This window comes from Erpetoichthys calabaricus, chromosome 9 (genome assembly GCF_900747795.2).
Source record: "Erpetoichthys calabaricus chromosome 9, fErpCal1.3, whole genome shotgun sequence".
NCBI lineage: Eukaryota > Metazoa > Chordata > Cladistia > Polypteriformes > Polypteridae > Erpetoichthys > Erpetoichthys calabaricus.
Window position 1 is genome coordinate 164,677,209 of NC_041402.2, and position 72,089 is coordinate 164,749,297.

Sequence of the window (72,089 nt, forward strand, 5' to 3'; positions counted from 1 at the left end):
GAGTATGAGTAAATTGTTTATGCCTCTCAGTCTCTCTCCTAATCATACACACAGGTCTCTTCACATTCAAAACACTGTAACACATTAATTAGGTAATACGAGAGAGGATGGTTTGTCACAATATGTGAGTGAGTCATCTGGAATCACACACTGCTGAATCTCTAAGCTCTGCAGATCCCTCGGCCCTTTTATGATTCCTGGCACGGTAATTAGGGCTTAATTATCCTTTACACCTGGGGCAGAGAGGAATGTCAAGCTTTTTAGGGAGTTTGAGAGTTCCGCTCACACCAGGTGCACCCGAACATTGCCCAAAGTGATGCCAGGAACTTGTTGGATAATCTATCTATCTATTATGGTAAATTAAGAAGTAAAATCAATTATCATGCTTTTTCGTACAATGAAATCCCTCCTTCCACTTCATTATTTTGGATCAATCCTTCTGTAACACTTTAACTTAGGTACTGCAAAAATGCATCTATTACTCATTTACTCTTATGTAACAAGACCTTAATAAAGGCTCCTTTAGGTCAGGAGCTGCATATGAGATGAAAGTACATGTGCAAATGATGTAGATTTTGTTTGTAGAGAAGCGCAATTTTTTTTTTGGAAAGTGAGACTCTTTGTTTCCTATAAATTTTCTCACTCATCACGTGTGATTGGGGGTTTGTTTTGTGGCGCTCATTGCAAAGTACATCGATGAAAGGTAAGTGAAGAAGTCATCACTCCATAGATCTGTAAAGCCAGACCCAGGGTGGCAGTGTTTCCTTTCTATTTATTGTTTTGTTTCTTTATAGTCTCCCAGTGTGTTTCCCTATCGATTTTTGAACAAAGAACTTGATTTTGACACATTTTTTTCTTGGTTAGGGTGACACACAATTGCGATTTGGAGAATGCACTTACATTGTTTGCATGTACACTACCAAAAGTTTTAGAACACCTTGGTTTTTCCAGTTTTTCTTCAAATTTAATCAGATGAAATGCAACGAATGACCTAAAATGGTGAAAAGGTAAGCAGTAAACTGCCAGAAGTTTAAATTTAAAGTTTACATTAGCAAAAACTGAAAAAAAGGAATATTACAAATATTCTATTTTGTTTGGTACTGTACTTCTGGATGAATATTCATTGTGTGTCAGCTGTCATGCACACAGAGCCTGCCCCTACGACTATAAATAAAATCAAACCTAACCCTATCCCTAACCCTAACCCTAATTTTATCAGACAGAATAACAGGCTAGTTGGAGTGAGCTGGTCCTGTCACATTATACGACTGACTTCATGTCCTTCCGACTAGCTAAGATTATGTAAAAGAAGGCTATATCTGAAAAGTTGCTTAATGTGACTGGCCTTAAGTAATTTCTTAACCCAATTTCCATTGTGTGGTTAACTTTTAATTCCAAATCTTTGATTTAAGGGTATGGCAGCCTAGTGGATAAGTACCGGGATTAAATCGTGCACTGAAGTTTATGTAATTTCTCACGTGGTTTTCCTTTCACAACCCAAATGTGTGTGTGTGTGCACGTGTGTTTGGTTAATTGGCAGTTCTAAACAAATCCCTTGTAGTTGTGTGTGTGTGTGCCTTTAGCCCTGTGATGGACTGGCACCTTGTGTTTCCTATCTTGCACCCAGTACCCTTGGTGTAGGCTCTGGTCCCCTCTAACCCTGAATTGATTGGTTAGAGAATATATGAATGTGTGGACTACAAGTAATATTTTGGTGCAAATGGTTCCAATGCATTGCTATCTTGCGACTACAGAGCCATTTGATTAGAACATCAGAACATTAGAACAATCTAGACGAGAACAGGCCATTCACCCCAACAAAGCTTGTCAGTCCTGTCCACTTATTTCTTCTAAAAAACATCAAGTCAAGTTTTGAAAGTCCCTAAAGTCTTACTGTCTACCACACTACTTGGTCACTTATTCCAAGTGTCTGTGGTTCTCTGTGTAAAGAAAAACGTCCTAATGATTATGCAAAATTTACCCTTAAGTTTCCAACTGTGTCCACGTTTTTCTGATGAACTCATTTTAAAATAACACTCTCGATCCACTGTACTACTTCGCTTCATAATTTTAAACACTTCAGTCATGTCACCTCTTAATCTTCTTTTCTTAAACTGTATAGGCTCAGCTCGTTTAATCTTTCCTCATAATTCATACCCTGTAGCCCTGGAATCAGCCTAGTCGCTCTTCTCTGGACCTTTTCTAGTGCTGCTATGTCCTTTTTGTAGCCTGGAGACCAAAACTGCACCCAGTACTCCAGATGAGGCATCACCAGTGTGTTATAAAGCTTGAGCAGAACCTCCTGTGACTTGTACTCCACACATCATGCTATATAACCTGACATTCTGTTATCTTCTTAATGGCTTCTAAACACTGTCTGGAAGCCGATAACTTAGAGTCCACTACGACTCCTAAATCTTTCTCATAAGGTGTACTCTCGATTTTCAGACTGCCCATTGTGTATTTAGATCTAACATTTTTACTTCCTATGTGTAATACTTTACATTATTGACATTTACTGACATTCCTGGCCCATGTCACTGTCTTTGTGGAGTTTGTACATTCTTTCTTTTGCACGTGTGAAAGTGTTTTTCTCCCATCTCAATAACATATTTTGCCTCCATGCACAATGGTTCTCTGCTTTACGCAGGGATGAGCAAAACAATTTGTGTGAAACTGAATTCATAATAAAACTCAGGGGCAGGCACAATGGCACAGTGGTAGCACCGCTGCATTGCATTAAATAGACCAAGGTTCACATCCCAGCTAGGTCATCCCTGCGTGGAGTTTTTCTGGTTTCTTCCCACAGTCCAAAGACACACAGGTTAGGTGAACTGGCAATGCTAAATTGGCCCTAGTGTGTGTTTAGTGTGTGGGTGCATGTGTGTGTGTTTGTCCTGACGTGCACCCTATGCCAGCTGGGATAGGCCCTGGCACCCCCTGCGACCCTGTTCTGGACTAATTGGGTTAGAAAATGACTGGCTGACTGACTGACAAAACTCAGTGTTTCACTTTACAAAAAGAAAAATAGTGAAATAAATTGAATTTCATTGAAATGTATGCCATTTACACAAGAAGAGAGGCATTTATCTCCTGTCAAGAAGCATTTTCATCCATTAATTCTGCATTTGTTTGTCTGTAGTGTAGTTCTTAAATAGAGATTTCTAGTGAAAAAAAGAAACCACCAGAAGTGCGCCTATCCTCAACTAGGATAAGGTTTTTGCTGGGTAATGATGTGGGGAGGCAGGGGGTTTGGCGGCAGTGACTTTCCACGTAAGTACATTTTTCTGTGGGGAAAACACAGTAATGTGCACAAATGGGGGGTGTTGATGAGTCTTTGTGTGGAAAATATGCAGCGTTTCACATTTATATAATATATACTACACTTCTCTGCAGTAGTGAGAATGAGACGCATTATTAGAATTGATTTTACCCGAGTAGTAAAGATTACAGGCCATATGGACACAAATAAACACTGAGGTCAGAACGAGGCTTTAAGGAGTACTACTTCTTGTTTTCCACCCAAAAAAACGTTCAAAAATAAAAAAAAAAGAAATCCTCTTTTGCAAGTGAAATTGCCAGCAAAATGATATTTAAATGTGAAACTGTTTGTTAATCAAAACTTGCCTTTTTCACTCATCACTATTGGTTCATTGTTATGTTCTGTTATATTAGTTGGCCTAAGTGAGTGAGCGCGTGCCCTGCAATAAGACCCCCTCTTACATCTATTGCTGCAGGTATAATAACCCGCTATGTATGACTTAAATGTGAACGAGTGGCATAAATAGGATTGATTTGACTGGTGCGGTATTGATTACATGCTTCCAGTGATTTTTTGTTGACTAGAGAGATTATTATTATTATTATTTAGCAGGGGCCTTTTTCTAAGGTGGCATACAAAGCAAGTTAAATAAATACAAGAATGAAGGTGCAAGCATCAAAAGCAACAGAGAACAAGATAAAAAACAAGCACAAGGAAAACAGAGCAACTACATAATTACACCTGAAGCCAGAAAATTACACCGTTCTGTATCCTAAAGTCTTTGGTATTACAGCAGCAGCTACTCTGTAGGAGAGCAACTAAGCAGTTCCAAAATATTCAACAAAAAACTGTGCCTTCAAAACACAAGGAAATTGGATGCCATTCAAATTTATTTAAATATTGAATGAAAAGTGGACGTATGTGGAAGGAATGCATGAAAACGCTTCCCGACATAAAATAAAAGCCGTCCTTTTTGTGTGAATGGCATGAATTTTGCTGGAAGTGTAGCTCAATTTATTTTCTGATCATTTTTTTGTCTAACACTGAGTTTCACTTCAATCATTTTGCTCATCAATAGTAGTGAGATTCTACTGTCTAAGAGATGTTCTTCAAATACCCAACACTCACTTCTGCGTTAATCCCTTAACATTGGTCATTTTTGGGTTTCTGTTTTAATGAAGTGAGTAAAACAGGAAACAGATACCTTAGTTTATTACAAGAGGTGATGCCACTGATGCTAATAAATAAATATTTATTCAGTCTAGAGCCACGACGTACTCACTATGAAGGGCATTTCGTTTGAATAAATGATGAAGAATTGAACGACAAGTCTTTCTAATTTAAATCAAATCAAATATGAACTCTGCTAAGTGTTCCTCAGGTGCCTGTGTTAGGGAGTAAGGAGAGAAGGTCTGGCAGGGTTGGGGATTGCAAGTCGCAGGCAATTTGCACTGACCTGTACAGCAAACTTCCTGATGGCAGGGTCACTTCCTCAGCATCTGTTCTTTCATTGCGCTTGACTGCCAGCTACAGATGGCATTTGCCAAAGATTAAAAATAATTTGCATACTTCTAAAAACAAACGTACTGGAGTTGGCACTGCTTGCCTTGCCTTAGTGAGAATATGACTTTCCTTCCCAAAATATATTCACTGCTCCTTAAGTGCCTCATGAGTCTAAGACGCTGTCCTGCTTAACAATCTGAGCCTGCATAAGATGCTGAAAAGGTCACTGGTTTGCACAGATGTCTTTATGGTTTGTGGATAAATGGCTCCTAAATGCAGAAAGTGGATTGAACAGTCTGTGCAGAGAGAAGGCATAGCCTGAGATATTGAATGTAACCTCGTTTTAAAGCAAGACTCCATTTTAAACCATAAAAGCAAAGGGCTTTGTGTTTGTAAATAACAGACAGCAGACAGGAAGCAATTCACTTGTAACTGGTGAACATAAGAAAATGGTCAGTTTGAAAAGAAAGCTTGTTACGCAACAGAAAATGAACATATTACATCATAGATTTAAATGGGTTTGCCTGATTTGGGTTATAGATAGTAATTATTTCTGTATATAATGATAATGTTTAATGCTGCTGTCTCATAGCTCTTGTTCTGGTCACTCTCCATGTAGACTGCACTGTCTTCCCATATTGGTTTCCTCACACATCCCAAGCACCACATGTAGCTTAGATGGACTGGCACTTAAAAGCTGGCAAAAACTTGAAAAAACATGAACTGAGACTCTGTCAGGACTTGATTCTTGTTTTGCACAGGTTCAGAATGAATGAATAAAAGAAAGAGCAAGCTATTCTGTTATCTTCTTTTGGAAAAAGTGGATTTGGGACATGAATGAATGAATGAATGAATCCACCTTAATAAAAGTGACTGTGAATCTGTCTGTCTATACAATTGCTATGTCTCTGTTATTCCAACAGATGGTGCATCACAAACATTTGTTGTACTAAAATGCACTGAATTTGTTATTCCAATAGATGGTGCATCACAAAAATTAATATTAATTTTGCAAACCCTATAGCAAATGGCAAACAACAGAGATATATGCATTGCATTTGTCATTGTAACAGATGCACCATCTGTTGGAATGACAAATGCAATGCATTTTTATTACTTCATAATAACAAGTGTAATGCATTTTATTACTTCATAATGACAAATGCAATGGATTTTATTACTTCATGATGGTATACTGCAAATGTTAATGCCAAGGTCTGCATTGTTTACTTAGATTTCAACCTGCCTTAGATGGGTAGCAAAGGTACTTCATTAATAAATTAGTTACTCCATCTCCCTGTATTGGAATAAATCGGGTTGGAACCACAGAGAATGAATAAACGGATGAATGAATGAATGAAAGTGCTAATTTTATCATTGCCCCAGTTAATGGTAAATACAGAAAGCATCTTGATAATTCACACAATTATTTATAAGTGGCCTTCATTATTAAATGATTTCCTCACATCCCTAAAATGTTTTTCTATGTTTATGCTCATGCTGTGCTTCACTTACATATTCAAAATTAAGATATACCATGTCTATTTTATATATACACTATATATATATATATATATATATATATATATATATATATATATATATATATATATATATATATATATATATATATATACACACACTCACACAGAGTTGGATTTCAATGGCAATGTGCAAAGCTCTTTCCTTCCAGGGGTAAAGAGGTTGTGGGGACATTCTAACATCCCAGAGATTACTTTCCATTTCTTTCTCTCTTCATTTTCATGTTTCACAGCAACACAGTAACTGAACAGCAACATGCCAACTTAAAGGTACCTGTAAATGTCACAACTTCTTGCAAAAAGGGACAACAGTCTCGTGCTTTCTAATTCAAGTTTAGAATTCTTGTCCAACTTTTCATTGCAAAGAATTCAGAGGAATCTGTAAGATTAGAGGAGGAAACATGAGCTCAGCTTAAATGAATGCATGTCCTGGGAATACAGCTGAATTTCACGTTTGAGCTTCTGACAGATTAGAGGTTAATTGGCGAAACCGCACTCCGTGTGCACCACATTCCACTCCTGGAAGGTTAACCAGCTTATGAAAACAGGCCACTCACTGGACTAATTGTTTAATTAAGAAGTGATAACATGACAGTTATGTGTTGCACAACACCAAAAAATGAAATAATAATTTGACATGAATGGGTAGTAGAACTATAAGCCTTCAGTTATTGGTGCACTTACTCAGACAACTAAATGGAAATGGATCCACAAGCTCTTTATTTTTATATTGTTCTTACTTCATAAAGTATCTATCTATCTATCTATCTATCTATCTATCTATCTATCTATCTATCTATCTATCTATCTATCTATCTATCTATCTATCTATCTATCTATCTATCTATCTATCTATCTATCTATCTATCTATCTATCTATCTATCTATCTATCTATCTATCTATCTATCTATCTATCTATCTAATAGTAAATCCTGTTTGAAATACAATTTAAATGTTTGTAGGTGATGGCTATACCATTGTCCATATATTTTCTTTCTTATTTTGCTTTCAGTTTTATAAATGCTACGTCCTTAAATGCAAATGTCACACTCCATAATCTATCTATCATTGCTTGTAAATAACATGGGTGCCATAATAAACCGAAATGTCTGACAGTTGCTCAGGTGTTCTGTGTTTGAATTTTGAACAACACACAATATCAAACCAGAAATGAAGCAAGTGAAGAAACAAAATTTCAAAAATTAATTAAAAATAATACAGAAGTACAAACATAAAATGCAACAAGTTAGAAAAAGTTAATGACAGTTAAAACTCAGTGAATTTCCACAGGTTTTACTCCCTCTCACTATAGTGTGTTGTTCAACAATGGTGCAATTCTGCAGTGGGGTGTCCATGCTCATTTGCCCTTGGCTTCAACTAGACTAATGGAGGAGCGTTGCACTGTGTGTGTCTGAACTTCCCTTACACCATTGTGAACATGCTGTATTGCATCAGCTTCTATCCATTGCGGTTATTTTCAGATTGCCTTTACTTCTTGATTTACTCTCATATAAAGGTATCTTTAGGCACTCAGGTTATACCTTACCTCCCTAAGGTGGCATATGTAATGGACTGGCATTCTATCCTGCACCCAATTCTGCCAAGATGTTATCATTTTATATATTTTATTTTAACATGTACCTGCATATTAAACTGCAGTCAATACATCTTGCTGAAAAGGAGAGAAAGGAGCATCACCTTATCTTATGAACAGGAGAAACTTTGGCATTACAAAAGAGAATAGTTTGCGAGACCAGACTTATTTCTGAAATATGTCATTCAGTCATTAATGTACTGGTGAGCATAACTTCACATATTCATGTCACTAGCCTTGCAAACGGATGTATTTGCAATTTGCAGGACCTTGTTTTGAAACTTTACAATGGATGGATATTAAAAATAGTTTCTGTAAACTAGAATAGATAGAACTTTTTTGGATGTTACTAGAGCACTGGAAAATCAACAAGAGTGTCCCCAGTCCCCAGTTACAGACGGATGTGATTTTCATTCCATTTTAAGATCCTGTAGTCTTCTAACATCATGAAGCTGAGTACACATGCAACTGTTGAGAAAAAAGAACATGAAGCTTTTACAGTCATTCTGTTCTTTGAATGTGATGACTCTAACCTTAATTTCTATTTTGGGCGAGTCAGTTGCAATTCTGCATTAAGTGTGTCTTTCCATCATTTCAAACACTTTACACCAGTGATTGTCTCCTTGTTATTTTTCCTACTTCAACTAACTCTTAGGCTTTCTTGCAAAAATAAATATTGCTTTGATGTTGTGAGACAGACTCACTCTTGCATGTTTATCTGATCAATATAAAATGAACTGCTGGAGATCATTAGCTGCAAAATTAAAATCCTGTAGAAGGTAGATTTATTGTTGGTATATTGATCATCGAGGCAAGTTCACATTTACAACCATGGCTTTCTGCTTACTGTAGTCATTCTGTACTGGATATTGAGAGCATAGCGAGCAACCCTGGGAGCATAATGTGCATCATTCAAATAACCGCATTGCTCCAGAACCATTCACATTTTGCATTTCAAAACATTGCTTTGTCTTTGCTCTTCAATGAACTTGAGACCCAGGCACATTTATTTTCATCCCCGATCCCACGATCCTAAAGTGGATGAAGTAGGCATAATGGTAAATGGATGGTTTTACATTGGGAGGTATGGTGACATAGTGGTTGACAGGTCATGCTGATTGGGCTCAAATCCAAGAACGGTTACTTTTAAATAGGAATGTGCATGTCCTCTCTGTGACAACAAGCCATTAAATGACAACAAATTTGTCCCACTATAAGTGAGTATGGGTGTCTGTGATTAAGCCACTATGCTTATGAAGTGGAAGAAGCAGATATCAAAATAGATAGATAGATAGATAGATAGATAGATAGATAGATAGATAGATAGATAGATAGATAGATAGATAGATAGATAGATAGATAGATAGGCATGAAAGACACTATATAATAGATAGATAGATAGATAGATAGATAGATAGATAGATAGATAGATAGATAGATAGATAGATAGATAGATAGATATGGCAGTACAGTCTCATAGCACCAGTAGGCCTTCTTCTAATCCCAGCCTAACTTCTATCCATGAAGACTTTGCATGCTTTTCCTTTGTCCTTGTGAATTTTTCCTCCTATGACTCAGAGGCATTCAAGTTAGATGGAGCAGTAATCAAACTGTCCTAGTATGAGTATGTCCTGTTTGGGACTAATGTCTTATCCAGAAGTGGCTCCTGTCCTGAATTCCACTGCTACTAGGATAAGTTCTGTCACAGCTCTAGATGGACTGGCCCAGTCAGTATCCATATGGAGTTTGCATGTTCTCCCTGTGCCCCCAGAGATGTCTCTACTGTATCCCAAAGACATGCAAGTTAGGCAAAAATGACAACTAATTTGTCTCAGCATGAGTGGGTGTGTATTAGGGTGAAAATAATGCTTTTTGCAGTTTATTAAATAGGATATGTAATATTTAAAGTTAAGTGGTGTGTTTCTACAGTTTAAGAAAATTTGATTATTTAGAGAAGATGCAGTTTTTAAGTATATAAAATGTATTAACAAGAATGTATAGCTCATATGGAATGGCGAATATTTTATTGTGTGTTTAACAGGAATTTAACTTGGCTAGGTTGGGATAGTGTTTTTAGGCACATAAGGCAACATTCATATTTCATATTGAGGGTTGATGACAATTATGTAAATACAAAAGGAGATACTTGTTGAATGCTGTAGACTGTAAACGTTTTATCCTCCGATCCAGTGTGTGCTGTAGGGTGTATTGTAATCAATTTTCATATAGTTTGTCCCTGTATTTAGTTATGTGGTAAGTGTAGCCTCACTGACAAGTAACAAGACCATTGACAAGTTATCAGTTGTCCGATCTTAGCCTGGTGCAGCTCGTGCTTTGATTTGTTGTGCCATGCTGTTTTCCAGTACTTACCTCATTGAGGCACTGTATAAAAGAGAAGGTTTGCAAGCACTTTTTTGACATTGTGAAGCCTGCCTCTTGCAACAGTGTCCCAACGTATCACTAGCATCTCAAATGGCTTAAGAAAAAAAAAAAGATTAAGAACACGGCTTGGCTACATCATCATCTCAATGGTCATAAGTATCTTTGGCGGCTTAAGAGGAAAAGACTGTAAACTCTGTAACTACTCACAGAGAACCGCCTGAAACAAAGTTTGCCGTTTGGTCATTGATTTGAATTGTTCAGGTTTCATGTTTACAATTATTTAATTCCTAGTGCTTCATTTGTCTGGTTTCTCTGAAATTATAGGCACAAATAAAGATGAAATGAAAATATTATCACTCCATGGAAACAAACTCATGTTCACTGACATTTGGAATCGCCAAGAAGTTAGGGGTCATTTTCCCACCTAATCCAGGTCCTGCATGGACACAAGAGGATGCTCTTCACAGTGGTAGAATGCTAGGAGACACCAAGGAGAAAAGTGAATGCCGTAAGTAAGCCGTAGCCCCAGGAGCATGTAGTCTGTCACTGTTGAGGTTCTCATGGTTGAGTAGGGTGTGCAAGATTAATAGTCTAAAGGGTTTGTTTAGGGGCATCTCTTGCTCACCAATAACAAAAGAATCTAAGAAGCTTGTATAGTGCTTACATATGAGAACAGGTATTCACAATAAAACAGAATGTCTATTATGGACTCCTTGAGCATGGCAAGCTACTGATTTGTGTTTGAGGATGAGATAAAGCTCCCTGAAACACCAAACTGGATTAAATGGGTTATTCCATTGATGTATTGCCTATTAAAACTTCCTAAAGGCTTTACATTCACATTGAAAGGCCTAAACTCTAATAGTATGATAAACACAGACCCCCTGTGTTTGTTGATTTATGTTCCTAAATGTTAGTTATGCTATATCGACAGAGCAATACGAGGCCATGCTACTTCACACTAAGCATCATTCGAGCCATATCACTTGTTTGGATAGCACTGCTAATTAATCGGTTTTCCTCGTCTTGCTTTATTGACCAGTTTCTTTTTAATGCTAGCAAATCTCTCTTCTGATTACACTTTTTTTCCACATCTATTGCCAACTGCTGAGAGATTTGAGATGCTGGTAAGGACAATTTTCTGTCATTAGATAAGAGTCAGCAAGGCCCAGATAAGGGGCTTATCTTTACAGAGCTGTGCTTGCAGTGCTTGTGGGGAGCATATTGGTGTGACTTTGGTTTGAGATGTGTAGAAGGTACTCTTACAGACCTTATAGATGGGTAAAGTGGGGGCTTGAGGTTATGCAGTAAGAGTGGGTAATATTCTTTTAATAGTTTAAATGCCTTATCTGTCTTGATAGTTGTTGGGTATATCCATCCATCCATTATCCAACTCGCTATATCCTAACTACAGGGTCACGTGGGTCTGCAGTCTACATAGGGCGCAAGGCAGGAAACAAGCCCCGGGCAGGGCGCCAGCCCACCACAGGGCACACACACACACACACCCACACACACACCAAGCACACACTAGGGTCAATTTAGAAACGCCAATGCACCTAACCTGCATGTCTTTGGACTGTGGGAGGAAACCGGAGTACCTGGAGGAAATTGTTGGGTATATGTTTAATTATTTTAATATTTTTTTATTGTTTAAATCACACAACACCAAATAAACCGCAGGTGTAGCTGAGTTTACCCAAAATTACCTTTAGTTTGTTTCGTGGGATTCTGGAAATAGCTTGACACATTGAAATGATTCCACAGACAACAGACAACATATCTTTGTTTTAAAGTTTTAGTAAAAATTCAAGGTAAAACAGTTTACACAAAAACAAAGAAAAAATTGGTATAGCAAAGTAAAGAAACGTTCTGATTTTAAGAAAAGTTCTGTTTGAAGCTTATATATCTTGTTTGTTTCTTTAAGTTTTCTAATATGGTTGAACAATTAATAAATGGTCAAAAAACCATATGCTTATCCCACTTATAAACCACCAGTGGGTCTTTCAGTCCATGCTAACAATGAGACTAACTCTAAAAACGCTGACTTAATTGCAGGTATAACTACGAAGCTTCTATCTCATGTTAACTTACAAAGGGGTAAAATGCTATACCATAATCTTTAGCTATGAAGGAAAATTGTCAGTCAGTCATTTTCCAACCCGCTATATCCTAACACAGGGTCATGGGGGTCTGGCTAATATTCTGTTCAAATTAAGCAAACACTAATTTGAGTTTAACTTAAAGCATTAACTTTCTTACTTTGGCTCTTACAACAGGAAGAACAAGCAGACTCTTGCACCAAAGGGAACAGGCCTGGAATTTGAGCAAAAGGCTCCGGGGCTGTGAGGCAGCAGCTAACCACACTGCTCCCTATCTAAATAAAATGCAGCACTGAGTGGACTAACACGGGAACTGTCAAATGGACTTTACTCCGAGGAGATGGCCTCACCTCAAGACCCAGAGTGGAGCGCCTGAGTGCCATGTGGTGGCTCTTTAGTGAGGCAGCATTTAAAGCATTCTGGGCTGTTTACTGTACTACCAAAAAGAAGATGAGATAATAACCAGATATGGAATCTAGACTTCCATAAGCACCAATGTAAACTTCATTCTTTCAAAAATATAAAATATCGAAAGCTTCAGAACTAAAGAGTGATCCCAGAAAATGGCTGGTAAAGCAGCAGAGAGAAAAGCTTGACATCAACAGAAACCCACGACATACTGCAACAGCAATCTTAATAATCTGCCCTAAGACAACCAATTTAGCACAAACACACTTGGACATATTTACCAAATAGTGCAGAGTGTCAAGATGTTCATACATCGATAAGCTTGTGGGTAAGTACAGTCATGAAATTTGTTCATCCTGTTCCTTAATGAATTTTGACATATTTTTCCAAAAACACAAAAATGGAGTGTAAGGTCAGGACTTATTTGTAACATTTATATAATGTCAAAGTCTCTGTGCTCCTCGATGTCCCATGCTATCATGTAACGTCTAAGTAATTTTCAAGTCTGGTCTCCATGAACTATTCAGATGACAACAAAAGGTGAATAAGCTGTACATCTTAAATGCAATTATAAACTGATTTGCTTCCTAGTAAATTATGCAATTTACAACACCCTAATTTAATTCTGTCAGCAGACATTTAAATCTTACTTATCAAGCAATGACCTACACTACGTGTGTCTAAATCCATAAAGAAAGGTGGAATAGCCACCACTGTCACAATCACTCCTAATCTATTAATGGCCATGTTTGGTGTACTACAGTAAAGGATTAAAGTGCATAGTGTCACACATACACACACACACACTCTGGGGACACCTCCAATTTATGGAAAGGTGCTTACAACCCTGCCACACTGTTACATAGCAGCCACCCTTTCCTTTTTCATGATTCCTGCAACTTTGAGTTTCTTTTCTGTCTCCGTTGCATCCTTACGATTGCGATTGCCAAGATTGTCGTTATAATTGGCAAAGTGGAAGTCCTTTTACCAGTACAAACACAACATATGTTAGATTGCTAAAGAAATGTCTACATCCATCCATCCATCCATTTTCCAGCCCGCTGAATCCGAACACATGGTCACAGGGGTCTGCTGGAACCAATCCCAGCCAACACAGGGCACAAGGCAGGAACCAATCCCGGGTAGGGTGCCAACCCACTGCAGAGAAATGTCTCCATGTGACAAGAAATGAGTGATTTTTTCACTAGAAATCTTTGTTTAAATACTACACGACAGGCAGACACTGATAGAATTATTGTATGTTTCAACACAAGGGTGAATCTACCATCGAGGTGTTCCAAGTGCACGCCTAGGGAGACCCATAATGGCAGGAGGCCTTTTCACCAGTTCCCATTTCCCTCCTGCTCAATGAAACAATTGAGTCTCAGTATGGCAAAAGCAAGAGTGAGAAATTAAACAATCGGGTGTCTTTGTGCTGCATTGTTAAAAGTACGATCAAGTCTCTGTTAAGGACCAAAGTCACACGGGGCCCATGGGCGTCTTAATCCAGGCTTGTTTCCAAAAGGGAAATGAACAACTTTCTTCTACATGTCAGTAGCCCAAATTTCCCTGGAAGCAAAATTCCATTTGTTTTGCAAATATAGCAGTCAACTCAATTTTTTGCATGAATTGTTTGACTCATCACTAAATACCAATCACCAGATAATAAAACAGGCATACCTTAATGGCATGGGAGGAAAATTCACTCAAACACATAAAGAATATACTGTACATGTCTTTACACTGTGAAGGTAAAAGGATTTTCATAGGGTCGTTTCTTAAGGAGGATGCTTTATGAGTTCACCATTTTGCTCTGTAATAAATTGAATCAAAGAAACTGGGTAGGACAGACAGAAAGCAATTTTAAAAACAGTTGTGTCTTAGTGATATTGAAATCCAATCTGGATACCATAAATGATATTTTCTGGTGTATATACAAAATGAAAAGATGGGTTTTGTAGTGAAAGAAGCAGGAAGTTCTTCTGTACACAACAGAATTCCTGCAATATTATAATTGCTTCCAATCATTGCAATTTATTTGGAACTAAATATTTAAAGTAGAAGAAATTACACTATGGAAGTGTTGTTCATGTGAATTTCCCATTCTCCGGCTTATGGTACTTAATGTAAAGTAGATTGCAATGAGCATGGATAATGCCCAGAAAAATATGTCTCTTCTTGTTTTTGAATAAGCTTGTGAAGATCAAGCGGAGAAACCCTTCATAAGCAACACTCTAAATTCTAATGTAACTTGTAAGGGATGCGCTAATCATTTGCATGAAAATACAAAACTATTAAGAAGCGCAATATGCTTTTTTTCTCATTCTAATCTCTACTTGGAATCCTGCCCCAAAACAGATGGAACCGACTTGCCTTTAATTAAAAAGAGTTTTCATTACAGTTTTCCTATCATTTCTGTGAAAATGGCTCCAGACTGCAAAATACCTTGTTTTAACTGTTATGCTTATTCTCCATGGATGACTGCAAAAAATGTCAGGCGACTTTGAAAGCTTAGTAACCAGCCATTTGTGAAGAGGACTTTATTCAGTATAAGACATTCTACTGTTTCAGACCCAACTCAAGGAGATGGTGGCAGATAAACTAAAGGTGAATACAGCCAATGGCTTTAAAGCAGGTTTAGTATTGGGTAGCAATGTGTCACCTGGCAAACTCATGGCATTCTCAGAAAGTGGCAGAAGAGAGGAAGGCAAGCTTGACTGGACAGAAGGACCGAGGTGGGTGTACATGTTTTGAAAAGGATTTCTAGAATTATTTTAAATGTAGAATTATCTTAGCTCACCTGTCATGATGGTGCTTTACAACAGCACAGACCTTGCTTTGTTGTCCATGCTTACTCATTTCTTTAGATGTTACATGTTCTACTCATGTTTCTGCTAGGTGGGTTTTCCTTCCGCAAAGAAAAGTCATATATGGTAGGTAGTGTCTCAGAGCAGGAATTCACCTGTGGGATTGCCATTGCCAGCTGCAAAGCAGTGACCTTCAGGGTTTAAAGACACCTCTCAAAGAGCAACAAGTACACTCCCAATCTCACAGTGGATGGACAGCTTATAAGCTTAGAGCAGAGCACCTCTGTGTGACCTCTTGGTACAGTAAATTTTCTGAAGCTCCCAGACATTTACAAGTAAATTGGCAACCCTAAATATTCTTGGTGGGATTTAATATGAATTATTACAGGACTAGAACTCATTCTGGACTTATTCTTGTCTTGCAGCAGTCATCACTGAGTTTGGCTTCAGGTCCAAGAAGATGAATGGGCAGATGTATTATTCTGACTTGACAGCATTACACTGCCAAATGCCTAACTGCAAATTATACAAGCTTCTCAGTCAGTTCTTTGCTCTCCATTACATGCCTATTCTATGTCAAGTTACTTGTAGAGACATGGATTTGTGAAGATTCATCTGAAAGTCCAATACTGTTCTATTCTTCTGGCACTATGTCATCTTTAAAGACTGGTCATTTTTAGGCAGACGCATAGGAACTTTCCTGAGGTTCATAGCTGAGAATGATTTAAATGTGGCACTCAAAGGGAGCTGGTCAAGTTATTATTATGGAGTGTGACATTTGCATTTAAGGACGTAGCATTTATAAAACTGAAAGCAAAATTAGAAAGAAAATATATGGACAATGGTATAGCCATCACCTACAAACATTTAAATTGTATTTCAAACAGGATTTACTATTAGATAGATAGACAGATAGATAGATAGATAGATAGATAGATAGATAGATAGATAGATAGATAGATAGATAGATAGATAGATAGATAGATAGATAGATAGATAGATAGATACTTTATTAATCCCAATGGGAAATTAAATAGTAATTTAAGTAATTACTATTACTTACAATTTGGCTGATACCTTTGTCCAACGTGACTGACAACTTTTGAAATATATTTGCTTACATTTATTTTTTTCCACATTGGTATTGGTGATGGTCATGGCCTGCATGTTTTTACCAAATAAGCTGGTCTGGGTTTCATCTGAGTTGTGTTGTATTATGTTGCATATGCTCCCTACCTACTCATCTCTATTGTGTGATTGGGAGAATAGATTGAAAAATTAAAATGTGGTATTCATCTATCTTGCTAGTCCTTCACATCATATTAGTTAATAATAATATTCACATTTTCATAAGTGTAATAAATGTAAAGCAGATAAATAAAAAGTGTTTACTAAGGGATGTTTTAAAAATGTCAGAATACTTGGTGCAGTTTACTATGATGTTTGTGCTATTTCTAAATTTAAAACATTACTATTATATTTCTAATGCTTAGAAAGTACTTGGCTAATGCTTTGAAATATATATTAGTGTTAGATAGATAGATAGATAGATAGATAGATAGATAGATAGATAGATAGATAGATAGATAGATAGATAGATAGATAGATAGATAGATAGATAGATAGATAGATAGATAGATAGATAGATAGATAGAGTTGTGCTCATATGTTTGCATACCCTGGCAGAATCTATGAAATATAATATATCCTAAGAATCTGTTTCCCAAGAATAAAGTCCTTGAATATTGACAAATACTGAATGCTACTGAAAATGTAATTTACTGACTAAAAGGTGTCTGTTGTGTTGTACAGAAACATCCCTCAAAGCAGGTAAAAGTAATTAAGGTTTATAGAAACCCAAATGATAAACAAAATGATAAGAAGCCTTGGATGACACCTCCAAGCCATTATGATGACTGCATTGGAATTCAAGACTAAGATTAGATACAGTCAGGTCCATAAGTATTTCGAACAGTGACACAATTTTCATAATTTGGGCTCTGTACACCACCACAATGGATTTGAAACAAAGCAATCAAGCACAATGTGATTGAAGTGTAGACTTTCAGGTTTAATTTAAGGGGTTTACCAAAATGATCATATGAGCTCTTTAGGAATGACACTCATTTTTCTGAATATATTACCAGTGGCTTAAAAGTATATGGATATTTAACTGACAAGCTGTGCCATAGCCAGGTGTGAGCTGTTCCTTCATTATTTCATTAGTTATTACGCAAGTAAGAGGTCTGAAATTGATTCCAAATGTGGAATTTGCATTTGGAAGCTGTCACTGTGAAACCTCAATATGAGGTCAAAGAGCTGTACGTGTAAGTAAAAACAGGCAAAACAAACCCTTTAGAGAGAGCAGAAACATGAGGAATGGTCAAATCAACCATTTGGTACATTTTAAAAAGATGGAACACACTGGTGAACTCAGCAACTCCAGAAAGCCTCAAGGAAGACATCTATGCAAGATGATTGCTGGATTCTGTCCTTGGTGAAGAAGAACCCCTTCACAATATTTAGCCAAACCAAGAACACTGTGGGAGGTAGAGCTACCATTGCCAAAGTCAACACTCAAGAGAAGAGTTCATGAAAGTAAAGACAGAGGGTTTAACACAAGGTGCAAACCACTGATAAACCTCAAGCATAGGCAGGGCAGATTAGACTTTGCCAAAAAACATTTTTAAAAGCCTGTGCAATTCTGGAATTATTTTTTTTGGATAAAGGAAACTAAGGTCAATATCTAGCAGAATTTTGGAAACAGAACAGCATGGAGAAGAGAAGAAATGGCTCATTATTCTATTAATACCACCTCATCTGTGAAACATGGTAGAGTCAGTTTTATGGCATTGATCATGCATGGCTGCGAATGGAAGTCAGTCACTCGTGTTTATTGATGATGTGACTGCTGGCAGAAGTAGCAGAATGAATTCTGAAGTGTACAGGACTATACTGTCTGCTCAGATTCAGCCAAATGCTGCAAAACTGATAGGACGACACTTCACAGCACAGATGTATAATGAGCCAAAACATACTGTGACAGCAAACCAAGTGTTTTTCAAAGCAAAGTAGTAGAATATTTGGTACTTTTCTATAATTGTGATGCAAATCGGTGGGGCCGCTGCCCCGGTTACTTAATTTTTGGATTTTAAATTATTACATTGGCTTACCCCAATCACAAATACTAACCTTAAAGTTAGTGTGGGTGGAGCATATACTTACTTATAGGTCCCTAATGTTAATGTCCCCTTTGGGTGCCTAATCTTAAAAACAATAATACGATTTACGTCACGATAATAGAAAAGTACCGAATATTCTTCAAAGGCCAAGTCAATCAACTGACCTTAACCCAATTGGATATGCATTTAACTTACTGAAGGCAAAACTGATGTCAGAAAGTCCAGTGAACAAGCAGCACCTGAAGGCAGCTGCAGTAAAAGCATGACAAAGCATCACTAGGGGGGAAACCCAGCACTAGGAGTTGGCCATGGGTTCCTGACATCAGGCAGTCATTGCCTGCAAAGGATTTTCAACCAAGTATTGAAAATGATTGTTATATTTATGATTGTTAGTTTATCCAAATACGTTTGAGCCCCTGAAAAAAGGGGGACCATGTATAAAAAATGTCTGTCTTTTCTAAATGGCTTGTGCGATATTTTTGTTAAACTCCTTAAATTAAAGCTGAAAGTCTATACTTCAATCACATCCTGATTGCTTTGTTTCAAATCCATTGTGGTGGTGTACAGAGCTAAAATTATGAAAATTGTGTCACTGCCCGAATACTTGTGGACCTGACTGTGTGTCCTCATCATGAACATTAGTGTTTCTAATTTCACTAATCTGAAAGAGTAGCATTCGTAAGTAAAGCAAGCTGGACTGCCAATACTGATTCTCTGTGCAAGAAAGGACAGAGCCGCCTGTACTTCCTTAGAAGACTGGCACCCTTCAACATCTGCAGTAAGATGCTGCAGATGTTCTATCAGATGGTTGTGGCAAGTGCCCTCTTCTACGCAGTGGTGTGCTGGGGAGGCAGCATTAAGAAGAAGGACACCTCACGTCTGGACAAACTGGTGAGGAAGGCAGGCTCTATTGTTGGCATGGAGCTGGATGGTTTGACATCCGTAGCAGAGCAACGGGCACTCAAGAGGCTCCTATCAATTATGGAGAATCCACTACATCCATTAAACAGTGTCATCTCCACACAGAGGAGCAGTTTCAGCGACAGACTGCTGTCACTGTCCTGCTCCACTGACAGACTGAGAAGATCATTCCTCCCCCAAACTATGCGACTCTTCAATTCCACCAGAGGGGGTAAACGTTGAACATTATTCAAGTTATTGTCTGTTTTTTACCTGCATTTTTTATTACTCTTTAATTTAATATTTTTTGCTGCTGGAGTATGTGAATTTCCCCCTGGGATTAATAAAGTATCTATCTATCTATCTATCTATCTATCTATCTATCTATCTATCTATCTATCTATCTATCTATCTATCTATCTATCTATCTATCTATCTATCTATCTATCTATCTATCTATCTATCTATCTATCTATCTATCTATCTATCATTGAAAATCAATATCAGGCTGTTTGTAGCTTATATGTTTCCTTTCTTTAGCCTCATTGCTCATGGTGCATCAGAGGAATTAGCCAAACTTAACCAGGACCAAATGGCCTCCCTCTCACATGCTGCACTGATGGCATGATGTCTATTGTGAGTAAACAGGTTTGGAGTTGATTGTAAACACAGTTTAACAAGAAGTCATAGAAAACAGCAAATTCAGGGGCTCCTCGGGAGACATACAGTGAGCAGCTGAAAGATGCAACAGACTAAGATGAATCTTAACATAAGGGAGTTTACAAAACTATTTACTCATTTATTTAAAATATTTATACAAAATCACGCTGGGGACCTGTTGGCAGCTTTCGCAAGGCCACAATGAAACAAATCAACGTGATGTACATACTGTAAAACAACTAGATAGCAGGCGAAATCTCTTCTGGTATGTCTGCATGGTGTAAGCAGCAATTCCCTTGGCTGCTGTAAGGCTGGCTGGTGTAGACACAATCAGATAAAGTAGATGTAGAAGAACAGAGGGCTTCTATTGCTGCTCAAAGCCAATGTATAGAGCTCAGTTCTGAAAACAGAGTGTGGTTACAAAAAAAAAAAAAAAATCAGCCGGGGTGGGAAGGTTAGCACGTTATCACAAGTGAGCAAACCCACGGGTTTCAGCCAGAGTACAATGTCGTTACATATGGTGTCTCTCCGGTTCAAGAAAGGGCAGGACTACTAGAGTAAGAACAAATGAAGTTGTCTAAAAAGGATATGCTAAGGGAATTTTAATGACTACTGCCATAATCATGAACATCCCAGAGTAAACAAATAATGAAAAACGTCTTCCTATGAAATGCAATACTAAAGAGCTTTAGAGGAGGACTGGGAGGAAAAAACAAATAATACCTCGTAAGGATATTTATTATGCAGTATTCATGATGTCGCTAATCCCTAATGTCGCTCTTAAAATGTTAATTTTTTTTCCTATTAAATCATAGTCTCTGTTTTTCTAAAAGAAAGAGTTTATATCAATAAATTCCATGTATTGTTTAGAGGCACTGATGCATGTGATAGAAAAGAAATAGAAACATAATTATTTACTCACGTGTAAGAGTCAGTCAGCCATTAGGTTCAGTAGCTTAGTCAATGAAGAGAGAATAACCAGGTGCTTAAATAATTGGGTAATAAAGGAAAAAAGAGCTTCGTCTACTCATTTTGGACATCTCTGATAAAGGGTAATGGATTCTACAGTGTCACAGTCTAAGAAGGGGTGGCACGGCGGTGCAGTGGGAGTGTCACAGTGAGGAAACTAGGATTCGCATCCTGGGTCCTCCATGTGTGGAGTTTGCATGTCAAATGAGAATACACATCTGGGAGCAACTTGTTAAAAAGTTTGTAGCGAACAGCAGTGAAATCCACAGCTGAAAAGGCTCCGCCCATGAGGTTTCTTCCTAAAACACCTGCCCCAGCTCCTCTAGTCTGTGCACTTTAAACCGCCAGGGTTTCAGGGAGAAAGCAAAAGACTTGATACTGGGAGAAAATGAAAAGCTAAGATTCAGGATCTCAGCAGTACAAGGTAATTGAGGCTTAGTGATTAATTTGTACATTGTAATGAGCACGGAGACCGTCACAAACACAAGAAGACCATTTTGGGTCTTCCCTGTGTGGAGTTTGCTTGTTCTCCTTGTATTGTGTGGGTTTTCTCTGGGAGCTCTGGTTTCCTCACACTGGCCAAAAACATGCAGGTCAGGTGAACTGCTATATTGATTTGAGTGTGTCTGGTGTGTGTGTGGTCTCGCTGTGATAGGCTGGCACCCTGCCCAGGATTTGCTCCTACCTTGTGCCCTATGCTGGCTGCGATTAGCTCCAACCTGTGACCCTGTTCTGGATTAAGCGTGGGGGTAAACAACATGACAATCAAAGAAGACCCCAAATGACACCAGCCTGAAGAGAATCAAAAAACAGAGCTACACATCCTGGAATTGTTCAGCCTATGATAAGACAAAACCACATGAATAAAAACATAATACCCTCTGTCTGTCTTTTGAATTTTTTGGCTTCATTTGATGTTGTTCATCCCTTATATATCCTCAAGGACCTCATTTCGACCTTCAGGTCATATCTTGACTGTTTTTCACCATTGCTGCAAAAATAGTTGAACTGATTTTCATGAAAATCCCACATGTATAATTTAGAAAGTATTCAGGCTTTCTACACACTTTAGATAGATAGATAGATAGATAGATAGATAGATAGATAGATAGATAGATAGATAGATAGATAGATAGATAGATAGATAGATAGATAGATAGATACTTTATTAATCCCAAGGGGAAATTCACATTTCACAACTTTATTGTGTTGTGTTGTAGATCTGTTTTTTAATTAAATACATTTGCCATTTTTGTCCATCAGTTTATACTCAATAACCCATAATGAGAATCTGAAAACATGTCTTCAGAAACGTTTTGAGTCTTCATGTCAAAGGCTACAGCCTCCATGTCTGTGCTCTTACTTGTTGTGGCTCATTGAGTTGTCATTTGTCAGCAATAAGTGTCACATTTTGATTTCTAATAAATTTGCCAACCTTTCTGAATGCTTTTACATTGACTTTATGGGTTATTGAGTGTACAGTAGATTGACGGTCAAAAATGGCAAATCTGTCCGTTTCTTAAACGCATTAAGAAATGTGTAAATCTCAAAAAACTAAACTTATGAAATTTCCTAATGAAAAAAAACGGTTGATTGCACTATACCCAAAAATATGTGGACATATGTTTCAATATGATTTAATATTTAAGTGGTTCAAACATACATTTTTCAGATTATGTCTGAAAAATATATGTCTCTTCATATACTTTAAGAAACACACTTCCAGATGTGTTGTGTATAAGACATGTCATACACTGTGCCACTGTGCCACCAGACCCATGACAGATTAACGTTTAACCCATGCAAAGCTAAACACCGTCCTCCCAATGACTCACAGTTACTGTATCTTGACCCCCCTTAACTCACTAAAATCATTAAAATGGGTTGCTCTAGCAGCACACATAGACTTCAGGTTACAATGTATTTACTTAGTTGGGTAATAGTAGGTTTCAAATCTGTGCCATGTCCCAGTGCCATTTAGTCTAATGCATGCCAGGTTAATATCCATCCATCCATTTTCCAACCCGCTGAATCCAAACACAGGGTCACGGGGGTCTGCTGGAGCCAATCCCAGCCAACACAGGGCACAAGGCAGGAACCAATCCCAGGTTACAAAACATTTTACACTATATTATTCATAATATTTTAAAATATGTTAAGGAATATATTTTTATATTTTGGAAAATATGTTGAAACAGCAGTAATTTATGTATTTTACTATACATTTCATGATATTTATATTTATCTTTGAAGTAGTTTATAACTCATTTTAAAATGTATTCAGATTGTGATATATTTTTAGATATACTTTAGATGTATTTCATAAATCAATACATAATAGTAATAATTTTTTGCATTTATATAGCGCTTTTCTTACTACTCAAAGCACTTAGCAATTGCAGGTTAAGGGCCTTAAACAAGGGCCCAACAGAGCAGAGTCCCTTTTGGCATTTACGGGATTCGAACCGGCAACCTTCCGATTGCCAGTGCAGATCCCTAGCCTCAGAGCCACCATGTTGTTTTGTACTAAAAATAATATGAAAGCACCTAGACAGAACAAGATTCTTCAAAGAGGAAGAAGCCATCTATTCTTCTATTCATTTGTGTAATTTCTGCACCGGCTTTTACATTAGATGTTCACAAGGAAGCAGAGTCTATACAACAGAGTTAGACACAAGGCTGGTAAAATCCTCAATTACATGCCAGTCCATCACATATAATATTTATCACACACCCACATTTATTCATACCAGGGCAATTCACTGAAAATGGGCATGCAAGTAAACTGGGGTATTTGGGTAAAGTCCACGCGGACAGAGTTAGAGAATACAAACTGTACTAATGACCAGGCTGACAGTTGAAATCAGGTCCATGGAGAGCAATAAGGCAGTAGGGCTTTCAACTGAGACACAGTGGAATTAACCATAATAAAAAAAATACTGCAAATTACAAGGAAACAAATTTGTCATTTTTTTATAATGCTATAAAGAAGAGATGCCCCTTAGTTAAGATTTACTAGGGAAGGAACATTTAATCTTAACATCCATTAAGATCACAATATCCGTCTACTGCGGTGGTGATGACTGCTTCTTAAAGTTAATAACACGATCTTAGTTAACATACTTCACATCTCAAGTAGCAAAGCAACAGTGCTAATGTCTGAAAATTTAATTTTGCAACTAAGTGGTCCATTTCATTCCCGGAGTCAGGCATTTAATTTGAGTTGGGTCCTATTACTATTTTTTACATTTCTGAGCTTGCAGTGCTTGCCTTCTGTGCATACTTTGAATGTTTTACTTGGTGTTTCCCATTGTATTTTCTCCATGTACTCTGAGGGTTTTAAATTTTACATCAGGAAGACATGCTGGTTACTTTAATTGTTAACTCTTGGGGAAAGACATGATTCTCAAACGAGAATAAATATCTGCGGACAATTCGTTAAAAAGTTTGTAGTGAACAGCTGTGAAATCGAACACAAACTGCACTGAGCTTCTTACTAAAAGACCTGTCCCTGTTCCTCCAGTCTGTGCACTTTAGACCACTGGGGTTTCAGAGAGAGAGTAATAGAAACTGAACAAAAGACTTGCTGAGAGAGAAGCTAAAATTCAGGAACACAGCCGCACAAGGTAACTGAAGCTTAATGGTTAATTTGTACATCTTAATGAGCATGGAGACAGACAGACAGACACACACACACAAAGACCATTGCAGCTACTCGGCTCCATGCATTTGAGAAGTGCTTCTGTCTCCTCTGGTATCCTTCTGTCATTTTGACTATTTTATTACTACAATAAGGCATAACAATAAGGCATAACAGCAAACAGAGTATAGATAAGCATCGTTGTTTATGTATATACTACATATTAAAACTCTGCAGCTACATTATGGAATGGCATGTTTGCATTTCCAATCACTTCCAATTAGACAGTAATGTTAACTTTCTTTAGTTATTTGTTTGGACATGCAGTCAGAAGGTAGATGCTGTGTAGCCTCATCTGTGCTTTTACTGGTGTCATTAGGCAGATTTGTTGATTTGGGTGTTTTGAGTACTGAAATCTCCTCTGGCTCTTTCTTATCAACTCTCTTAACGGCAGGTCTTTTCATGTCCCTTTGACGGGGTGTGACACATTGTTTACATTGAATGCATATGAGGGACCTTTTCATTTCCGCACTATCGTATTTTTGTTGGAAACGGTTAAGGCAGGAGGAGTAGGTAATTGGGCATTAAAAAGTTGGTACGACTTTGAGAAAATTGCATCACAAACAAAGGTGACTATGTAGAAAAGTTATGTCATTTGTTTTTGAAATTCTTAATAAAAAGAGTTAAAAAAGTGTGGAAACTTTTTGAACATTCCTCGTATTTTACAGTTCATATTTTCACGAATATAGCTTCTTTCATTCTTACCAATTCTTTCAACGTTACATTGACTCTGACACTGTCATCATAACTGAACATCAGAGAGTACACACGGCACCTGCAACAATGTTTCGGTCACATTTTCCACTAATTTATTGACGTCTTCAAATGCCAAAGTACAATCTAATGCTACAGGAAGGATTTTCACTTGCAACAGGTAATGTTTATTTTTAACACGTGAAATGGGCTCTCTGCATAAGCAACACACAGTTATATGTTTAAGAGGGGTCTTTTTAGGAGGCTTTTTGGCTATAGACAGTTTATCGTAATTCAAAGTTTCCTCTGTCGGAGCAGGTTAAGGATAGCATCATTGCTCTTTAAAGTTCAAAATCACCACTCCTACTTTGAGCACAGCCTTCATGAGGTGCTGGATTGGTTACACTCACTGCAATTAGAGAGCCGTCTTATTGTTCCTACCCAGTTTTGTCTCTAGACTTATATATTACACATCTGTCTCACAAGACAATCCTAATCAATGATTGTAGATAGGCTCTATACCAGAGTAGATGTAGGATGGAGTGGACATCAGATGATTTTGTGACAATATGCAAACTCCACATTGACAGTGACAACCAGGTCATTGGAAGTGTAAGAGAGCAGCACTTATCACTGCATCACCAACTAATTCATTAATCTACCTATCAACTATTTGATTGGTCTCGTCTGCTTAATCCACTTCTGGACTGTGGGAGTCCAAGCCCATCACTGAAGCAGAGGATGCAAGGCAGTAACCATCCATGGCTAGGGTGCTGGGCAAACTCACACATCCTCAATCACTCACTTACTCAACAAAGATGGAAAACGAGATTACCCAAAAGAAATGCAAGCTAGGATGCTAACTAAACATCCATGAAAATCATCTGTCATTGTAATTAGAACATTGAAACAGCTTCATCATGAGCAGCGCGCTGAAAATTTTACTAGCTGGATGCACTGTAGATGGAGTGAAATGTACATTACAAGGCATTACACCACCATTTTGCAGAATATAGCGGATGAAGTTGGATTTCCAAACATTGGAGAAGCATAACAGAGTGAAATAAATTGACTTTCACCATATCCATGCAAACCAAATGATGACAAAAGGCGCATAGGTGTGATTGTGAAGAGCTCTGGCAGTTTCATAAAGGTGTGTCTGAAATGGATGTCAATTGATCCCTTGTTAGTTAATCACTGCTTAATGGTTTTCATTTCAGGGGGTTGCAAGATGCCAATGTTATTGATGAGCATGTATGGCAGTGAAAAAGTTAATTGCATGATACCTAGGGAGAAAAAGAACCTGTGGCGCCCCTCCTTCCCATGCTGCTCTAAGAATGGGCTTATTTTGCTAAATAGTTAATCCACAGCTCCAGATGCTATATAAAGATTTATAAATAGGGCTTCCTCATTAACATTGTTAAAAATATTGAATTATTTTAATTTTAAAAAGAATAAAAAAAGAAAAATAGGCTGGTTAAGTATTGCTCTGCCAATCTGAACCTCACTTTTCACTCAAAGATAACTTCACAAGTTGTCTTTCGTTTTCTGCTTTCTTAAAAAAAACCATTACCTTTTTTTTAATACAAAAAAAGTGTCCATTTTTAGAAAGGTGAGCATGCTTTTCTTGCGTGCCCGTCACCAAACATGGTGAAACACATGCTTGCGAGCTAGCGTCTACCCCCACATTCGTGTAATTGGATAATGGCGCTTTATTGCGGACATCTAATTGACACTAATTGTCAGGTGGCCTGCAAGCCCAGCGATGGCTGTAATGTGGTGTAAATGTGACGATCAGTCTGACTCAGGGCTGCAAGGGGAGTTTTTGCAGCTTTGGAATGATGTCTGTTTTCTTTAGCAGCAATCGAGCGCTACTTTAACAGAGAAAATTGCCAGGCACCATGAATTCCCAGCCTTTCTATTTACATGTAAACAGTACATTAAATGAAATGAAGACAAGTAACCTCCACCCAGTTCCTAGAAAAAAAAATAACAGGGCTTCTCAAAGTATTATTAAGACCTCATTATTTTATTTATACATTTATTTATTTGTGTAAAATTCTGCACTGTGATGTACCCTTAGAGCTGAATCAGACAGAGTACTCTTAGCTGAATGGCTGATAATGATGGAGGCACCCAACCCCAAAAGCTTAATTGTATGTGCTGCAGGCAGCTCAGGCCATTAAATTTATGAAATGGCGCACCACTTCCCAGGTTTGAGGTGAAAAGTCAGCAGCTAATGATGTTTGTTAGGAAACATCATTCTATAGTTGGCCGAAGCAGTGAAAGAAAACCCTAGTGCCGTAACTGGTGAGCCACTTAGAAATTTAATTGTGCTTGACGCTCACCCTGAGCCACACCTGTCACAGAAAGTGAAGCTCAATAAAGTTTGTAATGCGACTATATGTTCGCTGGGGCTCTGATTCTGAAAGTGATACTGAAGTACTTGCAAAGTTGAGGGCAGCCCCCCTCAAGAAATGGAAGTAGCTGAACCACGGCTTGGCAGTCTGGATAAGTAATTCCTCAGGCAGCAATGCCACGGTGCTGACAGGGGTTGATGATTCATGCTTTGGGGGGCTCCAGATGGCATACTAATGGGATATCACTTAACAGGAGAAAGAAGATCCTGTTTCAACTGTTAATCTGAAGTTTTATCTAATCCAGAAAACGTGTAATAGGGGAATATTGGGGAGTTTGACAGTTACATTACTTTTTAGCTGTAAGATGTTAAAGAGTATTTAAAGATGATTGGAAGGTAAGGATGTTAAGAATGATGTTAAACTGTAAGTTCTTTTAACAATTTTATTTCAATTTTTGTATGTCTGTGGTATCAGTCTGTCTTGACCAAACTATACAGGAAGTGTTAGTAGAGAAAAGGCAGAGAAGGCAAGCTTTTAAAGACTTTTTGCTGTTTGAGGGCTGTCTAGCAGAAGTATATTTTAAGAAAGTTCAAGTTCATTGCCATTTTCTGGACTTTCCACATACGTAAATAGCTAGACTCTCAAACCATTGAATGCCTTTAATTCGTAAGCATATACAGTACAGATGTACTCTGTTAAAATGGCATTGGACAGAGAGGAGCTAGGGATTTTTACCTTGACCCTGACAAGCTTTGGAAAGTCAGCAGGTTCAAGGAGGAAGAAGAAGAAGAAGCAGAAGGGAGCAGGAAAAACACAATCGCTGAGAGGCCCTTGCTGTAAGACAATATAACCTGAAGAGACTGAAAACTGGCATGGCTTCATGTTTTAGTTGGACTATAATTTGTTTTTGTCAATGTACCTAAATCAGCATAGTCTCTGAAAGATGCAGTGGCTGCCCATTTCACACCAGTCGCCCACAGACAGTCTAAAGCCAGTGGAAATTAAGCAAAATGGGCCTCTTTCCTAATTGAGCTCCTTTTTCAGTGTGATATGTGTTTACATGTTTTGCTCTTCTAATAAACATTCAAAGTATTAGTTTGTTGAGATAGCTCTCGTCTTTCTAAATAGTTCCCATGTAGCCTCAGGTTTCTGATTATAGACTTTTAATTAGATCCTGTCATTCATACCATTATTTGCTCATTAGCAAGCCAATAAGTCGTCTGTTGGAATAAATGTAATCTGTACTACAAAGCACTACAAATCTTCACTGATATTCCGGAAAAAGCACAACCTGCCATGTTCTCGTAAATGAAGGAATATACTGTTTAAAATCAAATCAAACCAAAGGTTCTAGCACACTCCCAAAGTAACTACGGATTGTCCATTAGCCTCCCATGGTAACCATAGAGGCATTGTGGCCATTCAGAACTGAATCTGCTTTCCTCTGGTCTACATTAACTTTTCACAGAAAGACTCGACCCTTTATCTGAATCCTGATCTGTCTCGGACTTTATATTTCATTCACTGGTTTCACTCAGTTTTCAAAGTGAGCAGACAAGACTGCAGATGAATAAAGGCTGCACTTACAGCCCCAAATAAGCCAAAGTCATCATAATAAACAGCATTAAAAAGATACCAATGTTTAACATTTTAAGAATGTGACAGATAGGGGGCTCTACTGATCCCCTGACTTCAAACTCATCCACAAACACAGTCAAGGGTACAAATAAAGTGTGTTTTGTTTTACTAAATACCTTCCTCTGTTTCTTGTTTCAATACAGAGTCACAAGCACCATCCAACATAATAATTCCTCCACTGTCCTCGAGGCAAGACTTGTTCTCTACCTCCCAACTCCAACTAGGCCGGATGTTTTTGCCAGACCTAAGAGTACATCCGGTGTCACATGATTACACCCTGGAAGCTTCTTAAAATGTCCTGTCCTGTCCCCCCTGCTCCCTCTGGTGGCACCCACATATAGGGCTGTCCGTCAGGACTACAATTCTCAAGGTGCCCTGTGGGTATACAAATGTAAAGTATTGGGGGACTGCAAAGCCCCAAGAGATAGTCCTTCCTTGCCCTTCTGTTATATGTTTCTGGCCAGGAAAGGTATGCACAACTGCGCCAGTCAGGACGCTTATCAACCCATATCCTTCCCTTATGGCCTCCCGTCTGGGTAAGGAACCACCCTCCTTCTTGGCTGGGATGCCAGTCTGTCCACCTTGGCACCTACAACAAATATAAACAATATCAAAAGGCTTTAGGATACAATAAATTGTGAAGAAGAAGTTCCATGTGAAGTTAAGCTAAACTTTTCAGGACTTTAGCTCCTAAAGTCTAATGTTATAGTTATGGAAGGCTGTATATGTAAATGTCAAGCATATGTGAATGTGAAAGATTATTACAATTTTCTGGAAGACTTCTTTGTTTTGATATTTTCTTTGTTTCTATACATGAACAAAGGAGGACTTTTAAATGAATTAATATCTACAAATAGAGCTGGCCAATCCATTAGCCGACATAGATGGCTAACTAGGGCAGCGTCATTGTCCCTCAAGTGGTGTGTACTCCAAACACAAAGGGGGACACCCCTAGTCTTAGATGTCTCGATGTACTTTTTTGCGCACCATGAACTCTGAGGGGTGCCGTTTACATTATTCTAGGGGTGTATACCACAGACATCAAGGGGAGCGCAAGTACACATAGAGCTTCATAGGGGCTTTGACCAAAACTGTCCACCATGTGTCAAGTCTGGAATGAATATCAGAGTATGTTTTAAAAACAACAACCAACTAGCTGATGCCTTCAGTGACATATTTTATATTTCACAAACAAAATTTGTGATCCCTGCCTGCATCAAAAGGACAATTATCTCTGTGCCTAAGAAAACAAAATTGAAATTTCTGAATGACTACAGATTGATGGCACTCACTCCAGAATGGTGCTGGGCGTGGGCTGATGAGCTTTGTTGGTAAAATAAATCTCCAATAAGGGATTTTTTTTTTCTTGAAAGATTTCTAAGGCCACAGCTAAAGTAAACATGTTAATAATCAAGGTATAAAATTGTTTCTGAGTTGAAAAGCGGGTTTCATTGGAAATATGAGCTTAAAATGGGGATTTGGGAGAATTTCAAGGGGGGTGAAAAAAGGAAGCAGATTAAAGTGAATGGAGTTATTATTAATTAGTATTAGTATACCATATTACGATAGCATTAGTATTAGTATACAATAATTCATCCTACCCTAAGATAATAGGTAAGATACAATAAATACGGTAATTTAATCCATCCTACCCTAGGCTAATAAATAAAATACAATAAATACGGTATTTTAATCCATCCTACCCTAGACTAACTGGTAAGATACAAAAAATATGATCATTCAATCCAACCTATTCTAGTCAACTATCAACACAATCAAAACTGAACAATTCAGACATTAAACAAGAATTTGAACTCCAGTTATGGGTATCCTGGCTGAAACAAGACAGCACATTTTGTCTCTTGTTAAAGAGGCTCACCACCACGCTTGCTTAATCAGACGACTGAGAACAGTTCTAATTTCTCTATCCATTCTCAAAAGCTTCTACAGGTGGACAGTGAGGTCCACCCTTACTGGTTACCTTCACATCCTAGTTTGGCTCCTACTAGGCTCAAGATCATTAAGCCCTTGAGAGTGGTGAAGGCGGCACCTAATATTACCAGCACTTTCTGTTCAGAACACACAGAACACACATTGCCTTGGAAAGACAAACATGATAATTAAAGATCTGATCCAACCCATAGAGTTGTTTTTCTAACTTCTCCCTCTGGTACAGGACCATTAGCACTTGTACCATACCAGCAGATTCAGGGACAGATTCTATTCATAATTCATAAGACCCTCTGAGAGAATGTTTTGGAACTACAGACTGGGATATCCTGCAGGGATCTCATAGTGAGAACATTGAGGAAGTTGTTGACTGCACTACTGACTACATCAACTTCTGTATGGACATTGTAGTTCCAGTAAGAACAGTACGCTGCTATGCTAACAACAAGCCATGGATTACAAGTGACATCAAGGGCCTTTTGAACCAGAAGAAAAGGGCTTTTAAAGACGGTGATCAGCATGAGCTCAAGCGCGTGCAGAAGGAACTCTGAGTTCAGCTCAGGGCGGCGAAGGAGCAGTACAGGAGAAAGCTGGAGAAGAAGTTGCAGAATAACAGCATGAAGGAAGTGTGGGATGGGATGAAGATCATCACTGGCTGCAGCTCGAAGCTGGGTACCACCATCGAGAGAGACGTGAAGAGAGCAAACCAAATGAACAACTTCTTTAACAGGTTTGACCACCCTAACCCACTCTCACTCTCACCTCGGAGTATTGCACCCTCCACACATCCTTCTGCTGATACCAGCATAGGAAAGACATCCCCACCCATAATTACAACAGTGCAAGTGAGCAGAGAACTGAGGAGACTTCGTGCCAGCAAAAATAATTAATAATAATAATTTTTTGCATTTATATAGCGCTTTTCTCACTACTCAAAGCGCTCAGCAATTGCAGGTTAAGGGCCTTGCTGAAGGGCCCAACAGAGCAGAGTCCCTGTTGGCATTTACGGGATTTGAACCGGCAACCTTCGGATTGCCAGTGCAGATCCCTAGCCTCAGAGCCACCACTCCGCCTAAGCAGCGGGTCCAGATGTAGTATCGCCACGACTGCTGAAGGTCTGTGCATCGGAGCTGGGGGGTCCTCTACAGCGCATCTTCAACCTGAGCCTGGAACAGGGGAGAGTCCCGAGGCTTTGGAAAATATCTTGTATCACCCCAGTCCCAAAGGTATCACGTCCTATTGAGCTGAATGACTTTCGGCCTGTTGCTCTGACATCACATGTGATGAAGACCATGGAGAGGCTGCTGCTTCAACACCTTAGGCCACAGGTTCAACACCCTCTGCAGTTTGCATATCAGGAGAAGGTGTGAGCAGAGGATGCCATCATCTATATGCTACACCGATCCCTCTCTCACTTGGACAGAGGCAGTGGTGCTGTAAGAATTATGTTTCTAGACTTCTCTAGCGCCTTCAACACAACCCAACCTCTGCTCCTTAGGGACAAGCTGACAGAAATGGGAGTAGATTCATACCTGGTGGCATGGATCGTGGACTATCTTAAAGACAGACCTCAGTATGTGCATCTTGGGAACTGCACATCTGACATTGTGGTCAGCAACACAGGAGCACCACAGGGGACTGTACTTTCTCCGGTCCTGTTCAGCCTATATACATCGGACTTCCAATACAACTCGGAGTCCTGCCAAGTGCAAAAGTTCGCTGATGACACTGCTATCGTGGGCTGCATCGGGAGTGGGCAGGAGGAGGAGTATAGGGACCTAATCAATGAGTTTGTTAAATGGTGCGACTCAAACCACCTACACCTGAACACCAGCAAAACCAAAGAGCTGGTGGTGGATTTTAGGAGGCCCAGACCCCTCATAGACCCAGTGATCATCAAAGGTGACTGTGTGCAGATGGTGCAGACCTATAAATATCTGGGAGTGCAGCTGGATGATAAATTAGACTGGACTGCCAATACTGATGCACTGTGCAAGAAAGGACAGAGCCGGTTATACTACCTTAGAAGGCTGGCGTCCTTCAACATCTGCAATAAGATGCTGCAGATGTTCTATCAAACAGTTGTGGCGAGCGCCCTCTTCTACGCAGTGGTGTGCTGAGGAGGCAGCATTAATAGGAAAGACGCCTCACGTCTGGACAAACTGGTGAGGAAGGCAAGCTCTATTGTTGGCATGGAGCTGGACAGTTTAACATCTGTGGCAGAGCGAAGGGCGCTCAGCAGGCTCCTATCAATTATGGAGAATCCACTGCATCCACTTAATAGTATCATCTCCAGACAGAAGAGCAGCTTCAGCGACAGATTGCTGTCACTGTCCTGCTCCACTGACAGATTGAGGAGATCGTTCCTCCCCCAAACTATGCGACTGTTTAATTCCATCCAGGGGAGTAAACGTTAACTTTTAACATTATACATAGTTATTGTCTGCTTTTCACCTGCATTATTATCATTCTTTAATTTAATATTATTTATTGTATCAGTATGCTGCTGCTGAAGAATGTGAATTTCCCATTGGGATTAATAAAGTATCTATCTATCTATCTATCTATCTATCTATCTATCTATCTATCTATCTATCTATCTATCTATCTATCTATCTATCTATCTATCTATCTATCTATCTATCTATCTATCTATCTAAGGTGTCTGGACGAAATACTGTAATATAGCAAACAGTTGGGTATAAATATTGCCAAGCCTCTATGAGTAAGGGAAATTTTCAAGGCTGACAGAAGGTAAGCAATACCACCCTGAGTAGAGATGCTGCACTGTTGTTAACTCAACCTCCCTTCTACTCTATAAGTATGCACACAGTATATATGTTGCAGGCTATTTTTAATTTTTTTATAATTTTTAAAATTTAATTTATTTTTTTATTGGTATTATATTATTCGTAACTGTTCTGAGATGCAAGTAAGAACTTCATTGTACTACAGTATCTATACATGTCAACAAATTTGACTTGACTTGGCTTGACATGTGGAAATGTTTGATTTACTGCTGTAGCTTAGTCACAAATCTAATGGTTAATTTTATTTTTTAAGGCACTCAGGTCAATGGCTAGATATAACATCCTACATCTAGTTCACAATTCGCCATATGCCACTTTGCATTTTCTTGCACAAAATGATGTAGTACAGGGAACAAGAACTGGGGTCTCAGGTGATAAACAAGTAAGTTGTATTGAATAGGGATGAAGAAAGACTTTAGACAGTAAAAAAAATGTTTGCCAGCTCATGAAGAAAACAATCTGCTTCCTGGTTTGATATCTGCTGCAGGAACAAAAATGTGCCCATTTCATTAAAAAATAGCTATTTTTGTGGATTGCTTCCCCAGAATGATGCACTTCATTTCACAGGTGCAATTACTCATCCTTGGATGCAAGATAATAACTGTGAATTACGTTTGAGAAATAAGGACATTGAAAGTTCAGCTTCAGGATATACAGCGCATTATTAGATTTGGAAGTTATCAAGTAACTTTGTAGGGAAAAAAATCAATGTCTTTCTATCTTCTTACACTACTCTGCATTATACGCTTAATAAAATGAACCAATCAATTACATCCATTTAAAATAACATAACTATCATAATAGTAGTCTGTCCTCCAAGGCACTAGAGGGCAATGCAGGGTCACCTTATGCATTGTTTTTATTAAAACAGTTGTGGTGAGCACATTTAAGTTAAGAAAATTAATTAGCTCAACAACGAGGTTTGTGAGTTAACAGTAAATTTAATGGAAGCAGAAATATCCTTGAATTATGTTAATTAAGAAGACCTTGAAATTCAAAACTGGATGGTTATTTGATGTAACTAAAATATTTAACTGCACTGAGGTATTTAGCGAATAGACTCTATTAGGTGCTGAATGTTCCTTGATTGCCATGATCTAGGGGCATTTCACTGTAATTTCCACTATTTTAAAATTTTTTAATCTTTTCATTTCCTTTTTGTTTATTTATTTGGGCTTTGGTGTAGTAGAGAGTAAAATTGGTAATATCTAGCATATAAGGTGGTCACCATTCTTGTAAAAAATTTCTTTTTTGAATAAGATTCAACCATAATTTTATTTTAAACATAATAATGTTTAAGGAAACACGAGATGTGCCAGATGCTGCTCAAGAATATTTATGACCCAACTAGATCAGATAAGCATTTTTCTTAAGTGCTGCTGTGGGGTGTACAATTTGTGGTAGGGGCATTGAAGGCTCTGCATTGATGTGGCTGTAACCGATTACACTAAAGTGCTTGGGTATAATCTGAACCACTACGCTGAGCCCGAAGATGCTGCTTTGATACTCTGTCTGTGAACATCAAAAGTGGGGATTTAGTCGTACATACAGAATGTTTTTGAAAGAGGACATGTTTGAGAACCATGAGCACCCCTTCCTCTTCTAAGAAGACAGCCTGAAGGAATACTGGTGGCCAAGATGAAAGAACAATCTGACCTGGAATGGAATGATGTCAGATCTGCGCCTAAACAGGACTGGAATGAACCAGGGGAGCCCCTGCACTATCCAACATCCCAGTGGTTTGTGAGCTACATCAAGGAAGAGAGACTAGCATAAATTTAGGCCCTTCAGAGGTCCAATGTCTTTGTTGCTCTGTATATGCAGACAGCCATTCTGTGCCTTTGTTATTCATGCAAGAGCCACGTCAGACCAGAAACCAATCAACATACTAAGACTGAGAAGCCACCTGGTAGTCTATGCATATTGATGTTTAGATAATAATAATAATAATTCATTTTATTTATAAGGCACTTTACATTTGTAGTAAACCTCAAAGTCAGTCAGTCAGTCATTATCCAACCCGCTACATCCTAACACAGGGTCATGGTGGTCTGCTGGAGCCAATCCCAGCCAACACAGGGCACAAGGCAGGAACAAATCCCTAGGCAGGGTGCCAGCCCACCGCAGTAAATCTCAAAGTGCTACAAAAAAAAAAAAATTAAACAGACACAACAAGATAAAAACAAAGATAAAACAATAATTAGAGGCAATTTTGTTAAAATGCTTTCCTAAATAGAAAAGTCTTTAACTGTTTTTTAAAACAGCCCACAATCTGCTGTGTTCTCAGGTTCTCTGGTAGGGAATTCCAGAACTGTGGAGCAGCAACTGCAAAGGCTCGGTCACCCATTGTATGAAGTTTGGTCACAGGGGAGCGAAGGCGATAGGTATTTGCAAAATGAAGGTTTCTTGTAGTGGATTGTAATATAAGAACTTCATTAAGGTATTGTGGAACATTTCCATGGATACATTGGTGAGTGAGCAAACAAAGTTTGTATTCAATATGGAGGTGGAATGGGAGCCAATGAAGTGACTGAAGGATTGGCGAAATATCTTCATGTTTCCGCACCCTCATTAGGATCCTTGCAGCACTATTTTGGACTTGTTGGAGCTTTGAAGGCTCTTGCTGGGGACCCCGATGAGGAATGTATTACAACAGTCCAGCATGGAGGAGACAAAGGCATGAACCAGCTTTTTAGCATCACAAAGGGTAAGGCAGGGACGGAGTTTGGCTATGTTTCGAAAATGAAGGAATGCAATTTTACAGAAGTGGTGGACATGTGTATCAAATGACAAATGGGAGTCTAATTTGACACCCAAATTAGTAACAGAAGGGGAGAAAGCAATGGTATGGCCAGAAAAGGAAATACAATTTACGGAGGAACGAAGTTGATGGGGGGTGCCAATTAAAAGAGCTTCAGATTTGGTGCTGTTCAGCTTAAGAAAGTTTTTAGATATCCAATATGAAGTGCTGATTAACCAGATTGTATTATTTTGTCACACTCATTTTACTCTGTTGATATTTTAGGCACAATTAGAAATTTTAAGTTAATTTATGTATGAATAAAAAGTTCAACTTTCTTTCCTAGCTATTCTGGTACTCTGTCTAATTGCTTGGGTTACACATGAAAGAGAAAGGAAGAAATATTCAACTACAACAGCAGTTAGGCCTGACAGTATCAATACAAGGGGTATATAGATGGGATTTGGGAATTCTGTTTAGTCTACGTAATAAAGACTCTGAAAAGGGAGAGTAGGGTCACCTTAGGACCCTGACACGACAGAACAACAGGACATTAATGACATTAAGCAACAGTGATGTCCTCAGGAGAGGTGTGGTTGGCTGCAACTGTACTGTAACTCCATTGACTGGCACAATGTTATTCATCTCTAGAAGTGAGTTCTTTGGCCAGAGGCTCTCATGAGATGCCATCCTTTGAATGGCAGGCACTCCACAAGTACTGGGACTTACAGTAATTAAGACACTTGCTAAAGTTGGCTGCATCATGATTTCAAGACTGGTGAAAGGCAACAGGAAAAAGTACAAATGCAATTTCATGTATAAAAATACAATCACGGGATGATCAAAAAGACATTGAAAAAATGCAAGTTAATGTCAAGAATTTCTGAAGCAGATAAGGTCTAAAAAACGAGATCACATAAAAGATGGATATAGCAGTGCAGAAAACACTCAAGATCAACTAAAAGTGTAAATAGTAAATTTAAATACTAAGCCTAATTGACAATGTGGATTTCAGTGTCTTGATCTTGCTGGCCGTGGTAAACAATTGTCTAACAGCAAAAAAGCAAAGAACGCAGAAGCCCAGTTAGCTCCCATGACGGTACACCTCATTAAAAGCATGACCCCTTGCTACCTAAGCCATTTGTTAAAGAAATGATGATGAGAGGAACACAAAACAACCAAAGCCTATAATAGGAGGCCCAACACTGTAAAGATGTTATCACTACACTGAGATTTCATATTTTCAAAATATGACAACTCATAACGGCTTAAATCAACCTCTTACACCTCCCAGGGCCATGATTGTGAGGCGTTCTGACAACTCCATTCTGAAAGCACTCCGCTTTAAAGGGTGAGTTTCAGTGCTGCCCTAGTTACTCGATCAGCCTCATATTGTTGGAGAATGAGGCGGCCTGATTTATGAAATTTTACATTTGGAAAAATGATTATGGCATCATTTGAGTTCTGAACCTGAAGTACCTCAAAGAAAAAAGATGGCACACATTTTTCTGGAAAAATATTTTGTGATTGGCAAAAAAAAAATCTTTTCAGTCTTGGGTAATTTCTTGATATTATGAAGAAAAAAAAGAGCTGCAGCTGCAGAATATTGATAAGGAGCGTCAATGGGTGGGGTAACAATTCCTTTTCCAGTATTAAAGGAAACCACAGAATAAAGCTGATGGATCATTTACTAAGCTATTACATGGAATTAAACAAATTACCAAGATGTTTCTGTTACAGAGTCAACAGAGCATCCTGGTGTTTTAAGGCAGCACAAAGTTGCCCTGTCAGATTGAATTCCATTCTGTATCACTCATTCATGATGAAGGGCTGCTGATCATGCACAAGTCCTTCTGCCGGGGACTGATGATTAGATGCTGTGTGAGTGTTAGCTTTTACGATTAATTGAGGAAGAAAGTGCAGGTCTCATTTCAAAATCAGGATTTATTAACAGGACGCAATCAACCCGGGGAGTAAAAAAGGAAAGGCGATTTAACACAAAGATCACAAACATTACTAAAGTCAATACCACATTACACAACTGCTACTCTTTTGGTATGTCAGACTTGCTGACTGCAGTTGCTGACATCGTCGCTGGACCATTTGAACTTACACGGATGAAAAACACTGAGCTTGTCACATTTAGTGACTGCATATAGACCTTCAAGTAGAGTCACGCTCACCCATTTTTATGACTGCCAGCCAATAATGTGCTGCCCGTTCAAAGGGTTAACAACTATGGAGAGTTCAGTTTCCATTCTGTCGTGATGCATAAAACACGAGACATCAAACAGATGGGCTTCTCTTGTGTCTGTGATGCCCAGTCCACCTGTGTTCTGTATTCCTCACCGCTGCATTATAGGAGTGGAACCCCTAGATGAGCATTCTTTGGTTTTCAGCTCTCATGCACACGACTCACATGACTGGAGACAAAACCAAACCTGGGCCAAGTCATTGGCTAGTTGGACTCAGTCACTAAGCATACCACATTACACAACTGGAGTCATGGGAGAGTGCCGCTGGCTGCCTCCAACTTGCTAAGATTATGTAAATGAAGGCTACGACTGAGAATCACTGGAAAAGACACACAATGTCACATGACCTTAACAAGGGTTAAAATAAGTTGAAGTGAAGATATTAGCTTCAAGCTAAAAGAACAAAAAGGTTGTATAAAATACAAAACAATTCCACGAAATGTAAACAACATCCATGACTCAGCAAAAGTGAGTGGAAACTCTCAGTTTAGATATTGAGTCTAATCAGCGATGGATACTCAATGCCTAATGAGATACCTGTCTGTCTGTCAGATGCCTAGGAAAGAGTGAAGACTAAACCAAAAGCTCCAAAAACATGGGATTCCTGACTTCATGGAGAAGGGCTATAGTGTAGGACTACAAGTAAAAGGAGCTGCATGGATATTTTGTCCTTCCACACGCTGTAAGGTATGCATTCATTATTGAATTTTATGATAACAGTGTACTCAACAGTGTCAGATATAGTCCAAACAATTTAATCAAGCTATATACATATGAAATGCTAATGGTTGTCTGTTGTCACACAAAAACTCACAAAATACTGAACCTTGAATCATGATATTTGTGTTAAATGAGAGCTTATGCCATGCTTTGTGTAACTTGACCCATAAACTGGATGTGCGATGTACCTCTCAACCATGAAACTGGGCTTTGGTTTTTTCTGTATGCCATGAACAATGGATGGGAGGATATGAACAGTGGTGCATGCACGTGTCATTGCTGATAGGAAAAGAACTTTGGTGACATCTACTGACAGAAGCCAATTACGTGATAGAAAGAAGAAGAATGACAGCCACACCTTCTGCTGCATTCAACCTGCAGGTACTTGGGATGTACTGGAGCTAGAACTGCTGAGCATGAGGAAAATTAAAGAAACCAATTAAGTGATAGGTAGAAGAAGAAGAATGACAGCTCCGGTCTCCATAAAGTTATTGGAGTTCACATCTTTCTTACGGTAAAATTCATAAGCAAAATGAACGAGGAGGTGACATGCCTGATAATGTGAAGCAAATTGCAGAGGCTGATTACATGATAGGAAGAAGAAGAAGAATGACGGTGCCAATAAGGAATCAAGGAAATACTGTGTGGCAACCTGCTGAGTGTTTTAGAACTTAAGTGTGATGAAATGTTAGCACAGTTGTGGTGTGATTTAGAGTCTCAAACATAGTGAAAAGGATGTGTGAGGCCTCCCAAAGACCCTAATGTAGGCCAGAAAAGGCTCACTCCAACTGTTATTAACAGGCTTTGGCCTAAGAAGGCCTCAAATGGAGAAACTGGCTTTTAATGTTTCAACATATTCTATGATGTTTCTCAAGGAAGACAAACTGTGAAAAACTCAGACTTGAACAGGCAGACTGAAACAAAGAATATTCATAAATAAGAATTTTTTATTCAAAATATGGTAAAATATAACAGAAAGGCTCAATGGTGCAGCAAGGAGTTGCCTAAAGAGAAATCCAAAGTAACCAAGTCTTAATACACAATCTGAAATCAAGAATCCAAAAATTGAGCAGAAAATGTTCAGAGAAACCAATAAATCCATGCAAAAAAGAATATGGACAACGGACTCCTTCACACTTCAATGTACCAATCCTGAGATCTTCTTCTTGGGCTCCATAAATATCCAGAGGAAGGACTCGGCAGTGGTGATATTAGGATGGTCTGGCTCTTGGGTTACCACTCACAGGACACAAGGAACGGATGCACATTTAAAGGGAATCAGAGAACAAATAAGAAATACTAAACAAATCTAATAGAAATAACATCAAAATATGAAAAAAATACAAATTCAGGAAAGGCAAGAACAACAACACAAAAATAAATAAAGCAGACACTGAAATGTGGTTTTAATATAAAGCATTGTTAGTGCTGCTATGTCTGAAGTTCGCATACTGTCCTGGGACTGACTTTGTGGAGCTGCTTCTTCTTCTTCTTACATTCCAAAGATGTGGGTTAGGCCCACTGTGAACCAGGGTGTGTGTGTGTGTATGTGCTCTGTGATGGACTGATGCCCTGTGCAGCATTTCATTTTGGGCTGGAATAAGTGACTAAGGAAAAAATTATAGGCTTTTTGTTTATTTCTCATAGCTGGTATCTAACCAAAATGCAAGTCATGACATTTACTAAAAATAGGACACACCCTAAGATATTACAATATCGATTAAGTTCTTTTGCAATTACTAGGAGGCCTCGCCTCCTGCTCGCTTCGCTCACTAACCCCCTGGCCTGTGCTACGCGCCAGCCACTTTGTGTCTCTGGTGGTCACGTATGTGGATTTCACTTTCACCAAACAACAAATCTTTCAATTCTCCCAGATAGGTTTCTTCATTGGGAAGAAACACTACTTTTCTCTGATGGCAACACGAATTAGACGATCTACAAGTCTCCAACTTAAACTTTAAAGCCAAACAATATCTACATAATTCTGTCATATCACCTATGTCCATATATCCGATCTCTTTTCGCTGTTACTTTATTTCAGCAAGTAATAATTTCCGTTTTGTTTACATAAAGCAATCTTTACTATCAGTTTTTTGAGACTTTCGAATTTTAGTACTTTCATAATCTCTAACATGCTCTGCATGTGTATCGCACCAACGTTTTGAACCTCTTTACTACATTCTACTTTGTCTTCTACTCTTTGTCTTTTATTTCCGACCCAGCTTGGAGCTGAGAGAGCAGGAACTGTGTCTGACAATAGCATTCAAATGAATGAGAAGTAATTGGACCATGGGTGTGGCTGTAAATGTCTGAGAGGAGGGTGGGATTTGTCAAAATCTCTTGGCAAAAAGTCTCATCACACAGGAGCTGAAATTATCTCAGAGAAAGTCTCATCCCAGGATTTCCTTTTATAATAGAGAGAAATGAATGTTAGAGGCTTCAGTGATGAAATTCTATCCATCCATCCATTTTCCAACCCGCTGAATCCGAACACAGGGTCACGGGGGTCTGCTGGACCAATCCCAGACAACACAGGGCGCAAGGCAGGGAACCAATCCTGGGCAGGGTGCCAACCCACCGCAGGACACACACCAAGCACACACTAGGGCCAATTTAGAATCGCCAATCCACCTAACCTGCATGTCTTTGGACTGTGGGAGGAAACCAGAGCGCCCGGAGGAAACCCACGCAGACACGGGGAGAACATGCAAACTCCACGCAGGGAGGACCCAGGAAACGAACCCAGGTCCCCAGGTCTCCCAACTGCGAGGCAGCAGCGCTACCCACTGTGCCACCGTGCCGCCCGAAATTCTATATATTTATAAATAAATGTTTTCAACACATTACTATGTTTTCATTTAAAAACCATAGACATTAGCCTCCATCTTCACCTTTTGTCCACAATAAATGGAGATTTCTAAAAACGGTCTCCAGAGCCGTATACAGTACTTCTGAAAACGCAGCCTCAGTATTGTGGTGTGGACTGGTGGAATATGGACTCTGATTTGTTTGCTCTTGCCTGATTGGATTCTGCTCATTATAATATCTCATTCCCTGATTGGTCACCTTTCTTGGTAGAAAAACATTTCAACATAGCTAATGTAGCCATAAGAGTCATGCTATGCAGTAGCTGGAGAGTGCCAACGCGTTAAATGAATAGCACATGCAAGTAAGAATTTCATCATACTCTGTACATGTGACAACAATGACCCTATAAAGCTATTGAAGAATAACTATTCAATCATTTATATCAAACAATCAATCAATTAATTGGTGCAGGAATTCAATCAGTCATTATTTTTAATGTTATTTTAATACAGAACAACATAGCAACATAAGATAAACAATTCAGTTTACTGAACAAAAAGCATTCATTCATCTGCTGTAATTTTGAATCTCCTTTTCTATTTCAGTACTGTAGGCAGCTGAGGCAAATTACATGCAAGGTGCAGTTCAAAGCAGAACAGACTCACTCTCTCAAAGAGGTATTACGTTAAGGGTGAAGGAGGGAAAACTGGAGGACCAGGAGAAGAGACGACATCTGTGCTGTTTTAAACTCCGGATCGTGAGCCGTGAGAGAGCAGTAGTAATACCCATTGGGCCAGTTAAGATACATAATGCTTGAATTATTAAAAAAGCTTTGGCACATCTTATTACATGGAAATTGGTACTTGGAGGCAACAAGCACAGTACAGTATATCTTTTTAAAATGGCATTCTCTTCATCTGTTTTAAAGAAGCCTACCTAAATTGGTCTTTGGTGCTGTATACTTCATGCTGCTCTGTGTGAGCTTTAATATTAGTCAATAACACCTGCTCTCTTGAATAGCTTTTCTTTTCTTTTAAATAAGTTTGGTTATACCTGATTATGGGCACAATACATGAATGAATGAATGAATGAATGAATGAATGAATGAATGAATGAACTTTTATCTTGGGCTGTATTTTCAATACAGGAATTGTTATTATGTGTTTTATAATATATTTCATGTCAATGTTAATGATAGTTTTAAAAGAATGATCATCAGATGGATTGCAGCCTATTAAAACTGGGAAGCAACATTACAAGGCCAACCTAACACCCCCCCCCCCACCCTGCCTTCCCCTCCCCACCCAAGTCTGTCTCCCAGTGGGCTCTGCCATATCTCCAATCTATCACTCTGTCGGCAACAATGCCTTCTTCTCCTGGAGAGAAAAAAATGATGAGAAAAAGATTTCCCAGTGCAGCAATAAATAAGCCCATGAGGAGAATTTGAATATTCACTGAACAGGGCTTATCATCCCATCAGCAACTAACAACAGGAGCGAGCGTCTTGCGTTTTATTTTGCGTTGACTCATCCCAGTAGCCAACTGCAAATAAATGCATGCTGACAATCTGTGCAGCTGGAGTTTTGTTTTATTGCCGCGTTGTTACAGCTCATCTGTTTTTGGCGTGGGGTGCTCAGCCAGATTTCTTAACAAGGCATAGAGTTGTGTTTGCTGATGTATTTTATTTCTATTTCCTTTTGCACTAGCTTTCTATCTATATATGCATCTATATCTAGGAAAAATAAAAAAAGAATGCTTAATTGGCAGTGTTTTGTTGGGTCAAGCTAAGATGGCTATTTTAAAAACAAGGAGAAATATGGATAGAAATGGACTGACATCTTGTTCATGTTTTAAGGTGCTCATTCATAGCCGATTGAAAGCTGGATTTGCATAATTTTAAAATGATCAAATAAAAATATATTGGGAAATATGGGGTAAAAATGATGTTTTAATGCTATACTGAAAATGCTTTTTGAGAAATTTTATATGTTTTATATATGATACACTGGTGTTTATTAAACTAAAAATAATTGTATTGTAACTGTAAATAACGGTCTGTTTAAAAGCTAATCCATCTATTATATAGTGCCTTTCACATATATCTATCTATCTATCTATCTATCTATCTATCTATCTATCTATCTATCTATCTATCTATCTATCTATCTATCTATCTATCTATCTACTGTATAAAGCCTCCATAACATGTTTATACATCTCCAAAGTTCACTTAGGAGTGGTCTGACGTGGCTTAGATTAAGACACGTTTCTATTGATTTTACATATTTAATATAAGACCTGTGAATCCCTCATATTAACGAGTCATTTTACCATCATGTTAACATGCCACACTGTACAGAGATGAATGACCTACAGTTAGGTCCATAAATATTTGGACAAAGACAACTTTTTTCTAATTTTGGTTCTGTACATTACCACAATGATTATCCACCACTGTTGTCTTCCGTGGACGTCCAGGTCTTTTTGCGTTGCTGAGTTCACCAGTGCTTGTTTTCTTTCTCAGGATGTAACAAACTGTAAATTTTGCCACTCGTAATATTGTAGCAATTTCTTGGATGTTTTTTTTCTGTTTTCACAACTTAAGGATGGCTTCTTTCACCTGCATGGAGAGCTCCTTTGACCGCATGTTGTCTGTTCACAGCAAAATCTTCCACATGCAAGCACCACACCTCAAATCAACTCCAGGCCTTTTATCTGCTTAATTGGTAATGACATAATGACGGACTTGCCCACACCTGCCCATGAAATAGCCTTTGAGTCAATTGTCCAATTACTTCTGAGCCCCTGAAATGAAGGGATTGTATTAAAAAAATGTTTTAGTTGCCTCACGTTTTTATGCAATCGTTTTGTTCACCCCACTGAATTAAAGCTGAAAGTCTGCACTTCAACTGCATCTGAGTTGTTTCATTTAAAATTCATTGTGGTAATGTACAGAACCAAAATTAGAAAAAATTTGTCTCTGTCCAAATATTTATGGACCTAACTGTATCTACTGATGCTTTTCAAGTATTATGAAGAGCAAAAGAAGCCTTTGTTAAGGTCTTGTAACATAAAAATAATAGATGCATTTGTGCAGTACCTAAACTAAAGTGTTACCTTTGAACCTTCTTAATGGTTTCTGCACACTGTGTGGGTGACATAGTCACTGGCCTCCAGTTCTAGTGACGTCACTGTCTACATACAGGTTCTGTTTTCTCATGGTCTCCATATGGGTTTTCCACTAGGTACCCTAGATGTAATTATCTCATATTACAAGCACGGCCTTCTTAGAACTTATGACTTCATATTAGCCCTGTGTGTGTTTGCAATGGTGTGTGTGCCCATGAGTATGGGCTGTCGTGTACCCCAGTCTGGCCCTGTGCTTGTGATACTTTGGAGTGGCTTTACACTGTGTAAAAAATGGAAGAATGGACGGACTAGTTATAAAGAACTTCTGTAAGATGTGTTGTCTCCACAATGTTCTGTATGAATATGACTTTTATATTGTTGCTTGCCTAAGGTGAATTTGTGAAATGTTGTTTCTAAATGATCAGTTGAATTAATAAAAACTGGCCATAAATATGGAAAGATGCACCTTAATTTTAATAATAATTTTTTGCATTTATATAGTGCTTTTCTCACTACTCAAAGCGCTTAGCAATTGCAGGTTAAGGGCCTTGCTCAAGGGCCCAACAGAGCAGAGTCCCTTTTTGGCATTTTACGGGATTCGAACCGGCGACCTTCCGATTGCCAGTGCAGATCCCTAGCCTCAGAGCCACCACTCTGCCCTTACCAGGTGTCCAGTTGTTAATGTGTGCCACATTTCTGTTTAAAACTGAATTTTCTACGTAATTAGCAGTGAATTTAAGATTTGCAGGTTTCTGTACAAAGTCTAGATATTCTTAAGGAGCATGCAGTGCAAAGTACAATAAATATGAATGCCTTTTGTCCTCAGGGACTGTATTTACTACTTATTCTGTTTTTACTTTTATATTATTATAAAGGCCCTTTCAAATGCATTCAGTTTATAAAAGAAGGAATATTTGTGAATGTTGCAAGGCCGAGCTTCTATCACCTCAGAAAACTTTTCATTTCAATGATTGGACTTGTATGTAATTAAGCAACACTCTAAAATACCATTTACACACCATGAAAGCAAATCAAAGAAGGGCAATACAAAAAATACAAAATCTCATTTTGAAGAGATTAGAACCTCATGGACTTTGGTATGAGATTCATTGGACTTGAACCCTGATAATCTGGATGAACGAGTCTAATGTCACTTCCCAACTATCTGGGGTGTCTGTGACGCTGAAGAGAAAAATGTGACTTTGTGTCACTGCCTGGAAAGAGCTTTCTCTGTGCACTGCACTTCCCCGGAAATCACAACATGCCCTTTGTTTAATTAATTCTTTTTCATTTCACAAACACAACAAGTTAACATGCAATTTTAGTCAAAACTGCAGATACATTGCATTATTCTCTACATTTCATGGCCACGATCTACAAGCAAACAATTTCAAGAGACATGCGACAGCCGGCATGTGTCAGCGGTTATGACATTTTAGCGAGGTAAAGAGCAATTTTCTTCTTGCTCTGCTGTCGTAGCATCTTCTAGATGATAATTAGGAGATAATAGGACAGTTTGCTTTAAAATCAAGCAGCACAACGCTGCTCAAGCAGAGCCGCAATGAGTTTCGAGCAAATTATCAGTGATAAAGATTGCTTTGGCTTTCTGTTAGGCCAATGAGACCGATATTATTTTAAAAATCTTTGAAATTTTGATTGAACTACCCATCCTTAAATTGATGTAACTTCCATACAACTACACACAAGTTAGTGTTAAGGGTTAGTCAGAGTCGATCCTGTGAACATTGGCTATGGGGTTACCAGATCAACATAAAGCTTTGTACTTATTTATTTGTTTTAAACATAAGGATGACAATTCTAAACTCAAAAAAAACAGGATTACATATACTGTACTGTATTTTAGCTGATCTTTAAAACAGAAATAGCTAATTTAGCTAATTTTCAAATAAATAATAAAGCTATGTTTGTTAGATTGGTCTGTAATTTAAATGTATGATTTTTGACTGAAATATCAATATATATCTTTTATTTCGTAACATATGGCAAATCAAAAATGTCACTTTTCAAATAGTAGTTAATTAGCTGGACATTTGATTACCAGTCAGACCTGACTCCAATTAGTGTGGATAATCAGCACTGCACTGTAAATAAGAACGCAAGGCAGGAGCTAAAGGCCAGCTAAGAGATATAAAATATGATTTTAGTAAGATGCTCTCTGTCATCACTTAATTCATCTTTAAAAGTCCAGACATACTAATCCCTGTTTTATCCATAAGGAAACTAGTAATGCTTTAGAAAATATATGAATAAGAGGTACGCAAGTCTATGACAGTCTTCATATTGTCAGGAGAAGGATGAAAGGTATGTATGAGAAGAATAAATACACGTACTGTATACACCCCAGGACCACCAGCACTCAGGGCAGCCTTCTTAGTGGCCATAACAACAGCAAAGTTAATGCATACATTAAATCTAATATACTGTGTGTATAAAACGTATTCACCCCTTGAAAGTTTTTATATTTTATTGTTATACATAATTGAATCAGAGTGGATTTATTTTGGCTTATTCAACAATGATCAACAGAAAATGACTCTTTAATATTAAAATGAAAACAGATCTCTGCAAAGTGGTCTAAATGAATTGCAAATATATAACACAAAATAACAGATCAAGTAAGTATTCACCCCCTTTGATATGACACACTTAATAAAACTGTATAATGGAAGGGTGTTCCCCAAAAATGGCACACCCATAAGGCTGCATGGGAATTGTAGTTTCAATGGACGTCCCTGCTGGATTTCTCTGATTGTAGACTGTTCTTCCTGATGAGAAGATGTGAAAACATACTGTAACGACCCACCCTGTAACAGGTCAGCAAGGAAGACACCGTAGGACAAAGAAGTGATTGCAAGAATTGTTTACTCTTAACAGTGTAAAAAATACACAAATGTAAAACAACAAAGAAAGAAATTGAATAGAAATTATTTACAGTTACCTATAAACCTCTCACTGTTGTGGTCATGGAAGATGGCCTAAATATTCCGGTTCCCTACACTGAATCCTCCCTTTTTTTCACGTTGGTACCTCACCTTTATATACAACACCTTCCACACTTTCGTGTCATCCTCTGAACTGTCCAGAAACACCTTTCGAGATCCTCCACTCAAGGTACCACCCCTTGTCTTCCTTCTAATGTCAATAATTTCCCTGGCAGCAGTCCTCTGTGCCACTCTTCACCCTCCCTCTAGATTCAATAGTCCCTCAGCCGCCAGAATACACCTCAGTCAGGATGTATGCATGTTGGAGGACCTCCTCAAAGGCTCACTTGAGGTATGTAATAACCCACCAAAACAGGAGGTGCTGCCGCTAATGATGCCATGTCCTTCTTTCCCCACAGTGCAGAAAAGCCACCTAAAGAAGGCACTTAACCCTGCTCCTTTTGGTCCAGCCACCTTAACCCTGGGCATCCTGGAAGGAGGCATCATTACTGACCACAGAAACCTGCCAGATGAAGCTCCTCTAGAAGCAACAACCCTTTGTTCACTTTTCTTCATGGTTCCCTGATAGGACAAACACTTATGATTGTCTCTTTTGTTTTCCTTTTGTTTGAATTGTTGTCTCTGGACATTAAATGAGAGAACTTGGTTGGCGGCCCAAACTTTGTTTGCTGTTCCTGAAGCCATTACTACCGCACCTGGCCACTAAATGTATGTATATGTATATGTATATGTATATGTATACAATGTATATACTATATCATAAAACTCTACTCTCTGACTCGGTGTGTGTATGTGCATGTGTGTGTGAATGGGTGTGTGTCCAGACCCTGCATGAAATCTGATTGGTCAGTTTGACTTTGATCTGAATGGTCAGTTTGGTCTCAGTGACACGATTGACAGAGGTTGAGACACAAAAGTAGGAGATGTAGGAAGCACGCTGAGGCTCGCCTTCAAAGAAGGGAAGAACTCATAGTAACAGGGATGATGTTTTTAGAGCAGGTAATGGGGGCCTGTCTACCTCTGGTTATACTCAAAAAAGGCACCACAAATTGATTCATTGGACACAAGACAGGAACAATCCTTGGATAAGGGAGCAGCCCATTACAGGGTGAAAACACAGATATCCACATACACACAGATCTTTGGACAGTGGGAGGAAACTGGAACACCAGGAGGAGGCCCACATGGATATGGGGAGAACATGGAAACTCCACACAGGGAACACCCCAGAGTCTAAAACCTGGTATCCTTACAGGGAGGCAGCAGCGCCACCACTGCATATATATACAAGGTATATATACTGTATACTGTTATACTGTTTCACAGTATATTAGATACACTTTACAGACACCTATAAAATAAACCGTCAGTGATTTGAAATGTGAGTGGAAATCAAAGTACCCAAAGAAAACCAGCAGAGTCATAGGAAGAATGCAGAGACTCCACAAAGACAACACCAGGGTTCAAACAAAGGGCTCTGGATCTGTTTGAAGGAAGCAATAACCTCTGCACCATTGTGCCTGCTATGTGTTTTAATGACACATAACTTTTTTACCCCTTAATACAATTCAGGGCGGCAGGGAGCTGGGACACATCTCAGCAGCATTTTGTGCAAGGAAAGACCCAGTCCTGGACAAAGTGTTAGTCCATTGTGTGGCCCTCCTTAGGCCCAGACCTCACTAAAATACAGTGCTAATATAAATTGAACAATTCTGGACATCTTTATGAATGTGGGAGGAAAATCTTGCAAATGTGGGGATAAGTGCAGGCCACACAGACAACAGAAAAAGAATCCTGATTCATACCACGGAGACTGGATCCCTGAGGCAGCAGTGGTAACCACAGTACCACCCTGTTTAAATATACATACTGTATGGTGAAACTCATTACACAGTGAATGAGATGTGTGGTAAATCCATAATTTGAAGGTGCAGGCACATAGATGATAAATAACAGCAGATTCGATGTAATGACAGTTATGGATGTGAAGATTTAGTTGTATTAATGTCCATAAAACTGAAATCAGGAATGAAAAAATGCATTCATCCGACTTTGAAAGATTACAGAGCAAGAAGCACCTTTATCAACACTGTAAACTGGTAGCTAACATGTTACATTAGATTTTTAAAATTTTTAATAACTAGTGAGCAAACACTGAATTCTGCATTTTTTTAAAAAGAAGCCACTAGTAAAAACAAACCACAAGGAACGGTTTGATACCTTAATTTAACACTCATTCACAGAGGTTTGTTACATAGATTTATGTCATAAGTTATTTTAACTTTAAAATGCATTCCTTAATGTGACATATGACCAAATATAATATCATGGGTGAAGGGAATGTAGCAATTAAAATTAAAAATTAAAGAAGAAAACTATTTTATAGCAATTAAAATTAAGAATTAAAGAGTAAAGTACTATTTAGTGGGTGGTACAGGGGCATAGTGATCATTGATGCTACCTCATGATCCAATGCTGTGTGCTGGAATTCTGCGCCCTGTCACTCCTAGTGTGGCATCTTCATGTTCTTACTGTGTCTGTGTAGGTTTCCTCCATGTGCCAAAGACATGTATGTTACACAGACGGGAAACTCTAAATTGGCCACATGTGATCGACTGTATCCTAAGTGAACTAGAGTTGGGTCCATGTCTTCTTCCTGCTTTGCTCTCAGTGCTGACTGGATTGGCACTACCATCCCAGTGACCCAAATTTGAGTATTTAATATAAACTCTTTAGTGAAATGTGATTGGTTTAATGAATTTTGTTATCAGTTTTAGGGTTCATGTAATGTTAACTGCATTTCTTTACTTAGTTTTCTATAAAAAATGGATCAATCTATATATATAATTCTCGAAGCCGTCGCCAGAGCGGGCAAGACACCCATGAAAGCACGCAGGAAGGAGCCAGACCCACACCCATGAAAGCACGCAGGAAGGAGCCACGCCCACCAAGTCTAAGACCATTGGATACGACGAAAACTCGCAGAGCCACGCCCACCAACTCGGACGCGACGCCTCGGAAAACACGCCGTCATTTCTATTTGTCTGTGCTACAGTCCACATGCAGCTCTGAGCCACGTTGACTTTTCGGTTACGACGCACGACCGCGTGCAACATCGCAAACTGTTTTACACGCTACATACAGCAATTCGCATCCGTGACAAACATGCGTCTTCTTAGATGGTCCTGCAGGAACACAGAAAACGTTTCCCCGCCCACCAACACTCCTTATTCCCCGGCCCGCGTCCACCCTCGCTCTCTAGGCATTCCCACTGCCTGCTCATGTGCCCGGACGCAACAACTCACCGACCACCCCGCAAGTCGCTTTCGTCTGTGCTAGGAGTCCACATGCACCTCTGAGCCACGTTGACTCTTCATTATTCTTTTCGGTTATGACGCACGCACCACCATCGCAAACTGTTTTACACGCCATGGTCTTAGAATTGGTGGGCGGGTCTCCGTGAGTTGCTCTTGCGAGTGGGCACATGACCAGGCGGTGTGTATGCTTTGAGAACGAGGGTGGACGCGGCAGGACCATGTAAGAAGAGGCATGTTTGTCGCGGATGTGAATTGCTGAATGCAGCATCTAAAACAGTTTGTGAGGGGTATCCCATGGGATCCTTAAAACAATCCTTTAAAACTGAGGTTAAAACACAATGAAGGAAGCAGTCTTTAAAAACCAATAAGCCCTGTGCCTCTGTTTCATTAGCGTCTCACCTGCTTCACCGATGCAGGCCCTGCAACAGTCGAGACGCTCTCTCAGCAGCTGACCTTCTCTGTGCCTGACTCCACTATAGGCTGCAACAAAATTATGAAAGTACGGGAGCATTTGTTTCACACAAGCTGTGTGTGTGGGTGGGTTGATGTTAGTTAGTTAATTAGTTACTCGAAGGATTTCAAGATTTAATATGCACAAGCGGTAACACTGCAAAAGCAGCCCAAACCAGAAAAGACGGCTGGCAAAAATTGGCCGACAAATTAAACATGTGTGCATTGTACTTACTGAAAGCAGCGTTACGGATTTTGCAAATGTTAATTTTTTTCCCTCTGCTTAAAAAACATTTAAAAAGCGGCGTGATTATGCGGCGTATACTACGGTGCGGGTTGGTATGCAGCATGTAAAACAGTTTGTTTGTCGCGGATAATTTGCCTTTTACTATTACACGAAGACAATTTCCTGTTAATACTTCGTTACATTGATATAGCAGTGTTCTCAGTATTCAAAGCGCTATCCACACAGGGAGGAACCGGGAAGCAAAACCACAATCTTCCACAGTCTCCTTACTGCAAAGCAGCAGCACTACTACAGCGCCACAAGGCAGTTAAAGAATGCACCGGGCTCGATTTTGTTTTCACTTCTGTTTACAGCGATCGGATCGTAGCGTGCATTGTCGCAATGTTACTTTTCTTGGTGGCTTATTACATTACGGATGTTTCACATGTTCATTTTTTTCCCCTGTGCTTAAAAGACATTAAAAAAGTGTTTCTCAACTGTGACTCTGGAACATCTCAGTACGCAAGCTATATTAAGCGTCAACAACGAAGACTCGCTACACCTTAATCTACAAGTACTGACACTTATTCCTACCGACAAAGTAACTTTCACCAGCGTGGCCTTCTTCGTCACAGACGATCCCGCTTTCAGTCACGGACAATGATATGTTGCTCTCTCCAGAGGTCTATCTTTTCATTCAGTCACAGTGGTATCCACAAACCCACCCCATCTGGACAACTGTGTCGTTCAGGAAGTGTTCACCCATCAATACATAATTATGCGGTGTATGCTACGCCGCGGGTTGGCTAGTATTCCATAATTCATCAAACAGTGCTCTTATTTAATCGCCTGTGCTCTTGAAGTGATCTGTTTGTATTTGGATTGAAAAGGAATCCTTTAATTGTAATGAACCTAAAATCTGCAGCTACAGCACTAGAGTATCTTCTTGAAGCTTTCTATAAGTGCTTAGTAGATATCTTTAGGGCTCCAAAATTAGAACAATTGTAACGAGAACAGACCATTTAGCTCAACAAGCTCATCCATCTATTTACCTTGATTGTCCAAAATAGCATCAAGTGAAGATCTGAACTCCTGCTCTCAACCACAGCACCATGTGTCTATGGTTCTCTATTTGAAAAAAGAAAAAATTTCTAACATCTGTGTGAAATTTCCCCTAACAAGTTTCCAACCATGTCCCTGTGTTCTTGTTGCAGAATGTATCTGAAAGTAACAGCTGGTATCCACTGGACTAATTCCTTTCATAATTCTAAACACTGTGATCACATTACCTCTTAATGTCTTTATTTCCTTAAACTGAAAAGATTCAACTGCTTCAGTCTCTCCCCCATAGCTACTACCCCTTTGATCTGGAATCAGCCGAGCTGCTCTCCTCTGGACTTTCTATAGCGCTGCTATGTTCTTTTTTTGTAATATGGAAACTCAACAGTACACAGTACTCCAGACGAGGCCTCACTAGTGTATTATAAAGCATAGTCTCCCTTGTCTTGTACTTCACACATCGTGCTATATAACCTTACACTCTGTTAGGCTTCTTGATAACTTCTGAACACTGTTTTTGATGTGGATAGTGATTTAAGTCCACCATAACTCTGAGTTTCATCTCACAAAAGGTACTTTCAAGTTACAGATCTCCCATTGTGTATTCAAATCTCACATTTCTATTTCCTACGTGTAACACTTTACGTTTACTTACATTAACTTTCATCGGCCACATATCTGCCTATGCCTGCATCCTGTTCAAGTCACCTTGTAATGATTCAGCTGATTCTACATCATCTGCCCTTTCACCTTAGTTTGGTACGTCTTCAAACTTTACCAGTTTGTTACTTCTATTCTTATCGAGATTAATTATGTGTACTAAAAATGCAGTGGCCACAGTACTGATCCACTTTTAACATCACCATATTCTGAAAAAGTCTGAGAAATCCAAGGTCAGTTGTCAGAGGTCGGACTGAATGGACACTAAATGGGAGTTCAGGCGCTACTTTCAAACCTGACCATCTAACTCTAAAATTGGATTCAGCAGCTGTACCCACCCATTGTGCCCAAACCTGCTTGGATTGGCACTGACTACCTGCAACCCTCAATTTGAAGATATGTGACTTAGAAAATAATGGGTGGATTGATAGTATCTAATTTTAATACACAGATAGATTTATTATGCTGCATATGTTAACACTTTATATATTCTTAAAATGCATGGCTCCGTCACAGACTTACTTGGAAGTTTCTAGTTACTAGTGTTAATATCCTCATAATATATTCACAGTTTTCTGTGCCCCCTTCCTGAGGCGTAACACTGTCAGTATGAATAATACAATATATTAAATCAGTGTTGCTGTTTTTTTTTATATACATGTGAAATGTTTGTTATCTTAGGGTAATATCATTATTATTTCCAACAACAAATACTCCATTTGTAAGGATGAGTAATCTTTTCATGCAGGCCAGCAGATTTCAAAAGAAGCCTAATTGTACCTGCTGAATTCAAAGACTTTGCAGAAGGCAGTACGGGCAAAGCCATTTCTTGCACAGCATACAGTTTCTCTGGTCGCCACAGTTTCCCCCTGAATAAACCCTCGTGCTACATTCTCAGGGATATCACGACTTCCCGAAGCTGCCATCTTTTCTATTTCTGCCTCCATGGGAACGAGGTGACAAATGATGGTTGCTATGGAGATGTTTTGGGGTGATCCCTGTTGGAAGTACGCAAGAGTCTGGCCACTCCATACAGAAGGCCTTGTTCTGGTTTTTGTGAAAAGCTGGGTTTCGAGTGAGTTCATTCCTCTGGAGTTTCAGAACTTCTTTCATTTGCCTTTTCTATTTTAACCCTACCAGGGCAGGCAGTCCCTGCGCTTACTCCGTCTAGCAGACTGAGAGGAAAATGTGGGGTGGCAAAGGCGTTTTTGCATCCTGTTGGTTAAATGTTTCTTTATTGTGTTTCTGGCCAATGGGGTTGCACCTCAAGAGATCTCAAAAATGTCACCGTCTGTCTAAGCTCATTATGTAAGCAATTAGTCCAAGTCTGGGATTTAAATTAAAGATCGTCCTTCCAGATGGCAGCTCACTGCTCAGACCTCTTAAAGGCGCTAACCTCCTAAAAGCTCTCACCGGGTAGCTAACATGAGGTTATGGACACACTGCATGGGAGAAGCGCCAGTATAAGCTGAAATGTTTAAACTACTCCATAAAAATCAAGGCAATATTTTATTTCAGAACTGATCCTTACAAAGATGCGCCTTACACCTACAGTACATTTCGTCGCTGCCGTGTTCTCTTCAATGTTTTTAAACTGCTCTCGCCTTAATTACACGTCGCTTATGGTGTTGTGGCTAGCACTGATGCTTCACACCTCCAGAAAACTTGGTTTGAATCAAAGCACAGCCACAATCTGTACACAATTTGCATGTCCCCATTGTGTCTAGATGATTTTTTTTGTCAGCATCTTTGTTATTCCCCACACATCTGAGAAAAGAGTTAGTTACTTGAGAACTTTAAATTGCTCCCATATGAGTGAGTCTGGGAGTGGGACTGAACGTGCCCAGCTATGGAGTAGCTTCATAGATACTCTGACTCTTCTGCCACATCCCAAACATGTGCAGTGCAGGTTAAGTGGTGACTTTAACCTCGATCGATATTAGTAAGTGGAGGTGTGTGCATGAGTGTACCCACTGAGTGTTAATTTCTGTCTGCTACCCAGTGCTGATACGTTAAACTGTAGCACTCAGTGACCCTGAACTCCAATAAAAGGTTTTAAAAATTGAAGGATAGATGAAAAGAAACATTTACACATTGGGCTGATGCCTTTATCCAAAGTGATTTACAACATTTGAGATACAATTGGATATGTTGGTTTTGTTTTTTTTTTTGGACTGCACAGTGACGCAGTGGGTAGCGCTGCTGCCTCGCAGTTAGGTGACCCGGGTTCGCTTCCCGGGTCCTCCCTGTGTGGAGTTTGCATGTTCTCCCCGTGTCTGTGTGGGTTTCCTCTGGGTACTCCGGTTTCTTCCCACAGTCCAAAGACATGCAGGTTAGGTGCATCGGCGATCCTAAATTGTCCTGAGTGTGTGCTTGGTGTGTGGGTCTGTGTGTGTGCGTGCCCTCCGGTGGGCTGGCACCATGCCCGGGATTTGTTTCCTGCCTTGCACCCTGTGCTGGCTGGGATTGGCGGGTTGGATATGGATATGGTGGGTTGGATTATGAATGGATGGATGGTTTTGTTTTTTTCCAGTTGGAGCACAGGTAGGTCAAGTGACTTGCTTACCATCACACAGTGTCAGTAGCGGGCTCTGAACCCACAACCTCAGGGCTTGAAGTCCAAAGCCTTTATCACTACAACATACTGCCTGCGAAAGGTGAAGCTCATTAGGTGGTATAAAAGAATAAATTCTCAATGTTTTTATTTAAGTAAATTTCTTAATATAAATTTAACAATCTGCTTAATCCGATTCTCAGATGCAGGCAAAATGATATCTCTCCTGGCAGCATCGGGCACAAGGAAAGAAGCAGCATTAGACAGGGAGACGATCTATCCCAACGTCCACTCGTGCATACAAACAGGGCAATTTGAGAATCATCACGTAACCAGTCATGAACAGTACTTACTTACTGTAGGTTAACTGGACACAAATCCATGGAAGCGTAAGGAGAATGCCTAGACTTCAATGGGCTACAAATACTTGGGGGTCCACAGCTGGACCAGCTGGACTGGTCTAGTGGTGCAGAGGAGCTATATAAGAGAGAGCAGAGCAGACTCTTTTTTTTAGGAGGCTGCTTTCCTTTAACTCTTTGAGGGCTGAATATTTTTTCAGTGGATGGCAGAAATATACAGCAGAGTAGCTGCAGGCTGGCAGAGCTGAAGGCAGATCTGGGGAGAGAGTGAAGTGAATGTGCAAAGCAAAAATCTCCATAGGTAACGTTTTGTGTGTTATTGCTGAATCAGAATCTGACTAATCACACTATGATTTTAATGCAAATGATCTGGAGATTGAAAACAGAAGTGATGTACCAGCATCAGTTGATCTTAGTGCTGAATGTGTTCATGTACCAGCCAACAGCTACATTGCACTATATGTAACGACATATATAACGATAAGTCGACAACCGCCTCAAAAGAGTTAATGTGGGAAGTGACATCCATTACATGTTCTATAACACTGAGGCCAGTACGGTTTTCTACACGTCAGTGTACTTAGCTGGTAACATCACTTCAAGGGAGGACCACCGAATTAACAAGTTAATTAAAGTGGTAGGCTCAGTTATAGGACACACTCTCAACCTGCTGAGGAAGTGGAAAGTGGAAAAACAAGTGCCATTGTGAACAGTGCTATGCATCTTCTCTATAACACACTAACATAAAGTACTTTTAGCTAATAAGTTATTCAGCAGAAGTGTGTCAAGAAATGCTGCTGGGGCTCCTTCATACCTACAGCAATATGTCTTCATGATGCCTAACTGTGGCTATGTCCATACTACTATGTTTTTGTTTAAAAAATACACACACTAGTCTCCATTTTTGCCTTTTGTTCACACTACCCTGGAGACTTCTGAAAATGCTAAGTCACACATGAGCGTCTGATGATCACCTTCCAGGCTCAACTAAGATTTGTGATACCACTCCGGGACGAGAGGGGGCGTTGTCACTAACCGTATCATCTCTTCCTTCTGCAGCTCCGAGAAGATGCCCAACAAGTGTAAGTGAGCCCGCCCATAGCACCTTGAGGAGGCCTGCCCTTTCTGATTGGAGACCTATAGACGCTGGACCTCCTCGGAAGGAGGCGTCTCATTTGGAACCGAACCTAACACAGGAAGGAGCTCCCAACCAGACCCCCTATCAGAGGTGATTAATTCAAAAGTCAAAGCTAAGTTATTACGGCCATAGAGTGTCTGTTTATCTGTTGTGCAATCAAGTACTTTTTTATATTTCATTCTTTTACTGCTTAGCATTAAACATGGTGGCCCAGTTGGCAGCCCAACTATTCTTTTTGGACTCCTCAAGTCACTCAGCATGCACAGCTATCCAGAGCTATAAACTTCTGAAAACATTAAGGTGTTTTAATGAGAACAGGCAAAAGCATTGACTTTTAAAATGCAAACTTTGATTTGTTTCTTGTTTATTACATGGCCCTTCCCTGTATGGATCCTGCTCATTAAAATGCCTCTTTCACTGACTGGTCACTCTGAAAACCATATTCCAATGTAGCAGACACAGAGGAGCTGCTTTCCATGGCACTTGTTGTGTTGCTTACCTGTAAGGATCTAAATTGTGCTTTGTACAGTTTGAATGCTGCATGAATGTGCAAAAGACAAATAATTTACTGGTCGCTGCAGTTTTGTAATAAACCCTGTGGCTGGCAGTGTTAGCATCTCTTTAAGGATTGCTAGTTTTGTGTGTATGTCCAGTCTAGGTGGATGACAATGTCATATGTGGTTTTGATCATTTTAGTGTGAACAGAGACACTTTCATAAATGATGCGAACATGTTAGTGTGGAAGGACATTGAATATATTTTGAAAATGCTATTTTTAAATGAAAATGTAGGAGTGTGGACATAGCCTTAAAGGTTATGCTAGTAGTAGCCAGGGAGTGCTGATGTATTGCATGTTGATTAGCACATGTAAATAAGAAATTCACTGTGCTCTGTGCACATGACAACAACGACCCTATATAATTATTTAAAACTAATCATTCAATCATTTAAATGCACAAAAGGCAAATAATTTACAGTTTTGCAATAAATCCTATGGTGTTACCATTCCTCCAATGTGTGCATGCCCAGTGTAGGCAAATGTCTATGCTATCTATCTATCTATCTATCTATCTATCTATCTATCTATCTATCTATCTATCTATCTATCTATCTATCTATCTATCTATCTATCTATCTATCTATCTATCTATCTATCTATCTATCTATCTATCTATCGGTAAAGAGTGAGTGTGGGATTGGGACCCAGGACACTAAGCTCATAGCACCCACCACTAAAATTAAATTAAGTTAAATACATCTGTTACCTTACTACAACACTATAATTTTTTTAACTAGCCCTTATTGTAGACCAATTTGTATTTTTACTTTGCAATAATAGGAACCGTAAAGTGCTCATACAGTCATTAAAATATTTTATAATCTTCCACCGTTAATTTTGATACAATGCCCAGTACAGAAGAAACTACACTAAATACAAAGGTGCAGACAAGCACAACTGTTCATTGTTGTCTCATTCAAGCTTGCTCACTTTATGTCAGTGATGAGGACTGAACGTGTGGCCGTCTACTTCATAGCCCATAAAGACCTTGCATTTGTCTTGTACTGCCAAACGCTCAGTGTAATTGTTTCAGCGCCTGAAAGTGTGCCGCTTCAGCTTTCCATCTGCGTTTCGTGTTCGGAACATGAGACTTCACTGGCTGTATGTACCATCCTAGACTTTGCAAAGTACTTTATTTATTATGTTTTTATTTTTTTGCGTAGTGCTCAACATTGAGTGCTGGTGCAGACCATTGTAACAAATTTTCCGGTAAAATCTTAATAATAATAATAATAAGTACACATGAAGACACACATTTGCTTAAGCAGACTGGAAAACAAAGTAGTTTGAAACTGATTACCATAAATGGAGTCCAGCAATATCTCTCAGTTAATTCATTGTTGAGCTATGGCCACTTGACAAAGGAGGAAAGGAAAATCAAAACTCCAGTAAGAAAATAAACCTTTGGGGTTATATGGTCAGTTATAGCACACAGGCTTTGACACGGCCACAGTCTTGGAGACCTCAGCCAACTGGCAGCCCACCCCGGCTGGTCATTCTGCACTACAATCCAATGACAGAATCCTTACATCCATTTATTCTAAGGCTCTCAGTATCTCAGATATATTTTTCAATTTCGGCTTTCCATGTATCCCTATTAAGTGCATTTCTATTTATGAGCCCAGGATACTATAAAATAATTGGAAATACAGTATTTTTACTGAGGCAAGTGGAAAATTCTTACACGCTAGTCTACAGTTCAGTGAAAAAGTAAATTATATGAGTGCTATGAATCAAAATAAGTAATAACTTCTTTAATTTAGGAACCAAACAACAGAAATCTAACTACAGTCAATTCTCATTATCTGCAGGGGTTGCGTTCCTGAAGAACCCCACAGATGCAGAAATTGCAGAATCTGAATCATCGATCCTATGGGAAAAATGGAGGTAGGTTTTGGCAGGATGCCACCTCAAAGGGGGGAAACAGGGTTGTGCAGACATGGCAGCCCTCTACTCTTGCCCTTCGAGTCTCAGTAATGATCCTCCCACAGGTTTATCTATGGAAGTCTTGTTATGACATTTCCTTCCTTTATAGTCGAGTTTGATCGTCTACTACCACTCTGCCAGGGGCCACATGTGACCACAGCGGAGTCAATCTAGGGACATTACTAAACCATCCAACGAATAGTAGCATCGGGTGGTGTGTACAAAGACAATGGACTTTATAAATGCTTATGAATCACACTGGGAATTCCTCGTTTGTGGGGAACAAATGAAAGCCCCGGTCCCCTTCATGAAACGCTTACCCACACGTCTCTGTGCTGTGTAGACACACGTTCATACTATCAGCACTCCATCTCACATGTCACTGCTTCATTATTGGTCTCTCAGATTGTTTTTTCTGCTATGCATCACTGTTATTAGGCCGTGGAAGTTGCGAAATGGGTTATCTTCTTCTATAATACGCTACCGTGGCTGTTCGTTTGTCTGTCCAGGATTTTAAATCACCTGTAGCTCGCAAACCGTTTCACCTATTGACATGAAATTTGGTACACATATACTACGTGACATCTATTATCTGTTTTCTGGGTGATGATTTTATTACTCTTTTTATTTTTATTTTATTTTATTGTAGAATCAACTCTCAGCAGCGCGCAGCAGGGCGGCCGTGCGGCGCATGTGTACAGGCGCCGTTCTCATTCCCTACCACCTTCGCTAATCATTCTTGAGGCAGATTGAAGACTTAAGTGCCAGATTAAGTGAAAAATTAAAGAAAACGTACTAAGTAATTGCAACACAAAAACTAACTTAATCAGTTTTAACGTGAAAAGATGCCCACGAAAGAAGAGAAGCAGCGGGCCGCTAGGGTGGAGTAAAGAAGAGCTGCTCAGGAAGCAGCAAGCACATCAACCGCTGAACAAACGAATGCTAAACGTACAGAGAAAGAGGATGGAAACTAGGAATGCTCAAGTCAAGTGTATTCACTGCACATTATCGTGCAGTGCGCCGTTACTGGTACTTTAATAATAGCAGATAAGTGAATCAACAGATAGCAAGGATTTACTGTAACTCAGGTGTTTAAACACTCTAGTAGTAAAAGATAACAAATTCTATATCTACAAAGAAAGCATTTTTGTGCCATTTTATAAAACCACAGACCAACCTTTCATACAAATGTCAGTATGGAGTCTCACTGCTAAGGCAAAGTTTCCACTCTTAATAAAAAGCACTAAAGTTCATAGTTCTGAAAATTTTCACTTGCAGTTTTCCAGTAAAATTTAGAGTGTAATCCTGACATAAATCTGATCATGTGAGAGACATTTTCCTCTGCTCTAGCACAGACTCTATCAATATGGCCTGCCCATCTGTTTTCTTCCTACTCACTTATTCTTGCTTTTGTAAAAGATTTTAGTGACAAAACAATTTACATCAATAAGCAAATAACCACAACAAATGTATCCCCTTCCAAATGAGCCAATCAATAATTCGCCCAGCCCCTTTGTATCCAGAAAGCTTTGACTTGCCGAGATGAAATTGAGTCCCTACGAACACAAGATGGAAGTTAATTAAGGGTACAAAGTGAAGAGATGATCCATCCATCCATTTCCTAAGCAGGCTGCCTTTCATTGCATGAGTGTGCTTAGGCTTAGCTTATCCTTTCAGCATTGTGTTCAAGGTACGTACCAAACCTTGAAAAGCAGAGCACTGGAGATTTTTTTTTTTTTGTTGTTGTTCTTCTGTCTTCCTGGCCATTCTGATCTTACCTTTTTCTTTGTTACATACTGTATAATATTATTACCTAATCTTGTTGTTTATGTTTTATATTAACTTCCTTTTTATTCCATCTTGTAAAGCACTTTGAAAAAGTGCTACATAAATAAATGTTGTTGTTGGCACATTTATTTATTTACACTTTATCACACATGTGCAGCAGAAGTTTTCCTCACGGGCAAGATTAAGGTATGTAATAACCCACCAGGGAGAGAGAGGGCGCTGTTGCTAACATGTTCTTCTCCTTCTCATCTTGCTCAGTGAGGGTACTTAGCTCCACCCCTTCCAGTTCATTCACTATCACAAGCTCGGCTAGCCCAGAAGGGGGTCCTTTATGTTAAAACAACCTGTCGAATGGCACTCCAGTGCAATGACCCTTATTTGTGCAGGTAGAGGCTGAATACCTTTTTTTATATTTCACCTAAGAGCTGGCTGTACAAAACATTTCTTTTGTTGGATTTTTGTTCAAATCAATGGGACAACTCAGATGGTGTCCTAACTTTTATTCTTCCATAACCTGTCATTCCTGTACCTGGCCAAAGCTCATCTTTCTTTCTTTCTTTCTTTCTTTCTTTCTTTCTTTCTTTCTTTCTTTCTTTCTTTCTTTCTTTCTTTCTTTCTTTCTTTCTTTCTTTCTTTCTTTCTATTCCTCCATAAAAATAAAGATTACAGGCTTGTCCTCCAATTTGATGCAATACCTTCCTGTCAGTTTGCTGTTCAATCAGTTCTGCAAACGTGCAGGTAACATGGGCAGTGTGACAGTCAATCACTGGTGAGTATTCTCAAAGCCAGTTTTACATTGGGTGTAAACCAACTGGTGCATTATTTTGGGCATTGCCTGCAACATCACCTTAATACAGATTCTGCCCAGTAACATTTTTCATATTAAAGCTCACACTGTGGCCTGGAAAGGCTGCCTGTATACCTTAGTGATGCCTTTTGATGGACTTCACTTCTGCAGTAATGTTAGCAGCACGGAATGACACTTGCATACCACTCTCCATTCTGCCTACATTCACAGTTTCAATGAGCCACTCATTTTATAATCATCTGGCAAGGGCAGCTATAATGGTTCGTTAACTAAGCGAGCACTTTGGGCAAAGGTTGCGCATCTTTATCACCTTCTTTTTGTTTGATTTTCAACCCCGTTTCTTACAAGCCAATCATGGCTGCTAACAGAACTTGTTATTTAATTCTATGGCTTTCGCTCTACCACACCAGGCTATTTTTAGACTGCGCATTTTTCCTTTCCAAGGACATGATCCAAGTGACATTGATGTAAGGCACATTAGTAAATCTCAGACAGTCACTTTTTCTCTTCCATATTTCTCTTCTGCTTTATTCAAACAGTTGAACACACACAGGCATAACTGAGACCACGTTAGATGGTGAGCTGCTCACTTCTTTGTCACTTTTATCTCATTTTTAGTTACTAGGAGGTAAAGAAAACAAGGAGCAAGTAAAAGAAAGCACCTGAAAGCAGATATTTAAGAATGAAGACAAATATTAAGGAAATCCTTAAAGACCATTTGACTGAAGCACAAAAATGGTGCTTGAGTAGTGATATTTTCCTCTGGGAACAAATAAAGTTCTATCTATCTATCTATCTATCTATCTATCTATCTATCTATCTATCTATCTATCTATCTATCTATCTATCTATCTATCTATCTATCTATCTATCTATCTATCTATCTATCTATCTATCTATCTATAATTGGTTACTAGCTAATCAATTTAGAAGGAACGAAAACCTGCAGCCACTGTCTCCCCTCAGGACTGAGCATTGAGGATCTCTGATGTCCATCCCTGAAATGTGTGAGTAAAAAGAAATGAAGAGGAAAGGCAAAAGCCACTCAGGAACTGAACTTGGATTCTTGGTGTTTTGTGGTGGAGAGCTAATCTTTGCACTACTACATTGTATATGGTTGCAAACAAGTAACTTTAATAAATGCACTTTATTATATTTGCAGTGCAATGTAATCAATATAGGCTTGATGTAACTAGAATATAATTATTGACACCATAGGGATACTGTATATTCATCCAGCCATCCACTGTGTAAGTTGTGAGTGGGAAACAGCAGCCTATCAAACACAAACAAGTGTACAGCGCATCTGGAAAGTATTCACAGTGCATCACTATTTCCACATTTTGTTATGTTACAGCCTTATTCCAAAATGGATTAAATTCATTTTTTTCCTCAGAATTCTACATACAAGACCTCATAATGACAACGTGAAAAAAGTTTACTTGAGATTTTTGCAAATTTATTAAAAATAAACAAATTGAGAAAGCACATCTACATAAGTATTCACAGCCTTTGCCGTGAAGCTCGAAATTGAGCTCAGGTGCATCCTGTTTTCCCTGATCATCCATCAGATGTTTCTGCAGCTTAATTGGAGTCCACCTGTGGTAAATTCAGTTGGTTGGACATGATTTGGAAAGGCACACACCTGTCTATATAAGGTCCCACAGTTGACAGTTCATGTCAGAGCACAAACCAAGCATGAAGTCAAAGGAATTGTCTGTAGACCTCCGAAACAGGATTGTCTCGAGGCACAAATCTGGGGAAGGTTACAGAAAAATTTCTGCTGCTTTGAAGGTCCCTATGAGCACAGTGGCCTCCATCATCCGTAAGTGGAAGAAGTTTGAAACCACCAGGACTCTTCCTAGAGCTGGCCGGCCATCTAAACTGAGCGATTGGGGGAGAAGGGCCTTAGTCAGGGAGGTGACCAAGAACCCAATGGTCACTCTGTCAGAGCTCCAGAGGTCCTCTATGGAGAGTGGAGAACCTTCCAGAAGGACAACCGTCTCTGCAGCAATCCACCAATCAGGCCTGTATAGTAGAGTGGCCAGACAGAAGCCACTCCTTAGTAAAAAGGCACATGGCAGCCCGCCTGAAGTTTGCCAAAAGGCACCTGAAGGACTCTCAGACCATGAGAAAGAAAATTCTCTGGTCTGATGAGACAAAGATTGAACTCTTTGGTGTGAATGCCAGGCGTCACATTTGGAGGAAACCTGGCACCATCCCTACAGTAAAGCATGGTGTTGGCAGCATCATGCTGTGGGGATGTTTTTCAGCGGCAGGAACTGGGAGACTAGTCAGGATAAAGGGAAAGATGACTGCAGCAATGTACAGAGATATCCTGGATGAAAACCTGCTCCAGAGCGCTCTTGACCTCAGACTGGGGCGACGGTTCATCTTTCAGCAGGACAACGACCCTAAGCACACAGCCAAGATATCAAAGGAGTGGCTTCAGGACAACTCTGTGAATGTCTTTGAGTGGCCCAGCCAGAGCCCAGACTTGAATCCGATTGAACATCTCTGGAGAGATCTTAAAATAGCTGTGCACCGACGCTTCCCATCCAACCTGATGGAGATTGAGAGGTGCTGCAAAGAGGAATGGGCGAAACTGGCCAATGCCTGTGGCATCATATTCAAAAAGACTTGAGGCTGTAATTGCTGTCAAAGGTGCATCGACAAAGTATTGAGCCAAGGCTGTGAGTACTTATGTACATGGGATTTCTCAGTTTTTTATTTTTAATAAATTTGCAAAAACCTCACGTAAACTTTCTTCACGTTGTCATTATGGGGTGTTGTGTGCAGAATTCTGAGGAAAAAAATGAATTTAATCCATTTTGGAATAAGGCTGTAACATAACAAAATTGGAAAAAATGATGCGCTGTGAATACTTTCCGGATGCACTGTATGTGTATGTTTATTGTATTTTAACACATATTAACATAAAATAACATTTTTACTTATTGCAATTGATGGACATAGTGAGGTAGAACTTACCCTGGCAGCATCAGGTTCAAGATCCTGAACCAAACCATACAGTGCCACTCATGCCCATACTCACCCTGAGACTCACGCAGGGCAAACCAACAGTCATATACTGTGTATCTTTACAAGCAAGTGGGCACTGGGTGTGCTGCACCGACTGAGATGATGTAGGATATGGGCATGAAACCTGAGTTTAACACAATTTCTGTTAGTCGTAGTATAGAGTTGAACTCACCAGAAGACTACTGACGTCCCTTCCTATTTCGACCTGTCAGCTCAGTTCCTTCCACTTCCTCCACTTTCATCACCATAATGAAATACACCATCATTATGGACCAGACTACTGACCGGAAAGGATCTCCCACTAGAAAGAAGTTGTTTGAACAAGCTACAAGAAGTCAGTATGTATGTTTGTATCTAGAGATTGGTTCACTGATTTCAACACTGGGGTATCTCTTTACTTGTTCTTTTCTCTTTATTTTGAGAATCTTTAGGAATGTTTAAAGGGAAACTGAGTTACCCAAAGAACGCCACACAGATATGGGGAGATGTGCCATGCAGACTTTGTCTAGGCACTGGTTTTAAATCCTGCACGTTAGATTGGTTATATAGCAGAGCTAAACACTGCACCACTGTGTCCCCTACTATATCATATAGTACTGTATGTTATTATTTTTATAATAATAATTATTATCATTATGTTATCCTTCCACTTTTTAGCCTGCTTAGTACAAGTCAGGCTTCTGGAGGTCACAAGGCAGAGAGGGCACTAATCTCTCACAGCACACTCTTATGCACCCGCCGACACTGGGACAATTTAAAGTTGCCATTGAGCTAAACTGTTAAATTTTGGGATGTAGGAGGAAAACTGAAGACCCCAAAGAAAAAGCCAAGTTTGATATGAGAAGAAAGTGTAAATTTTGCACAAGCATTTTGTGAGTCGATTCATACCTAGTGTGTGTGTGCGCACCCTGCGGTGGGCTGGCATCCTGCCCGGGGTTTGTTTCCTGCCTTGTGCCCTGTGTTGGCAGGGATTGGCTCCAGCAGACCCCCGTGACCCTGTAGTTAGGATATAGCGGGTTGGATAATGGATAATGGATGGATGGATGGATGGATGGATGGATAGATTCATACCTAGGCCTCTGGTGCTATAAGCCCACTGTGCTACATGTGTTTACATACGATATATGGCATTTAGATCAGTGTTCAAATGGGTTTATTAAAACAGTGGTTTGCATTACAGTAATGTTTCAGTTGCAGTAAAATTAGAAACACAGTTTCCCATGAAACAATATATACAGTATATTTTCTTTTATTAAACTATATCTGTTGCACGGTAGAGGAAGCCTGCCAATCCCCAGATAGCTGAGCCATATCCCGGGTAGATTTTACGCACTCAGTTATTTTAGAATGGATCTTTGACTTCTCCTTAGGCTATCTTTGCCCTTATAACAACTACAATTATGCACTACCTAACTAGTATTTTCTACATTTACTTTGCTTTAAAGAGAGATATTCTATAAGATCAGGTTTAATTCCTTGTAAATGATGCAATGTCCTCAATTCTTTGCTTAAGCCATTTGTGACAATGTTTATTATATATGAACAGACTCATTAATGTTATGTGTACAGAAAAGACACTATATAATATACAGTATAGAGACAGACACATATGCAGTAGTAAGGGCTGAATAGTTGAGCAGTTTCCACATCTGCAGAAGGGGAACAGAAAATTATAGAGGAGCCAGGCTATATATTATGGCACAATAAAAATGTTGTTGGCACAAGAAAGTGGCTCCAGTTATAGCAGGTGTACAGTGTTTGCCACACTAAGCAGGATAGTCCTAATGTAATGAATACATAATGTAGCAGATTCTTAACCTGGTTTGGCATTATGAACAAAATTATGTGATGATATTTTATATAATAGTTTATATAATATAATATTTTAACTGAAGAAAGTAATAGAAAGGAAATGGCTCAGGAAAATGAACAGCTAAACAGCCCATCAATGCATTCTAATTTCTAAAAACTGCATTCGCTTCTTTCATAACAGTACATTTTACCTATTTAGCAGCTTTGCCATGGTTAGAACATTAAAATTACGTGACTTAAATTTATGTTGTGCTGAGTACCATTTTGTAGAATTTGCTTGTTCTCCCTGTGTTTGTGTAACTTTACACTGAAGACTCGGGTTTCCTCTTGCAATCCAAAGAGAGCTGAAGCATACTGTACCACTCTGAAAAATGTTTTTTAAATAATTCCTCTCATGGCAATATTTTAATAGAGAATATTCTTAAATTGAGATGGCACAGTGGTAACGTGGATAACGCTGCTATGCCCCAGTCTCAATCCTGCACCAAGTCATTGTCTGTGAGGGGTTTAGATGTTCTCCCTGTGTCCCCATAGGTTTTTCTCTGGGTACTTTGCACCCCTCCCATTCTAAACTGGCCTGTGTGAGCAGGTCCTGCACTGGATGGGCACCTTGTCTATGGCTGGCTTCTGTCTTGTGCTCAGCGCTCTGGGGAGAGACTCTCGACCCCGCAAGCCTGAGAATGGTCAGGTTTGAGGATGTTCTACTATGTTATTATTAAGTTGTATTTAACATAATTTGACACCTGCAGTGGGCTTGCACCCTGCCCGAGGTTTGTTCCTGCCTTGCGCCCTGTGTTGGCTGAGATTGGCTCCAGCACACCCCCGTGACCCTGTGTTTGGATATAGCGGGTTGGATAATGGATAGATGGATGGATCATATGACACAGAGTGGCTTGCAGCCTCCTAATTTTAATTAATTAAATTATCTTTTGTCTTTCTGTACACTTCAAATAGCTGGAGTACCTTCTAGGCCTAATATACTGCAGCATAAACTTTCATGCAGGAATCTTTCTCTTGAGTTAAAAAAAACGCTTTTACAGCTCGTCCTAGGCAAGGAAAGAAAAAATAGCCTTGGCTTACCTCAACAATCTCACCATGTGTGATTTATGATAACTGCAATAACTGTTTAGGTGTGAAGGAGCAGAGCCTCACAGGTGACTAGTGATGTTTAAGGTTTAAAATATCTTCTCAGTTCAGGTGTATTGATACTTGAATGGTACTCTGCTTGTGCTGCATCAAAACAGCACACTTCAGAGCATCTTAAAAATGACAATGACTGCACATCATTCTGACTTTCAGGAGGAGAACTGTGCAGCTACAGGTAGTCTGTCTTTCAACTGCCAAGACTTTTTCCCTGAAGATAATGTTAGCTCATCTCATTCTCAGAAATGGCTATTCCTGATGAGAGTCACATTTGTAATATCCGCCCATGCATCCATTTTATTGACACGCTTTATTTTAAGCAGGATTGCAGGGGACCTGGAGCCTGCCTCAGCAAGAATTGGGCATAAGGCAGGGACAATCCCTGAATAGGGCGCCCGTCCATTGCAGGGTGAATACACAGAAACACATCAGGGCCAAATGCAACATCACTAATCCACCTAACCTGTATGTCTTTATACTGTGGCAGGAAACTGGAGGACAAGAAGGAAACCTACCTGGACATGGAGAGAACATGCAAACTCTAAGCAAGGAGGACCAGGGACTTTATTATCCATCCATCCATCCATTTTCCAACCCGCTGAATCCAAACACAGGGTCACGGGGGTCTGCTGGAGCCGATCCCAGCCAACACAGGGCACAAGGCAGGAACCAATCCTGGGCAGGGTGCCAACCCACCGCAGGACACACACAAACACACCCACACACCAAGCACACACTAGGGCCAATTTAGAATCGCCAATCCACCTAACCTGCTTGTCTTTGGACTGTGGGAGGAAACCGGAGCGCCCGGAGGAAACCCACGCAGACACGGGGAGAACATGCAAACTCCACGCAGGGAGGACCCGGGAAATGAACCCAGGTCCCCAGGTCTCCCAGCTGCGAGGCAGCAGCGCTACCCACTGTGCCACCGTGCCGCCCTCGGACTTTATTAATTATATTATATTATATTATATTATATTATATTATATTATATTATATTATATTATATTATATTATATTATCCATCCATCCATTTTCCAACTCGCTGAATCCGAACACAGGGTCACGGGGGTCTGCTGGAGCCAATCCCAGCCAACACAGGGCACAAGGCAGGAAACAATCCTGGGCAGGGTGCCAACCCATGGCAGATATTATATTATATTATATTATATTATATTATATTATATTATATTATATTATATTATCAACCTAGCTTAACCAGGTTTAAGGGTCCAGTGCCTTGTACTGTTCACAAGGCATGAAAAAGACCCAATGTGCCAGGCTGTCACAGTGCCCACTTATATACACAATATCAAGCACATGCATTATGGGAGTGTCTGGGAGGCTCTGCTTATGCTGTAAACTGGGACACAGCTTTGGATGAGGCACAATTTCTAACTTCTCTTACTCTTCCAGCCCTAGAATGGAGTAGGAGCCCTCCAAAGAGCAGTGATGTCACTGCCAATCTGCCCCAGGTGGCCTGCTTCTGTCCACCACATGATATAAGAAATGTCATGACCAAAAGCTGGTGTTCATTCATTAGACCGCATCTTCCGGAGCAAGACTTCCCACAGAAACATTTCAACCCAGATCACTGAAACAATCACAGAATGGCTTCATTTGTATTTTTTTTTCTTTTCAATTTTGTCTTTGTTGATATTTAACGGGGATCTCTGTGGGATCTCAAGACTTCTTTTTGTGCTGTTTTGTTCTTTCTCATAACACTTACTCTCACTTAGGACCAAGCCAGTTTTACATGTTAGTCTAATATTCATATTTTTAGGGATGTGTGAAAAAAAATGGCATAGTTAAATTCTGCAGATTAAGAATGGTAGCCAAGAAATCTTTTATTGTCTGAGCATCCTATAGCAGCTGGCATTCAAGGTGGATTTAATCAGTGATCTCTGGTAAACCCATCATGTGAAGAGAGGAGATTTAAAAGAACAAATACACATAAGATGCATATCATCGCTCAGGCATTATTTTTTTAAACTCTATACTGCCTTTACAGTGTTTACTCAATATCTAACTTAGCTCCATAGACATTAAGTGAATTGTGTTTTTTTTTCTCTCTGTACTGTAGCTATAATTTTCCTTTTGATTTTCTTTAACAGTACTTTGGGAAAGTACACATGCAAGATGCCAGTCTTGCTGTATTTTCACTAAATTTC